The sequence below is a fragment of the Magallana gigas genome, chromosome 10 (genome assembly GCF_963853765.1).
Source record: "Magallana gigas chromosome 10, xbMagGiga1.1, whole genome shotgun sequence".
In the NCBI taxonomy this organism is placed as follows: Eukaryota; Metazoa; Mollusca; class Bivalvia; order Ostreida; family Ostreidae; genus Magallana; species Magallana gigas.
The window spans coordinates 27590682-27644088 of record NC_088862.1 but is presented as its reverse complement, the minus strand read 5'-3'; the positions used below and the strand labels follow the sequence as shown (position 1 = coordinate 27644088).

Here is a 53407-nt window from a genome sequence, read left to right as displayed (position 1 = left end):
TATATATGGGAAGGAACGTTTAAGGGGCCGATCCCTAGTCTCCTTATAGGGACCGTTTAACAAAATTGTGAAGATTGCATATTATTTAGTTCCTCATTTTGAGCATATATTCTTCAATACTGCATTTCAAAAAAAGTTTCCTTTTTGAGAAATGGGTGATCAAAATTTTTTGACTGTTGGCCCCTAAAAACCCATAATTACGTAACACATGATCAAATCATTACACTGCTTGGATACATAACGGTTAGAAAAACATATTTGTCTCTAAAACCATTCACAAAATATCTCTAAGTAAAGTATTTTTTTTTTTTATTTACACTAAAAAAATTTTGCTTATCATATTTAAAAAAATGGTGTTGTACCCCCCTTTGGAATTTTGAGCATATAATAGATAAATGGAAGTGAAAATAAAGAAAATATTAAACTGCTTAAAAGCTGAAGGATTAGAATGTTCATTTTTTTTTTCTCTTTGCTTGCAAAGATTTTTTGGATGAGGCAGCCATCCACCCATCCAACCCTTTAAAAAAAAGGCGATGCTGCGTGTACGTTCCAGGAAATTACCGTAATTATGGTGATAAAATGAATGTGAGCATTCATTCAAATGAGTGCAAGTTATAACTGTTTCTTGTATTTGAAGAAATGTCCTCATTCTTAAGCTTTGCAAAATTTTTGAGAGGATTTTGGTATTTTAGCAGATGTACAATAAATTCTTAGTAATTTCCCCTTATTGTGACGTCATAGTTCATGTTGGTTTAGTGTCATCTGACTCTTTATAACTCCCCTGAGAAATAAAAGTACGCGAAGTATACTGTTTTATTTACTTAAAAAGCATGATGTTCTCAAAATTACATGTACATATCTTATATGCTTCTTTAAAGCTTTAATTACTTTGTTTCGCGAGAACGTGAGGTTGGAAACCATTGTTACAATGAATTGTGGGTAAAAATTTACTGACGCCGAAAAAATCTATCGGATCAAATTGTAAACTTTTCTGACGTCACTCGATTATTTTTGATTGAGAGTGTACTGAGGAGAAATTTCTTTAAAGTATCAAATAATTTTCCATGCAAACCAAATGAATTATCTTACAAAGTTATAGAAGTATTTACACGGAATTGCTCTCTTTTCAACGTTAGAAATATTCAAAGTAAAGAAAATTAAAAAAAAAATAATGAGCATACAAAAAAAAAACAACCAAAAATACATCATGGTAATGTTTAGAAAAGAAAACCGTTTGGTTTCATCCTCCGAATGATTGGGTTTATTATCCTGCATGTTAAGCATCGATTATAAACAACGTAAACTTAAAAACTATCAATCAACAAATGTACACTACTTTATTTTTGTTCTTTTAAATAGTTATGCTGTATATTTTTATGTTATAATAGATCATATAAAAAGGACAGATGTCAAGGTCATAATACAATCATACTTTCTTCGACAGTTTAAACACGAGGCGAAATAATGCGAATCCCTTTTATGTCGTTTATTTTGTAACTGAATTTGTGCATTGTACAGCAAAACTTCTCTAATCCGGCGGAGGGTGGTTTTAAAAACATTGGACGGATAAGTCAACGTCCGGTTTAAAGAACATTGTTGCAGATTAATTATACTATTAAATGCAGTAGGTCTTGGTCATGCATATTTTTGCAAAATCTTCAATTCTTCTAAAATATATTAGATTTCATCGATTTTATTTACGGTAACATTTTAATTTTTTTTTGGAAAACTCAGGCAATAAATCCATAACGGAATACATACGATAGAAATACTTTTTTCAATCAAATCATCGTTATTGATAATTTTTAAAACATCCGATTAACCTGAAAAGTGTATGCTTTACCGGAAATTGTAAAACAAACATTAACAAGTCAACAGGTGGCTGAAATGCCTACTGGGGGGAATTGTTTTGATGCTCGAAACAATGGATGAATATAAATATAAATGAGAATTATAAAAAAAACCACAAATTGAGCATTTTCACAGAATAATATGCAACTCTGTTTATGTAGCCATACAAAGAGGTTAACAAACAATATCGGCAGTCTTACTCCCGCAATATCCTGAATCAAGGCCTGAAAAAAATGGGGTGAACTATAAACTTATTATCTAATTTTGGCAAAAAATGCGTAATTTATATAACAAGAATTAACGGTATCAATTGAAATGAGTTGCTAGTTTGGATCTATATTCACAGTTGTTTAAATCAATAGCAACGACAGAAAAATTGGTCGATAAATTAATTAAGCATTAACTATCTCAAAAAAGGCCGATCGATCGATAAGTTTCCGGACTACGGGAGATAACTCTTGCTAATCATAAGCAGTTACTTTTTTTTCATCGCGCCAGTTTACAGAATAGGCAGGATCCGGATTATACAACATTTTTTAAAAACAAAAACGAAAGGAAAATGACAAGGGGCTGAATAGTGTCGCCGGATTGACAGCATTCAGGAATACACAGTATCCGGATTCAACGATTTTCAAATCTACGTTATTTTTCTCATCGACTATGGAATAATTGACCGGGAAAACTACTGCAACGTATATTATTGCACATATACCTAGCATAACCATAGTTAAAAAGCGTAAAATTATTTTATTGAAAATCGGACAAAGCAGCTTTAACATTAAGATTCACATGTGTGAGACACTTTATTTGTCATGTGCATGATACTGAGCATGAATTATTTTCAATACCTGTTTATTCTCCGAAATGATATCCAATTTCATTCACAACTGTTGTCATTCAAAATCAAGCGAGTTAAAAAAAATTCCAATTAAGAGTCGATGTAAACTGTCATGTATCAAAGGAATCTATTGATTTTATCATGTGTTACGTAATTAGGTAATTAGATTTTAAGGGGTCAAATGTCAAAGCTTTTGATCGCCCATGTATCATTTGATATTTGACCTTTCATTTGATATAAAAAAAAAAGGGGGGGGGGCATGCCTCTCAAATTAGGTGACCAGAGGGCTCAAAAGTCTTATCTATACATGTAGCTTTTTCACTGAGAGATATTTTGTGAAAGGTCATAAAAGCAGATGTGTTATCATACAGTTATGTATCCAATCAATGTAATGATTTTATCATGCATTACGTAATTAGATGTTTTCAGCGGTTAAATGTCTGAAAAAATAATCACCCATATATCAGAGAGGAAAAATATTTGGAAATGCAGTATAGAAGAAAAGATGCTCACAATGATATACTAAACAATATTCAACCTTCAAAGTGTCGTTAAACGGCCATTTTAAGGATTAAAGCGATCGGCCCCAAGAAGTTCTTTCACATATATTTCAGGAACGGTAATGCATTTCTAAACACACGTTGATCAAAATGTGTTTAAAATTAAACGACCTTTCGTTTGATATTAAGAAAAAGGGACTGACCCCTCAAATTAGGGATCAAGATAAGCAAAAAGTTTAAAATTCTTAGTGTTAAATCTAAAGCAAACTAGCGTGGCGCGGCGCAATGCCCCATTTTATCAGCGCCATGCCCTTTTTCTAAACACCATGCCCTTTTAATAATAAATAAAAGTGATGCCCTTTTTATTGAAAGTAAATTTAATTCAAAACCACCGTTGCCCTAACCTCTGTTTTGATTGCAACGTTAAACCAACACTCGCTGGACTTCACGCACGGGTGACCTGAGACAATAGACGGTACAGGTAAACTAGAGAGACCCAAGCTGAGGGGTATACACAGCTGTCGAATAAATGGGCGATTTGAAACCTAATTACTGGTACAATAATTTGATAAATAACAACTGAATTATCTCCTTGAAATTAGTAGGCTAATTGTACAAGCTAGCTTATCATTAAGACATCGTAAGGTTATCTATAAATAGAATTAACACAAAAGAATATATTTTATGAAGATAATTTGAAATTTTAACACTGAGGCACCTAAAACCATGTGTTGACTAATGAAACATTTGAATAAAAACGTAGATGTGACGTTTTCTTATTCTTTTTTAAGCTTTTAAACAATCGTCAGATTAACCAGAATTTTCTCTGTTTCCCAAAAAACGTAACTCATCTTCTTGAAGGATGCAGAGGCTTAATTCACAATAAAGATTGTTATGCAGATTTTAATGCAGATTGATTTTTAAAAAGCTTAAAACAACAATTTAAATATCCAAGTTTGTGTGGTAAAAAAGGTTTAATAATTTTGCCATCATTTGTCTACATATTCTCTTGACTGAGAAGTGGACAGGCATAGCCTGCATCAATGCTATGCCTGTCCAGTTTTCAAAAGATAATATTGTCTACAGTATACATGTCCTATGATTCATTACTGGATACAGATATGTTTAAGTTCACATATATTTTACATAAAGCCTAAATGAAATAAAGAATTTTTAATGCATTATACTTTAAAACTAGTCAGACCAATGCCATGACTTTTCTAAGGGATATAAATGAATGCAAATCAATTTAAGAAAGAAAAAAAAAGATTGATTCAGAAAATAAAATATTGAATACGACTTATATGAATACAAAAGCAAATCATTTATTGTTCAATTAACTTGTTTCATTACAGATCTCGAGGTCACACTTGATTACGATGCAAAATTTTCCTTATAATACGCTTGTTTCAAGGATTAATGATTTATGATATTACTGTAGAAAAAGGTGCCCCTTTCAAAGTTTTATAATATTTACCGCGGAGAAAAGTGCCCTTTTTCCCATTATTTAACATGCCCTTTTCAAATCCTAGATTTAACACTAATTCTATATAGTTATTTACTGAGTGATGTTTTGCAATATGTTATAAAAGCAAAATTAGGTATAATACGTTTATATATACTAACAATATAATGATTTAATCATGCGTTACCTAACTAGGGATTTGAGGGGCCAGAATTAAAAAAGTGTAATCTTTCGTATCTCAATTGGAAGACATGCAAGTAATTAAAAAAGCAACGTAAGAGAACTTTTAAATAGCATTAATACTCAACACCTATTTCCAGATCATGTTTTAATTTGTTGTCAAAAAAAAGTCGATGACGTCATATCACTTTCTAAAAATCGGACGGAAAACCTCCTTGTTGCTCGCAACGAGATCGTGTCTAGTTTTACACTTATTTTTGCATACACTCAATCGTTTACATTGTACCTTTCTGAAATATCATTTTTACAGAAAATAAGAAGATTCTATGCAAGATATAAAACTAAAATTTTGATAGTGATACACTGTTAACTTCCAATTTCCCTTATTTTAGTTCTGCCCCCCCCCCCCGTTATAAAGCGATCAAAATATATGAGCATATAGCAATATTTTCTTCTTCAACTACTTACTAGTTATTGTATTTCATGTTAAAAATTTCCCATATGTGAGCGAAGAAAATTGTTCCTCAATGCACTCAAATTGCCTGTAACCATGAAATTTTTGAATGTTTTTCATTCAAAAATGTCATGGTTACAGGCAACCTACACCAATACTATTCACAATCACAAAAAACCAAACTGAATTCTTGATAGAGTGACGTGAGACAATTTAGCTTTAGGTCTCAACACCAAAAAATTCTCTCTGTCAATGGCTTCAGTATTGCATAGAATGAGTCCGCTTAACATCCTAAGACAGTCCTTTCTAATGTCAAAAATCAAATTAAAGATTTTATACAGATTATTACCCAATTCTTTCCTTCAAACAGTATAGTTTAATAATTTCAGTTTTACCTCCTATACACTGTAATTAAGCATTACCCTGATTAATCTAGCAGGGGTGTTGTTTACATCAATTTCTCATAGACTTTAGACCACACCACCATACTGAGAGCTTAATTTCAGACACACTGCCTTCTTATTTAAAAGAGGGGTTTAGCTAATCAACATGCATGCATACGTGTACATGTAGAAAGAAAAATATGTGCATTATGTCATCTGCTTTTTGTAATGACGAACTTCTACACGCATGAACACAAATTGATATATATGTAAATTGCAAAGAACATGTAATGCGAACCTTAAAACTTACATTTATCTATTGGCTATTTTTCTAAATCCTTAATAGCTGATGCAAGTACTGATCTTATCAGATCAGCTGGATTTTTTTTAATAGAGTAACGATAAAATTCAGTCAGCTACCGGTAAAAGGGATTGCATTTGATCTTAATTAACGAAACATATCAGGAAATGCGGAGGGGGGATCTAAAGTGCGATGGATGAAGGATTATATACCCCTTTGGATCTTCAATTTGAAGGGGCAGACCTTTTTTCTTGATGTCAAAAGAAAGCTCATGTCATGTCAAACAAATTTTGTTCAACAAGTGTAATATTATATATAAACCGTTCTCGAGATATCCGGAAAAGATCATTTTAGGGGCCGACCCTATTACTCCTTTTAGGGACCGGTTAACAAAAAAAAATTATTGTAAAGTACATTTTTTTTAAGAATGTTTTGTTTTAAGGATCGACATTTCTGAATTCAGTTCACATAAAATCCCCAAGTACGTTACAAAGGAGTAAACAATTGTCATTTATAGGTTTATGATGTTTCGATGAACATAATTGTTTCTATGTATAACAAAGTACTTCACAATTAAAAGTTATTATCAAAAGATTTCTAGCCCCTTAAAATCCCTAATTACGTAACATATGAGAAAACTTTCATCATACATGTAAATAGATGCATAACTGGAAGATAACATTTTTGCTTCTTATCATATTACAAAATATTTCTCAGTAAAGTGCTATGGATGAAAGGTTTCAGAGACCTTTTAGCCCCTTATTTGAGGGGCCAGCCCCTTTTTCTTTACGTCAAATGAAAGGTCTCTTAAAATTAAAAATATTCCACAACTGTTTAGAAATTCGTTACCGTTCTTGAGCTATCTGGAAAAGAACGTTTTAGGGGCCGACCCCTTATCTCCTTATTGGGGCCACTGAACGGTTTTTTAATGTTTGAATATTGTTTCGATAAGCATTCTAAGCATCTTTTATTGTATATTCCTTTTCAAAATATTTGTCCTTTTTGTGATGTGACCGATATTTTGGACTTCTGGCCCCTTAAAATCCCTAATTACGTGACGCATGGAATTTTTTTTTACAATGTATTGTTGATAAAAACACAAATGTTTCTCTAACAGTTATTCATGAATAACTGTTAGAGAAACATTTTTGATTCTTAAACATATTACAAAATATTTCTCAGTGAAGTGCTATATAAGAAAGACTTTAGAGCCCTTTGACCCCTAATTTGAGGGGCCAGTCCCTTTTTCTTGATGTCAAATGAAAGTTCTTTTAAAAATAAGTTTTAATTGCTCTACATGTCTAACAAAATATTTTCGAGAAAAGATATACATAAGGAAAACCAAGAAAAATCACTACATTTTTTATATCTCAATTTTCGGGTCCGGGCGAGCTTCGGCGCCTTCTGTGTCAGACTTTATGATTCACTTTATGCAAAACTACAATCATTCCTCTACAATTCCTGAAAATTTGAATTTGATATCTTCTATTGTTTTGGAGGAGTTCGATAGACAAGATGACCCTCTAAAAATCGCTGAAAATCAGCTTAGTGCCATTTTCCCACATTTTTGACTTAATCTCAGTAATGTGTCAAAATGTTGAAATCATTATTTTTTGAAACAAGATAAAATTGTATAACATAGCACTTCATATACACACATGTTCAACATAGAACGGGTATTTTCATGAGATTAAAACAAATTTAGAATTTTAGGGCAAATATAAAAAGCAACTGTAGCTTCTTTTTTTATAAGAATGACTTAGAAAACTACTTTGAAAAAAGATAAGAACATGGAGAAAATCAGCCATTTTAAATGAATTTTTATTATAACTAGGTCATTTGGGTCACTGTCTTGTGTCCTGCAACGTAGGTCGTCTATTTACATGTCCATCTACTTTGATTTAACCTTCTTTAATTTTCTTTAGATTACCCTTGGGTCAGGGGCTCATTCTTAACAGTTGACCTTAGATAATACATATACATTGAATCATGTTATTTGTATTAAATCTTCGAAAATATTATTCACAAATTAAACGTTCATAAAACTAAATGCATCATTATGAGATCTTTTAATTCCCTTATCTTAATCGTGAGTTTCTGGTCCCTAGACCAGAGATTCGGGTCCTAAGTTAGGGTCAAAATGTTTATACAGTTACATGTAATATAAGATTAATATGTATAAAGTAAAAGAATACTAACTTTTATCATATATTTTTTATGTACTTTCACAGTCGCAGAAAATAAACTTCATAAATTGTTATTTTCTCTTCATAAATAAGAATCCTGTAAAAAAAACTGTTTATAATTTACAGTGGTAAATGCAATAATTTCCTTTTCCTTTACAATACTTTAAAAGCTAAAAAGAGATAAAAAGTGCGACTTAATCACAACGGTTTTTTTAACTTCAAAACATTCTTGCGTTAAAACTTTTATTTTCTCATTAAAAAGTGTCCGTTAAAGACACCTACAGGTCTCGTTCAACAAAACTTTAACAATATGTGGTCCATTTTGATTTAAGTTTATTTCTTCTTTTTAATCAATGATTTTTTGCAAACATCAAATAATAAAAACGGGAGCCACAGTCGAACGAATGTCATATTTGGGTTAAGCTTAAAATGCAAATGTGCGACGTCCTTACAGGTGAATGTTTGAAACTCAGGTGATCATAAAGGTTTGCAGGTTTCTTGTTTTATATACACAAGGATGAAATGTATTTTGTTAGTAACATGAACAAGGTATTTGTTTTAATAGTGATATCTAAAAAGAAATCAAGATTTTAGGAAAGCTGCAACATTATATGCAACAACTTTTAATTTACTGGTATGATTTGTTATTGTAGATAATGCAATTTTCAAATGAACATTATTTTAAGATACTTCTTCCACAAATATTAATAGGAAAATTTAACATTTTGAAGCATAAAGGGCGAGGGTTTATTTTTTAGAGGGACGTGCTTAACTGACGACCAAACATTTCAGACTTTGATTGATCAAATAACAGATCTGAAAACAGAAAAAAATGTGGAGTTGAGATTCATTTGGATGGATATGATTCATGACATCATAGAAACAAAAGTCAAGGTATTTCCATATTGCTGTTCCTGCGGGTTTTTTTTGGTCAAATTGTCATGATGTTGTATTAACGATTTGATAATTAGGTATCGAAGATAAAACATGTTTTTAATTGTCTTATTAATTAATTTTTGTGTATGGATATTAAGTAGTTCACAGTTAAAGTTTATTGATAGAGAAGTTTGTTCTTTTTTCTAGAAACTGGAAATGGATATCAAAAAGAGATTCATTTAAAAGCAGGATCAACTATAAACAAAAGCTGTCGATTGCATGTCGGTTATTTGTTTTAAAAATGAAATGGAGTATTAAATGTAATAAGTGTGCAATTACTACTATGTCAACCTATATGCAACACATTATGTAACAGCGAAAAGATGGCATCTTAAAAAGTTAAACCGCTGATATTTACAAGTATCATTCTGATAAATACATATGTACATGTAAGTACGTTTCATGTAGGTAAGTTGGATTGAATATGAGTGTGTCAAATAAATTGTCGTTTTTAATAACAACTATGAAATGGGAATTACCCTGTGCTAACTTGTCAGTTACAGACATCATCATAAAGATAGGAGATCAGACTCTAATCTATTCTCACAATAAAAAAGTGGCCTATCTATATGCTGATCCTCTACACTCAAAGGTGTCATCGGCTGATCGGTGTTTTATACACAAAAAAGTGTAACAAAAAATGTACGGGTTTACGAGATAAAACAAATTGGTCTTTCATGTTCGTCATAGCTTATAATGTTTTCAGCATCATGAATGCAGCTGAGCATTTAACTATTGATACGGTTTGTTCTGATGTTCTAATCAATTTTAACAGTCACGATATATCAGTTTTTCTTGTAAATTAACTCTATTACTATAATATTTTCATTGACGGGTCAAGTGTTGCCATTTCCTCGAAAATACCTAATTATGATAAGTTGTGAATATGTTGTGAATGCCTTAAATGTCTTTAATGATTATAATACAATATAAGTAAACGTTATATACATCTATAAAACTCAGTTTCTTTATATTTGACGGAGAAACCATATCGCAGATTGCTTTAACAAGTTCTTGACAAGGACTGATCCAATTTGAACTAATCACGTCGCTAAAATACTCAATGCTCTGCTTTCTGAACTTGCATTTGGCTCTGTTGAGTTTCAACCCAACTTTCTAAATTCGGTCCAACATACGGTCTGGACGCTTGTCATGTTAGGTTCCTCTGTGGATTGCCATCACACAATAACGTCGTCAATTATAGCGTCATCTCAATCTATGTCTGCAAGAATTTCTGACATCAGTCGATGAAATATCTCAGAAGTCGAGGTAATTCGAAAAGGTACTCGCTGAAATCAGTTTCTTCCAATTAGTGTGACGAATGTAGACAAATGACAACTCTCTCGATCCGGTGGTATCTGATGAAAACCACTACTTGCATCGAGTTTGGAGAAAGCTGTCGCCTTTCGTAACTTTGGAGCAATGTCATCTAAGTTAGGAAGCATATAATGTTTCCGTTTGACAGTTTGTGAGTTTCTTCAGGTCCACGCACAAGCGTACATCTCCATTTTTCCTGAATGCTGTTGCAATTTGTGGGCACAAGTCTGTAGGGTCAGTCACTTTGGTTAAGATTCCTTCGTCTTCCATGTGCTTGAGCTCTGATTCGACCTTTGGCATCAACGCAAAAGGAATTATCCGTGCTGTTGTGACGCAGTGGGGGACTGCTTCGGGTTTCAGTGTTATCTTGCCCGGTGGGCCTTTCACGCATCCATGTGTTACCGAATACGTCCCGAATTCTCTCTACCTTCACCACGAGTCCTATGCTGTGTGCTACGCATCGACGTAACAAGTTAGAACAGCTATTAGAATTCTTGAGGACAAACACTCGAAAATGATAATTTTATAGTTTTTATACGGAGTTCTAGCCACAAACATTCCTTTTCACTGCATAATTTCTCCTGAGCCATAGAGTTTATTTTTCGGTTTTTGAAGTTTTGTTTTCACTGGTGGGGAGTTGTATGTTGCTTCAGTAATCACTGATGTATCAGCAGGCTTGGGGTAATGCTAAATGTAATGGTAATGCATTGCAATGCATTACAAGTTTTCAAAGTAATGCTAGTAATGTGTAATGCCTCAAAATTAGCATTACAAGTAATGCTAATGTAATGCATTACTTTCCAAAATCTAGTGTAATGCTGGCATTACATGGCATTACTTTGCATTACTATGCATATTTATGCATGTTCACTTTAAAAATTGTGATGAATAAATGAATAGTTGAAATTGAATTTGATTAAATTTATTTTTAAAGAAGAAAGAAATAATTCTAATTAAGAACAAAATGTTTTAATTGTACATGTTTTATTAAAAAAGGTTTTTTAAAATTCATTTTTGAATAGTTTATATTACTAAAGATAACAGCACAATTTCATAACATTTTTAAGAGTGTTGTTATAAAGAGTTTTTAATCATTTAAACAATTTACTCCAATTAGTTTGCACTTCAATAAGAAATGTGTCAACAACACACTATGCCCCCAGGATAATCTAAGTATCAAAACAATCTATTGTTATAAGAAGTGCTAAACACCCCAATCCCCTTCCCTTCGCTATGTCACAATAGAATAGGAGACATACATGCACCTTTAAAAGCAAAATGAATGCACTGTCCATCCATGATGAAAATCAATATCACTTCCAATATTATAACCCATTTGAAAATAATCTTACTTATTTTCTCTCTCTTTCTCTCTGTCTCTCTCTCTCTCTCTCTCTCTCTCTCTCTCTCTCTTGTATGTTAATTACACTGTACATTAGTTTGGACTGATAGAAAATACAAGATTTATGTATTCAATCTATTATTGCACTTAATATATCCTAAGATAAAGATCGTCAAACAGTATTTTCCAGCCCAAGCTTTGACTGCTCCTGCAAAACAATTATTTAGTATAGCCCGGAAGATGGATGCATTTAAAAGATGAACCATTTGAAACTTCGATCATAAAGTGCAACAGCAATCTTTTGTCTTAAAGTGTCCTCCGTAAAAAGAAATACGATTAAAATATATTAAGAAATATAACTGGGAAAAGTCATCTGTTTATAAATTAATAAAATTAAGTGTCCAAAATTATAAAGATTTGTGTAATCTGGGGATATATCTATGTTTAGCTTTTAAAACCCGCAACATTATTTCATAAATTGTTTTTTGTTACGCATGTTATCCTGTGTCTCTATCTAATATCTGATATTGTATCATGCCAAATGTCTATAAATATCATTTTACTTATGTAATATGTTGTTCATATTGCCGCAATATGATTATATATTGAGCAAATAAAGAATGAATCTTGTTTATTCATTGAATTTGAACCTGATACTGAGCATGAAGCTGTAGATATGTTAAAGAGTGTTGTATATTTGAAACATTTGCAAAAACTCTTTATTAGCTTTACTTTAAAAAAAAAAAAGTAATGGTAATGGTAATGCATTACTTTACTCATGTAATGGTAATGTAATGCATTACTTCAAGAAAATCAAGCAATGGTAATGGTAATTTAATGCCCAAATTCATGAAGTAATGGTAATGTAATGCATTACTTTACAATGTAATTCGCCCCAAGCCTGTGTATCAGCGCCTGTGTCAATTTTAAATGTTATGAGCTTTCAGTTTCACAGTCCAGGCATTAATTTTTATCCGAGTTGTCTAAGTCAATCGAGCCCATGTTGAATGCATCATCTGTTGCATCTTCATCTTCGTCATCTTAACCCTTTAACGGCCGCCGTTTTGACAGTTTTTGCATGAATTTAGCAAACAATTTTAAAATGAAATTTATGATATTTTCTGAAAGACTTTACATTAGGTAACCCATATATATTATGAAAGGTTAGATACCAAGGGTTCATACTATGTTGTGTGTCACAACCTTATGGTAACCATGGCAACACAATATGGTCACAAACACAACATTTGATGTATTTTGAGTGTTTTTGACATGATTTAACATGCGTTAATGTTAAATACTTTATAAAAGAAACTTTATCAATTATTTATGCAATTATCCATGTTGTGTGCTAAAAAAATTTAGTTATAGTATTTTTTAACCTTTGAATCTACCCATTTAGCATCTAAATGCTTTCCCTTTTTACCGTTGGCGCCGTTAAAAATGATAACAGAAATATGTATTCTAAATGGTTATTAATAGTAAAATATATCTAACTGACCATCTGATATCTTGCACGTCTATTGATAATTATAAAACTTCGATTATAAGTTGATTCCTCTGCTCTCTCCAAATATCATTAATTTTAAAAGGTCAAAGGTTAATTTCTATGTATTATTACATTATTACATATAGTTATGTCCATATCAAATAACGAACAATATTTCAAGAACACACTGTTTGCCAGCCATCAAACTTTACACAAAGGGTGGTAATAGCAAGAAGATGGCAACATTTTATTGAAAACCAGTTTACATGTCACAAAACATCAAAGGTAACCTCTGAAGTATCTTAGCTTGGACAAGAATAGACAATGGTTTCATGTGGAGAGTAAGCTCATACAGTCAAAGTAAGCGTATCTAACAAAGCAGGAATTAACATTGGGAAACCTATAAAAACTGTTAGTTCATTGTATACACTAGTCTAATCAATTCTATATTAGGTGTGATCACTTTATATGCAAAAAAATTACTTCTTAACTACATGTAAATGGAATCAATTACACACACATTAAATACCAGCACTAATTCAAATTTATGTCAATGTATGAGCCTAAACGCATATAGTGATATACCAGTGTAATTCTTTAGAAGACAGACAAATAATCATCAAGTAATAAAGGAAACCTCTGAAATACATTCATGATTATAATGCTGTATTTCATGGACAATTTGCAGACATTGATACATTCAACTAAAACAAATTTGATGAAAAAAAAATGTGATATGGTATAATGATAGTAAACAAAAAATAAATAAATACATTGATGTGTTTGAAATTCACAGCGACTCCAAATCTAAAGTATTCAAATGTTTATATACATGTGTACATGTAATATTTAGTAAAATGTAACCCTAACATGAATGTACTAAATCTTGAAGTGTTTATGATAATTCGATTTTATAAAATCCATTGAAAGACAGCAATTACCCTCAAAATACATTCTTGTTTATATGCCAATCAACCACCGTGTATCCCATATAATACATATGCTTTATATGGTATCACTAAATTATGTTCTAACATTTTCAGATTAGAAGTTATAATAAAAAATCTCTCGCTCTCTTTTTCTCTTTCTTTCTCTCTCTTAATTTCTAATAAGTAAATTGCTTCTAAAGGAGAAATATAACAAATAAAAAATACAGTTACTTATGTGACATACAATAAAGATACAAATGACAGTAACAATGAATACTGTAATATGCAAACTTTGATCATCATATGCATTCATTACAAAACTGGAAGCTGATTTTGCACATGATATGCTTGGAAACAAGCACCCTGACAAAGATGTACCATACACTTGTCACATCCATAAACAACATCCTTCCTCTTGCCCTCTATTGCACACCATTTACACCGTCCACGGGGTCTTTCTAATGCTGTGATGCTCACTCAAACCTGCTGCTATGATCAGATGTTTTCCTAAATGCCTAGGCTGCTTCCTGTTAGAAAAATCTTCAATAAGACTCATGGCAACATCAACATGAAGATCACCTAACGAATAATGTTTCCTTGGTTTCACCACACCAGGGGTCATCTTCCAAAGGAGAAATGTATTGACCAGGGCCACTTCCAGGATGAAATTCATAAAGTATTTCCAGTACTTTCTTGACTGTCGACCAATGGGACACTTGGAGCAATACTGCATGGCACGATCAACACCATAGTAGTTCTCCTGGTAGGCAGCAACAGCTGGTGGCCGCTGTATTAATATGACCTCAGCCCCAGGTACTCGACGATGTGTTGGACCATCTCCAAGTGGATCTGATGTGGTTGAAACATTATGAACCTGTAAAGTAAATGATGATTTACCAAATGGATGACATGCTTTTTTCAACAATATACACTCCCATCAACAATCTTAAATTAGTCACTTACTGGTTTGACATCTTTCCATGCTGTTGCAACCAAATTGTCATGTTGCAGTTGCTCGGTATCACCACGACCACTACAAGTTGGGTTCTTCAGCTCATGAGGGAATCCTTTGCGATTGGTATTGATGGTACCACAAGCATAAATACCATTAACTTCAAGATTTTGAAGCAATGGGATTGATGTAAAGTACCTATAAATAGAAAATGTCACATAACAATATTGTCAGAAGTTGTATCAGTATGCATTTCATTATTCTGAGGTTTACTTTTTTTTCATATACCGGTATACATGTAACTGATGGACATAGCATCACTTTTGAAAGTGGGGAGTAGGGCAGACAAAGGAAAGACTTTCCTTTGTCTGCCCTACTCCCCACTTTCAAAAGTAAATGAAATTTTGGAAAATTACAACTTCTCAAAAAGGAGGGGGGTGCGTATTGTATTGTACCCACTGCTAATTTCCTTTCAATTTCCATATGCTCCCTGAAAATTAGAAAAGTGGGGGGACCAACTTCATATACATTTGTTATATGTAAATTTAAGAGAAAATGTTTGCTGCAAGGAACAACCCCCCCCACCCCCCCCCCACCCCCCGAGCAAGTACGTTAAGTAAGTATATACATAGAGATAAAAGCATTAAAGACTAGTTTGTTACCTGTCAAAGAAAAGGTGGTGACCTTTCCATTTAAGTGGTTTGGATAAATGTTTAACCACCCGTTCTCCAAGAGACTGTCCTTGCATCTCGTCATGCTTGCCCAAATAGATTTTATAATCGTTGGTATATCCGTTTGGTTCACACCTCATCCAGACCTACAAGACATTTCATTGTTGTTTATGACCATGACAATGTGCACCTAACCTTTCCCATTACATCATCAGCCAGTCAGTACATGTATTTTTCTACAATGATAATTAAAAAAAAACCCAGAGCAGAGCAAATTAACCCAGAGATATTTCATAAAAAGCATTTTCTTAGCAGGACTGATTTAGGACAGATGGAGGCAGTAGTCCTTGGGCTACATTAAACCCCCCCCCCCACCCCTTCCCTATGGACAAACTTTATATTCTAGAGAATAAGAAAGTAAATTAAATAAAGTCTCCCTAGGCTATTAGGTAGAACAATTTTTGTATTTTTAATGTGATGGCCGGGGGTTAAAATATTTTGTCTATTTGACTGTTTACTTTTCCAGTCATAAATATAACCAAGGTCATTTATGATAAGCAAGGTACACTGTACATGTATTTCAAATGGAATTTAGTCCTTTTTGTTTGATATTGAACTGCATGTTCTTGTCTTTTTTTTTATATGCTTTTCTTTAATGCTTTGTTTTCTTGCATTTAGATAAATTATTTCAACTATAATAAAATAGATCTTTGGAAATAGCAAAAAAAAGAAATCATTGAGAAAAAATACCTTCATCCCTCTTTTGATAGGTTTGCATGGTGTATACTGCTTTGCGAAGTAATTACCTTTGTAGCGTATCATCCCCTCATCTATGCTCTGACACTGTCCAGGCATCATATACCTCTGGAAATTTCTCCGAGTCATCTCTATCAATGGGCGTATCTTGTGAAGCCTGTAAGACATTTAATGCCAAATATGTTTTGTTGAACAAAATCATATTTTTGTAAAACAAATTTTGAATTATAGATAGCAACTCTCATGGATTTTAAAATCTCGCTTCTATTTTTCAGACAGTTTTGAACTATAGGAAATTATAACAAAAAATTGCTGATCGCAATTTTATATTCTCGCGATTTGATACAAAACACCCGAATCGCGGAATTAAGTACTCGCGTAATATAAGGAATTTACAGTAACTGGCGTTACTCAATTTGTATTTACACAAAACTGCATTTACGAAACTTTATTTTTCAAAAACTAATGTTTCAACACTAAAATGATGACATTTTTACATTTTTGACACTGGTGATAATGCACTTTTATGATATATAAACTGCATTCTACAATATGTTACTTTTATTTACCAGTCATACTCAGGAGATCCCACAGGGCCTTGAGTTGTATTGTCATGCAAGTGTAGATACTCTGTCAATCTCCGGAAACGGCTCCTACTCATAGTGTCTTTGAATCCTTGGTTTCCTATAACATAGATATATACAGATTTAGATCATAATAAATGATCTCAAACAAAAGAGTATTATAATAACTATAACCATGCAATAATGAATAGCATAGAAAATAAAATGATTCAATTAGAATAACCAACTTAGTTGATACATTTTAGATATAACCTACATGTAGCTGGTTTTTCTTTTTATTTGGAGGAGGGAGTTTCTTACATAATATAAATAGGCCTTATAAAATTAATTATAACACCAAATCATGTATTCATACTGTTAATATTGATAAAATCCATATTCTTTTCTTATAATAGTATCTTGTCTTATTGTGTTACAAAAAAAATCACATGAGAAGTAATTTGTTCAACACGCACCTGCTACTCTGCAGTTTAGAACATATGCATACTATGCATGCGTGTTTACTGACACTAGTAATTAGCCTACTCGAATTCATCATGAATTTTGCTACATTAGTTCTAATGATTTATACTGTACCTAAGAACTTGTTTTGTGACCAGTACATATCTACACTTGGAAGCTGGTTGGTGCCCATAAGGATGTGCAGGCCAAAATACGCCTTGATTTCCTGAGGAGAAGTGTCAATCCAATCCGCGTCACGGTGACCTCTTTTCTCGAATTCCTGAGCAGCGTACCTGTTGGTTTCATTGGACACTCTCTCAAAGAAAACCTCTGATACCATAAAAAAGAAGTTGCTCAAAATGTTGTCATTCGGCGTCAAATCGTGACTTGGACCGGTTTCCTCTGAGAACGGTGCGACCGACACGGGATGCAATTCGCTGGACCAAAAACCAGGACCCTCTGAATCGCTGATCTGACTAGAGAAAGTCTCTAAGGACGACTGGGAGTTCGGATCATCATCCTCATCCGTATCAGATAAAAAGAATCTAAAGAATCATCAATGTTAATGTCTGAACCCGCAGAACTGCTGTACAACTCGTCGTCGGATGAATCACTGTCACTTTCGCCGTCACGGGAAGCCATGTTAATTTTCCGCGCTGTTTACATTGTTGCTATACAACCAACATGTGACGTGAATTTTTATTTTTAGAAACTGGAACCTTGTTGAAGCTGTCGGGAATCTGTATTATTTTTTTTTAATTATTTGTAGCCTAGTCTTTCTTTTTTATAACGCCTTGTCCAAGCTAATAGAACGTCAAAATGGCTTGCTTCTTTCTATATCCAATTCCTTTAATTTTCTTTTGAACACGCTTTTTAGATCATCTATTTTCCACGATCAGAACAACCGATTTTCATTCGCGGATATCTTTTTTATTTTTAATCATACAATATCATGTCCGATACGAAAATTGCAGTAAAAATCTTAATCGTTTTATATATGGTAATATCAACTAGAAAATTTGCTCAGAAAATTAAGATCGGTTAATTATAAATCAGCCCAAATTCTTATATTTCATGACGTTTGACTGCTTTTCTGCACGTACGTGCATATTTCAATCATATTTTTTGATATTTAGATGACCTTACACAAAAAAAATTTCTGTTAGAAAAAAATTCCCTTTTTTCTCTTGTTTTCAAATATATCAATTTTTTCATTGTACTCCATGTCTTTACATCATATCAGCAGTTTTCTCTCAGCGCGCATAAAAATGCGTCAAAAGGCGCACTGGGCCGTTAAGGGGTTAAACTTCAAGTCGTTCGGTCTTCCGCGATGTGCAGCATCTAGATGTTCTCATCCTCAACCGTGAACTTCGTTGCTATCTTGAATCGAATAAATCTGTGTTTCCATTCTTGTCATTCGGTCGATCGCCCTAGTCAACGAAACATTTTCTGGTGGGTTAAGCTTTGGCGTTGTTAATTTATTTGCACTTCTGACACTATACGAATGTCAATGAAATACACAAGGTTCACACAAAACAAATTTATTAAAAATGGCGGCAATATCACAACACAAAATAGACAAGTCGTACTACAAAGGGTTAAACCCAAACTATCTGTACTAGGACATATTCATTTAATTATCAAATAGTGACAATTTAATCCTTATTTTAATCATATTTTATCTGGTCTTACTTTAACAGAAAGAAGATCACATATAAAATTATTATTTTTAATCATTATAAGCAAGTAATATTAATTGTTAATATTGACGAGTATTGGAATTGAACAAAAATTCTATGATATGGTAGAATTTTAGAAATTCAAAAAGTTAGTTTACGTACATATGCATTTTGACTTCTTTTTATTCCACATGCATCCATTCCATTTTTTCTTCAGTAACAATATAAATCGTCATTATTGAAAGCAAATGCTTACATGTGATTAATCAAAAATTAATTCTTATGTAATTTCTAACTAAATACCAATTACATATTATGTTCTCAATAGTTTTCCCTGATGAATTTCTACAACCATTCATATGATCACAGTCTTCCTTTGTGCAGTTACAAATTGACTGGCAGTCGTGGCCGAATAGAGGGTAGTTACACTTGGTGTTACACTTTATTCCAGTGTAACCCAATTAGCAGGCTGTACAGTTGGAAATGTATATGTTTGGTGAAAATTAACTGATTTAAAACGTTATCAATATCATTACTGTAGCTGCAACACTTACGTATACAATCGTTTTGTACTTCGTTCCAACGGTACCCGGAACAGCAATAACTACCATTTATACTGCAACAGTGATATAGATAAATTGTATTAAATATCTAAAATTTACAAAAAACTCTTAAACACACAACTTTTGTAAGTTTGTTCACTTACCCCCGACAAAGAGTTGCACGTATGACTTCAAAATTCCAAAGAAAAGTCACAAATAAATAGCATATAACCTCTCTTTTTTTCATTTTAGCACATGAAACTAAGCATTTAATTCCAAATTTCCGGATTATTTCGTAGAGAAGTTTGTAATTTGAAATTACACTTCTCTTGTTCTGTGATGATTGAAGAACGTTAATCAGGAATTAGTGAAATAAGCATCGAATGTAAATCTTTACTTATGATTTAAAATTTGGTTAAATTTATTTCCTGACAAAATGAGCAAAACTGTCAGATACCTGTAATTGAATTGTTAAAGTCGTGGAAAGGAAACTTAAAGACAGCGCCATGCAATTCAGCAACCATTCTGATGAATATAACTGTATAACTCCAAAGAAGTTTCATGAAATTGGTTTAAGATATATAAAAAAAAGACGAATCTGATTTTTTTATTTTTTTTAATCATTAACAATATGTGTGAGTGGAAATTCAGTTTATTAACAACAAATCAAATCAGCATTCTGAAACTCATATGTTGTCACTCTTCATTTTTTATCTCTTTTCATGCGTTTGAGATTATTCTTTGCGTTCCGTGTCTATTTTGACAGTTCTTGCATTTTTGTAATTAGACACATTCATCGTATGAGTAACTGCTATATGGTTAACGTTTTATCTTGGTGTGTATAAAATAAATTCAAGAAACCCCTGACTGGTGTTCCTACTCCATGGGTTATACTATTATGACCTTGTTTTTGTTTGATATTATCGCCTTTAATAAGCTACATATAATAAGCTATATCGTGTATCGGACAGTGTTCAATTTTTGTTAGTTCCATTCAGAAGGCAATTTAGTGTCTGCTGTCAATGGCCAAATCTGCAATGTGATTTTGACTAATACTAGGTCCCCTAGCGTATGGTAATCAATGCTTATTTGAATTTCTAAAGACTTTTTAGTGATGTAACTCCTGTCGTTAAATATACGAATATTGGTATTTACAATAGGCTACTGAACTGTTTCGAACTTCAATGCCCCATCCTCCTCCACACATACCCCCCCCCCCCCCCTCCACACACACAATTCAGGAACATTTATCTATATTGGGTACAGTTGACACTAATACAGACCCTGAAACGTACTACTACACCAAAAAAGCGTGCGACTTTCGTGCGAGAAACGTTTCGTGTAAAGCGTTTAGCGTTTCGTGTAAACCGTTTAGCGTTTCGTGTGAATCGTGAAGCGTTTCGTGTAAACCGTTTAGCGTTTCGGGCAAAGCGTGCAGCGTTTCGGGCAAAGCGTGTAAATCGTTTCGGGCAAAGCGTGCGAGAACCGTGTGAAACGTTCATCAGATTTCATTCGGAACTCTCTGACAATTTAATTGTTTCAAAATAGCGCTCGTGTTGAACATTACTTTAAACTGTTTGTGATTGGCAAAACTCCTTGAGATATTCTCGAAAAAAAAATCTATAAGAAATGATATACTTATTTTTTTACAAAATTAAATTAATTTTTAACAAACAAAAGAGAAGTATGCGTATTAAAAGAAGACTAGTTACTGAGACTATTCGGCTGTGTACAACCAGTACACATAACCTCGGACATCGGGTAAGACCCGCACCTGGCTGAACCTGTCAATCAAACTCTGTGTATTCGTTTTCATTGGATGGTCACGCGTCTCTTTTTTTGTCAATAGCCAATAGAAATTTAATGACTTCAAGGTAGTCGGAATCAGTATTTGATGATGCACACAATTTCAATGATAATTTATTTAACATTAATCTGTACAAAATTAAATGTAAACATAGAAAGAAAGAAAATATACTGTTCATTTCTATGAAATGCGGGATGTAAATTCTTCTGAATGCCGATTAAAAATATTTCTACAAGTTATTATTTTAATTATTTAAACACTGATAACGGAAAACAAGTAATTAACACACTGAAATTTTCCTAAAATGTACACATGCAATTAATTATTATGGGAATCTATATGCATGGTACTTAATTCAAATAAATTATGATAGATATATTGTATATTGTTATGCGGGGCGCCGGTTATGTATACGAATATTGAGACAAAAATCGAAATCATTTTTTTTTGTTCATTCCGAAATCCGAAATAGTAATGACAACTTTCTTTATTGTTTAATCCATTGATTTTTTTCTGTGATATTATGTACGGTACATTTATTAACGCGAATGATTCGACATAAAAAAAAAATCGGTTGTTTTATAGCATTTTTCTAACTTATGTGACTAATTTCATTTTACATTACTTTCAAAATTATCAATGTAGATAATTACAGGTTTATTTACAGTTAGTATTTTTACGTCGTATTCTCTGAAACCAATAAAAATATTAATGTGAGAAGAAAAAACAAATCCCGCCGAATACTGAAAAACCGATTTCAGTTTGCAATCATACGGATTTTATTTTTGGTATTGAATATTGTGTTACGGTAACTTTTTTTCTCTGGAATTTTTATTATTTACGGCACTAATAAGAATCATGGATATTTCTTTTGAGTAATAAATATATTTATAGAAGTAATATTTTTGGCTAGTTCTGTGAATAAATATTTTTTTGCTTTAAATATAAGTACCAAATTAATTTAATTAATCAATTCAATACTTATGTACATATATGTTTCTAATATCAGTATTTCTATTATTTTTATTAATTCTTACTAACAGGGTCAGGGTAAAAATCCGAGAGGACCCGAATCGATCAGGGTAAAAGCGTGTCCAAAGCGTGTGAAAAGCGAGCAAATCGTTTCGTGCGAGAATCGTTTCGTGTAAACCGTTCAGCGTTTCGTGTAAATCGTTTAGCGTTTCGGGCAAAGCGTGCAGCGTTTCGTGTTAACCGTTCAGCGTTTCGTGTGAACCGTTTAGCGAGCGTGTAGCGAGCGTGCAGCGAGCGTGTGGTGTAGTAGTACGTTTCAGGGTCTGTATGTTCAATTTATTTATTGAAGCTTCATTGCATTATCGACATCTCCATACAAAAAACAAATGAAGTTTTTAAGTAAAATATGATCTATTCTATTCTTATACTTTTAAAGTTGTAAAACAAATTGATCATTGAATAACAATATGTTCAGGAAAAAAAAACCACGATTTACTTCTATGTTTTGATCTAATTTTGGAATTTTAAATCCTGCTAAAAAATATTAAAGTACAACATGCAAATAAGTTTTGTTTCCTTCTTCCTGAACAAAGTCAATATCGATAATACAAATCATGGCAAATGATGGAAACACAAATTTATCATTTATATTAGTATGTAAATTGACGTGACTGTAATCGATTCATTACTTAAATAAATGGAATGGTACCATTTTTATCATACATTAAAATAACATTGACATTCATAATACATGTTATATATTTTTTTTCACTGTAAATAAATACGATGGTTAAAGGTCATAAACATTAGGTTCTGTTTTACAAAGCATAAACACTTTTTAATCTTTCTTAAATAGCCCTTGATTTTTTTAGAACAGGTACATGTACATATACATGCACGTATTCAACTTCAATAATTTAAGGAAATTTAACGTACATAAATATTTCCGTACTCTTGCATGTATATAAAAATAACATATTTATCTAAAAATTGAACTTTGAAGTTTGTATTCGTTAAGCTATCGAAATGTGTATATTCCAACATTTAAGTTTATCTTTTTTCAAAACAAGGAAGTCGAGGCATTCGTTTTCAAGAGTTTCTTTTTTTATCAATGGCTAAGCTTCAAATGTAGAATTGTTATGATTTGAATGATTTTTATCACTTCAATACTCGTATACTCTACAAAACGATATCAATTGATTTGATGAAATTATTATTATATTTTTAAGGTTATCTAAAAAATGATCATCATATACTGTAAAGTTTTATCGTATTACATTTGGCTGTGTATTCGATTTAGTGTTTTTGGGCGAAAAACGACTTTTTCTAAATTAAGTACACTGCCAAATGTAAAATATATAGAAGTAGATAAATAGGTACAATCAGATATGCACTAAACCAAATCCACGCTTATTTGATAAAATATCATATTCCGCCAAATATCGTACACGCTTAATATACTACGTTTACATTATTCTTTATATACTTTCAGCAAAGTACTTTATACTGATGAATCCGACACGTTCGATTCTTTCAAAGTTCAGTAAAATAAAGACTGACAGTTCAGTCGAGGGTTATTGCATTTTTTTTTATAATTGTTATGCCACCTTTAAGGTTTGTTTGAAAAATATTTTCATATTTAAAAATTATTAAAATTAGAAAAGTTGTTTTCATGTTTACACATGCATGCAAGTATTGAGTCGCCAAATTCGAATATATATAAAGAACAAGGTCATGAGTAAAGATTTTACAAAATAAATCATCAATGACATACAAATAATGTATGTTATCTTTATACGTTTATAAATTTAGACCTAAACAAAAAACAAAACAAAAACAAAAACACACACACAGAAAACCTTGTAACGAAACAGAGGTAATTCGGCAATTCTTTAGAATTTTTTTAACGTTCAAAATATTATAAACGAAAGTTGTGATATGAGCCCATTGTCTCAAGGAATATCGTTCTCTTGCAAGATATTGTGGATTTAAACGATTTATTAGTATCAGTGTCACTGTTGTAAGGCAATCTTGGAGAGCAGCATTGTTGAGGTGTTTTTAATCTGTTTTAAAAGCAATCCACATATAAAAAGATTATCAAAGAAATGTATTAAACACTTCATGATGAATACGTATTTAATGCCGAATAAGGACCAACCTTTATAACCTAAGGTCCTAATTCAAGTGTATCCAGGTCATTTTGAGTATACTTTAAGTCAATGAAATCGCTGACTTCAACTACAGTTCACAGATATTTAACGTGTCAGTGTGGTTAAAAAAGATATCTAAACGAAATTTTACCAAAGTAGATTGAATAATATTGTTTCTGGAATTTTCTCAAACGGTTGTTAACTAAAAATGAAATTAACTTTGATGAATTATTCAACAATGTATGAATAATTAGAGTAGTGATAATATTATGCGTTTCACTAGCATAAGTAATTTTGGTCGCTTTTTTATATTATATCCCGATATATTTTAACCTAGAGTGTTTTCGTCTCGATTGTATAAAAATCGGTTGGCAAAGGAAAAATATTTTTTAAAATTCTTTATTAATCTAGATCTATATAATGAAATTATCAATAAAACGTTATCTATGACATTTAAAGACGTTATCAACATATCAAAATTGTTAAGAAAGTTCAGACACAATAATCAATACATGTATTACGTATTCTTAAAACATAAAAATTACAACTTATACGACAAGAGGACTATATATTGTGGTTTGTAGTACTAGTATATCAACGACATTCTAGTGTTTTCCATTTTGTGTCAATATTGTTTCAGTAAGATATTTACACGATTTTCATGCGCAGTACGAGTTTACCACACAAACAGCCCCCTCTCATTTGCTGCGTATATGTACTTATATAGCTATGCCTAAAAAAGTGGAGTCAAAAGAAAAAAGATAGAGAGAGAATGATAGAGAGAGAGACAGACGTACAGAAAGACAGAGAGACAGAGAGAGAGAGGGAGAGGGATTGATGATATATACACAAACAGAACGTACATTGGTTATAGAAAAAGCTAAAATGTTATTGTTTGGGAAGGTTTTGGGTGGGAGTACATATCAGCAATGTGGCCCGAATCCATGATAATTATACCAGAAAATTAGTAGTATACATGTACATAAACAAAAGGTAACATAAGACTGAAACAATAATTTGATATGTAATGTTAAAATGTGATTGACACCCTTTCATCCATACCTTTGAAAGTAAAAAATAACTGTTTTTCTATATTGAAGGCAATGCAGAAAAATGGAAATTGCAAGAATTACATGATCGACGTGACAAAATATATCATTTCCATAATTTTCGTAGATTCACATATCAACCGTTGAGAAAAGCAAGTTCCCTTTAAGCAGTGACATTGATTTTATTATTGAGATCATTCCCTTGCTCAGTTTTTGATTGCTGATGAAGTTCCAGTCGATGTGTATATAGCATAATCAGCATTATCACAAATGCCACTGATGCGAGAACGATGATTCCAACCAAAAATGGTTTCGTGCTTGATGGATCATTTTTGTAAATGTGCTTACAAGATGGACTTGTACTAGTGTTCCTCTCTGTGTTTTTGAACTTATCAATTTCTAGGAAACACAATGAAAATAAACAAGCATATTAAAAGTGCCGATATACAAATACACTTAATTTGAAAGTACAGTAATTTAGGTATCGTTTGTAGAATATAAACATTTCTATCGATAAAAGAAGCAAAAACAAAGAAAAAAACAAACAGACAAAAACCAAACCCCCCCCCCAAAAAAAAAACATAAAAAAAACAAAACAAAACCAAAAAAAAAAACAAAAGAAAAAAAATACAGAAATGACACCTTGTGTATTTTTTATCATGCTATTGCAAACCAAACAAGGGATTTCAAAAAGACAATTTTTGGTCTTTAATACCGATATATCGGAAGAGTACTTTTGTTTTATAAATTTTAAACATCATTGGTACTTGAAGATTACTAGTTTGTTTGTTTAATATTTTCTCAATTTAGGTTTGCTAATTAATAATCAAGGGATACTAGTATTCTAGTATTTCTGGACTTTTTGGATCTTACAATCTTAACAGTGCGCATTACATTCACGCTAAATCACGGAAGGCTCTTTAGTTTATGTTTCAACAATATCACATTTGCATTGATACACTAGAAAACGATAATACAAAATTAATGCATGTACATTTTCATTGGAAATTTGCTATATATTCTGTTCATATATATTTAATTTCATGATTTCTTATCAAAGAAATTATAAGATGACAAAATTAAATATATATCAACTTGCATGAAGTACTTACTTTTGTCTTCATGATGGCAAAGAAATATTTGATTAATTTGACTGAATTTGTTTTTCAATGCAACTTTTTATTTTTTCTCCAAAATTGTTTCGGAGCGATGCTGCAATTTTCTGCTACATTACGTGTTTATGGAAGGCATTCAAACTGTAGTGAGGACCTGTCTAGAGACACGGTTAGATTATTTTAACTAAGGAGAGTGTAGTGAAAATAATAGCATTATTGTAGGCTTATAGCTTTGTCATGTAAATATCAACAATAAAGGGATTATTTACATAATTAAGCTTTGGTCTTGCTGGCTCAACATTTATCGTCGCAGCTATGTTTTCGATGAATATGTGTCAAAATTTAAATATTACTGTTTTGGTATTTCTTTCACAGAGTTATTGGAAAACTAATCTAGAAAGGAAATTGATATTGTCAGAAAGTGCTGTCCTTGGAGAAGGGTATCAAATGTTCTCTATAAAAAAAAACAAAAAAAAAAACAAAAAAAAAAAACACTCTTTAAAAATATTTTACTTTTTTAAAATTTTAAATCGCTTTGCCTGTTCTGTGTAAAATACAAAATGAGTGCTTACATGTATGTACAATTTTATATTGTTTTCAATTTATACATATTTCTTTATTAGATGTATTTTGATCATGTAAATAATCTCAAAACATTACAATGAATCTGACTTACTTCAAAAAGGAGTGCGTATGAGAAAAATAAATAATGCGAAATAGAATTTTAAAATCTCTTAAAATTAAATTATGAGGCGTGTAACCTTATGTTAATTTCTATTATGATAATTGACCAATTGGACAGTGAAAGCTTCAAGGAGGTAATCATTTTTCCCCAGTATGTATCTTTTCTCTGACGAAGATAAGCCACGTTGCTGCTGGTCACTAGGTCAATGTTGATACAATTTTTATAATTTTACAATTTTTATAGAATCTATTACATAAAATAATAAGCCTGGATGTGAGGCAAAATGGTGTACGGCCAGGAGAGGACAAGGATTCAATTTATTTTTTAAATTAACCTTAGCTAAATATACATGATTTGAGCAACTAATGGATAGATCATAATTATGTGAATTTTGAAACCATATCTGAACGGAGATGTGGCAGTCAGTAATTAATGTTTTGCACAAATGACATGTTGTTTGTTGACTTCCTATACATATAAAAAAAAGTTATTTCATTTTTGTTGTTTTTTTTTTATTATTTATAATATTTTATGCACTGACAAAAAAAAAAAAAAAAAAAAATATATATATATATATATATATATATATATATATATATATATATATATATATATATATATATATATATATATATATATCTATATATCTATATATCTCTATATATATATATATATATATATATATATGTATATCATTTTTATCTTAGATAAGAACTTAATACGTTTTCCCTTTCGGTTTATACATGTACTCTCAGAAGGATATCACAAATAAATTCAAGGTGCTGAGCAATGCACTTTGTGTGCCCGTTTATGTAGCACACATAATGTTCAATCTCACAACAACAAATTAATATTAGAAAGTCATTGAATGCAAGAAAATTAAACAATAATAACACAGATGCAGGCGCACCTTCTTCTAGTTAAAATTATACATGGTTGTGCTGTTTTTGCCCCATGTATGAGCCTCATTCTGAGATCAAACATCTTCCTCCATTACCTATATCTTAACTTTTTACTTCAATTTTAAGTTTCAATTCACATCTGTACGTGACTAAGCGTGTATAAGATGTGATATGTCTCACTGATGTCAGCATCAGTGCTGCCCTTTCTTGGATGCTTAGAGATAACCCAGCAGGGAGGTAATGATTTTAACAATATGGCAGCGCCAATTGAATGCAAGAATTAAGTACACATGTATTCTTAATGGTTGTTTTTCAAAATGAGGAAGATTGAATCTAAATGGTTTTCTAATTATATACATCAAAGTGACAAATCTAAACCCTTTATAATTTTTTTTCCTGTTCACTTCCTTTAATAAATGATAAGAGTATGTGTTTCTCGCCGCGTAGGATCAACCGATAATTTCACCGTGCATAGACAAAACTTCAACTTGTAAAAATGTGAAAATATATCAAGATTTGAATCAAATTATTCATTATTTCAGAAAACGCATTATCTCAGTATACGATACATGTGAAACCAGTTAACGTGGTGGGACCTTTTGCACAATATACATCCACCTATAGCCTTTTAAACTTTTCATATCTTCAACTATTATGTAAACTTTTAATCTCTTAAACGTTTTCATCATAAGTAGAATTAATTATCCATTTGAATCAAATCATTAATATGTTACATTAGTTACATGTAGCAATTAATGTAATTTAAACAAGAAATTGATTTTTCTGAAATTTTAGTTCGATCAACTGCAAGTGTTAAATGAGGAAAATTATTTGAATCAAAAACATGGGCTTTTTTTCAGATTTCATACAAGTATTGATACCGAACTATTTACGGTGTACCTAAAAGTGGCCTCAATATGTTTTTAATGATGCCTCTATTTCATATTATCAAGAGTGTAATTTATTTGTTGAATCTTCATGCACAGAACAAATAAGTCAGTTCTGGAGAAATAATACCTGTCGACAATTGTCTACACCCGTTGACATGATCACAGTCTTTGTCACTACAGTTGCATTTTGAATGACACATAAATCCATAATATGGGACCAAACATCTGTCTCCACAGTTTTGTCCAATATACCCAGGTTCACAGGCTAAAACATGTGAAATACGTATCTAAAATGGGTATATTTAATAAAACTTGGTGTTTATAACATAATGTCATGTAGAATATTTCAATCACTTACGTAAACATTTTTCCTGTTCACTGTCCCATCGGTACATGTAACAGCATGTTCCGTTGTGACTGAAGCATGCAACAGTTGAATATTAATATATCACGGATTTTATGTTCGATCAAACGAAAATTTTAAATAATACATCTACTTACCCCCCACAGTCCCAGGTGTATGCCCACTTAAATATCAAAATAAGTATTGCATAAAAACAGCAACATGTAAGTCCATGCTCCATTGTATATTTAACATAATGTCCTGGTCAGACTTAAACGATCAATAGTGACTATAGTATATATCAAATAAATGCACATCTCATTAAATTTGCTTCCCTGTTCCTTACATGAAATAAAATCAGTCAAATTCGAATGACACAATTTTACTTTTCACTTACGAGTATTTGTACAGTTTTTTTGAGTCCATTCAACAAACAATAAGAAATAGCCTATGTATCTTTTGAAAACCTTGAGATACAACGAAATAAGCCAAACAGATTAAGAATACGGCTATTTAGACAAACGAGAATGAGAAATTTGACTTTTTAACTTGGATTTTAGAACCTTATTTAAGTCTTAAAATGTCTGCGATTGAAGCTTTTTTGAATACCAGGCCACAGATGTTCAAACCATAAAGTAACCCCAGTAGAATCATCTTTACGCAAGTTCTATGGTCGATACAATGACCTTGTCAACAAGTTCTATGTTTCATTAAGACACATGCTGACTGATGTTTTTCATACTTATTAGACCATTTTTAATTATGTATACACCTGACTGACTACGGTTTAATGATCATTTCGGTGGTGTTGAGGAAGCGTATTGAATCTGAGTTACACATTATTCCGTGAAATCACAAATCTTTAAGCTTAAGCATATTTAAGCAACGAAACGTAGATCAGAAATTAGTTTGTAGTACGTAGGTTTACACATTGATGACGTTATGACTGAAAGTTGAATGTCATGTGGATTTGATCGGAAAGCATTGTAAACATATTCAAAATATAATCTAAGAACTCTAATAAAGTATTGCAGTGTGATTTATTGAGAATTGAACATAAGAATACTGGGAGAGATGTTAGTTTTATCAGTCATTCGCTAAAAGGTATGTAAATTTACTTTTATTTCTCGGCCAGGCGTTCCTCTTTTTTTGTTTACGATATAAAAATCCTACTAGAACAACACTACCCCGTATCTATTGAACTTAAAAATGTTCACCTATCGTTAGTTTGATCAATGCTTAAATTCAAAAGTGCTGCTAGAATCCCATATGTTGTATTGTTTTGATGCAACAGATCGATTCCCTTGCAAACTTTATAAAAGTAGGAAAGGTTTTATGAGAGCCGGATAAATAACTATTTAATTAAGAAGAACATAAAATTCTAGCAACGGTTTTTATTAAATTTAGATGTTTTTCCTTCACTTAGTATGTTTATCTTATTTCAGAAACCGCGAGGTTGTGTTGTTCTATCACATTTTATGTAAAGGAATAAACGTGAGCTATTTATAGTTGTCACGTGATAATGCACCAATGTGGCATTAATGTTCCACCTGATGTTATTGCACTGACATCTATTTTAAAGAATAACACTTTTTTTTTTATCCAATTCAAACACTTTTTTTTAATTTCACGACTTTTAATATAACAGTCAAAATAAGACGCTAAATTGCCCATATGCTTCCTTAACAGTCCCGCGATGGCAATGAGCACACGGCGGGTGCGACCTGTTGGCAGGGAATGCTTACTCCTCCAAGGCACCTGATCCAACGTCTATCCTTATAGAGTTCCGTGTTTGCTTTGATTTTAATTTGCAATTCGCTATGTTTGAGATGGTTGACAATTTGTTATTGTCATTAAAAAAATAATTTTTACTGAAGTACCTGACATCCAATAATTGAAAACTAACGATTCTTTAAATTAAATTTAAACTTTTTTTTTAATCTTTGACGTGTCATTCGGTAAATGTTCTTCTGCATGAGCAGCTTAATACATGTATGTACATCATAATGAAAATTAAAATTCATTGATCATTTTCAAAATGCATGTATACAAACTCAAATACTTTAACATATTGGCCCTACGTAATGATGAGACTAAAGAACATTGATCAAAAAGATTTTTTGAATATGGTATAATTTTAAAAGGGGCATGGTCACTATTTTGGTCAAATTCTACATTTTGTTTTTGTTAATTGCAATGCTTTTGATATGCATTGTTAAAGATCAAATAAAATCTGAGAGTCAGCAATAGTGGTACATGTATAAGCAAGATACAGGGCTCACAATCATTTGTCTTGTAAACAAGGCGCGTGGTCTTTTCTGATTACATAATTTCAATATACCAGTAAAAATCTTATTTCAAGCTGATTTCAAGCATTAATTTACAGCTAAAAACAATCTACACATTCATTTTAGGCCTAAAACTGGAATTTGCACTCCAATATTTAACATGAAACAAAGGCTTTGTTTATATAGCAAAGAATTGTAACTGTAACTCGCTTATAACTCAACGAATTATGGCGCTAAAATGATCATTGCCAATTAAAATGAATAAGGGTAAACACTACATTCCGAAAAATATTTTTTTATTTTACAGAAATCGTGACCTTGGAGGTTTTTCATAGTATAATTACTAACATATGAAATGAGAATGATAAAATTGAATTATATGTAACCACAGGAAATCATTCGAGATGACTATTTTACTTTTTTATCTCAAACATTTACTCACAGACAACACGTGTGCTATTATATAATACTGATGTGTACAATCAAATTAAAAATGTATGATATTATCGGTAGTTTATTTTACAAAAATTATTTTTTTCTGCTACCTTGAGTTGCTATTTACAAAAGTGAATACATGTGAATCAAAGAAGAAATTAACATCAGATCTTGTAAACCACGATCAACGATAAAAAAAAACTAAATACATCTGGATATTAAGGAAAATTTCTAGAGATTAAGACGGACATGTATCAGCAATAAAATTCAAAGGCCAGAAGTGAGCTAATTATGACCCACGGAAAAAGTATAAGTCGATCGGTATTCGTTTTACATTTATCAAAATTCTACAAACTTATTACACCGCGAGGTCGGGAGTCGGTGGTACGAGCGCCTTGACTGTCGCTCTCCAACTGCCGAATAATTAAACATGGCCAACAATTTCATATAGATAACAAAATATTTCTAACAATAGATAATAATGGAAAAGTTAATGTACAGAGTTACTTTAATTACCGGATTACTTAAGTAAATTGAGTGTCAATTTAGAGTGTCCAGATCAAAGTCACTCAACGTCAGTCATAGGGAAAAAGGTGTCATATCCAAGGGGTACATTGCACACGGTTATAGCATTAAATACTTAGCAAAAACATTCTAATAATGAGTCCACTATTTAATGCTATAGTAAATATTGGAATCGATTTCTTTATTGGAGTTTTCCAGTCGGTAGGTATAGAATATAGCAAGAGCTACGAATAAAGCCACTGCTGCAAGAACACCGATTCCAATCATTAGCAGTGGCTGCTTTCTGTTCGCTGATAGTTTTTGGAAACCGTCTTCGTTAACAGTTTTCATGGAGTTATGTGGCATAGGTGTTTCTAGAGGAAAACAAAAAAGAAACTATCATATTTCAAAATTTAAAAACAACTTGCTTTTGACGACTGTATGATATTTTAATTGCATGATGCATTGGGAACTCATATAAGGAAACATAAGCCTAACTGCTATAATCTTTTTTTATTAAACATATCAAATGCGTTGTTGCAATTAAAAATTTTAATGTGTAGATATTTTTTCACGATTCAAAAAATAAGCTTTTCCGACAAACAATGGGCATTGAAAATAAAAGGATTAACCCTAAATTTCAAAAAGCAAATGTGACAGTTTTTTGCTTACAATGTATGTTTGGTACAGTATACAGAAAAAGAAACATATACATGTAATAAAACAACTTTTTTCAGACAAATGTGACGTCATCAGATAAAGCAAACTCTAAGTCCATATAACATATCATAGAACCAAAGAAAAGGAACCACATGTACATATACATATATACAGTACTGTCAACGCGGATCTCGTATTTAACCGCGCTCCACCCGCGGTAATTGAATTCTTTCCGCGTTACACCATCGCGGTTAATTCATCGATGTCCTGTAGTATCAGCTGCAAAAAAACGTTTTTCGTAACCGTCAACGCGGATCTCGTATTTAACCGCGCTCCACCCGCGGTTATTGAATTCTTTCCGCGTTACACCATCGCGGTTAATTCATCGATGTTCTATAGTATCAGCTGCAAATAACGTTTTTCGTAACCGCCCCCTCCACCTCTTTAACGTTTTACTATCAAAGTAAATTGAATTTGACTTACGTCCCAATTGTTTTACAAAAAGGTGTAAAACCATCTCATTGACGGGAAATCAGTTTACGCTTGAACGCACAGAATACACTGGTATATAATGAGACAGGTGGATAATCCGTGTAACGAGTGACCATCAGAAATTCCACCTGTTTTTCGAACAACTTTACTAACAGTAATAACAATAACATTTACCTGCAATCTGGTAAACTGTTAAACGTGTTTAAGATAGACACTCCCCCTCTGCAAAAAACCTAAAACCTTCAATATAAATTAAACAAGAGAGAGAGAGAGAGAGAGAGAGAGAGAGAGAGATTCGACAATTAACCTACTCCGTGACAAGCACACGTTACACGGTGTACGTATAGCATACGATCAACGGCAAAATATGACAAGTTTACTACTATACCCTTAAAATATAAAAAGATATTGATATCATTTTCTCTGTTTTGAATATGAAGAGCTACTACACATACGTCGTATCAGTTTCGAATTATAACATTTGTCTTAATATACACAATAAAGGAAATGTGTACAAAAATAGTTTGCTTTTGAATTTTTCAGAAGTAAATCATGATGTATGCATTTAATAACATTTATAATTTACCATGTTGTTTCGTGATGGAAATTAACTACCTCATTCCATATCTTGTAAAAAATAATACCTTACCTGTAAATGATCGAGTTAAAGCAGTATATATTTTGTTATACAAAAAAACCCCCAAAAAACCAAAAAAAAAAACAAACAAACTAAATATCTTCCTTCAGGGGCCACCAACCCACCGAACAAACAATGGTGTGAAACGATCTGTTGAAATCTAGATATCACATCCTGTTGATTTTTTTTTTGGTTCTCTTCAGGTTAGAATAAGAGAAGAAGACTAATTATTTATTTTAATATCATCAATCTAACTCTGATGTCAACCTGAAAAATATTCTCGCAACCTTAAATTGCCATAAACTGCTTTGCAAATATTCTTATATGATACGTAACAGTCTTTTAGATCGTGTATTATATCACTCGTACAGAAAACCTTGTCCATGAACAAGTTGATTAAGAACATAAAATACACAAAAATACAAAATTAACCAATACATGTAAATGTGTACCTATTGTTTTCTATAATACGATTGCAAACTGGTTGAAAGTTTGTTGAAACTCGATCGCACGGACATACATCGGCAAAAGCATTCCCTCAATTTAATTTACCCGGTATGCAGTTTACGTACATTCAATACACACTTTCAATACTTCTTCACAATTTAATAAGACTGAATAAAAGAAAAAAAAAGAAATTCTAATCCGACTGCCAAGCATTCTTATCAATTTTTGGATAGGCTATGTCAATTTGAATTGATTGTAAAAATACATCGTTGGGTATCTGAATGATTGATTTTAAACACACTTTTTATAAAATTAACATTTTAAAAATATATATCGTATGTTGTTCTAGATAATTCCATTTAATAAAATGATGTACATGAAGTGGCGTGTATCTAATACATATTTTTTAAGTCTACGGAGATAACTCGCGTTTCAGTCCGATACTTTTGTTCACCTGTAATTTATCGTTAAGACCGCGGCGGTGTTGATTTGCTGGACAACTCTACCGCGGGGGTACGCTGTTTTACCTGAGACATCTGTTTTAAACCGCGTTGCAATTTGGACCGCGGGGTGCGCGGGAAATACGGGATCCGCCTTGACCATACTGTAACTGTATCAAAAGCTTAATCATTAAATTCGCTATTTCTTTTGAAATATTGTAATGAAATAGTAAATAGAAAACAATTGTCTATATTCGTCTAGTTTATTGCTGTGATTTTTTTTTACTCTTTCTATAGACATGATGATACGACGAATTTTGAACAACAGTTGTTTGTCATCTCAATGTATAATCTAATTTAATAAAGTATGTAATTTTTGATGGACAAAATGGTTTTGTGGAAACAAATGCGCTCGAATTTAAAGGTTATCGAAAGTCAGAACATGCAGAAATCTTGAAGGTTCAAAAACAGAACGGATATAGGGTAACTTGTGAATGGTAACGTATTTATTTATTTCCAATGGAGTATAGTAAATATTTCTCAAATACAAATTTGACGGTGATTATAACTAGCCTATGGTAGTTAATACATGTGTAATTAATATAAAATACAGTGTATCTCTCTTTCAATAAAATTCTGACCAATTTTTCAAATGCAAATACCTGTTGAAAGTTCCATACAGCCATTCACATGATCACAGTTTGTCTCTGTACAGTTACATATTGACTGACAGTCCATACCGTGAAAAGGGTATGGGCAAATGACGTCACAGCTTTGTCCTTTGTATCCCTTATCACAAGCTAGATAAATAAAGATTAGAAAGTGTTAAGTGGCATTTCTTTATGGTTTGAGAATTAAATTGACCAAATGATATACATGTATGACATTGAATAGTGTAGAACAACCAAACTCTACGTACGTAAACATTGATATGGTTTCGTACAAATGTATTCCCAAACGTTGTTAAGCTATATATATATATAGCAAAGTAAGCACACGTAAGTATGCACTTATTAGGTATGGAAATTCTGAACAAGAATCTTCTAAAACTAAAGTTTTGTCTCATGGATCCCAAAACAATAGGCTGTCATGGAAAATCTCCACCAATGAATGTCTAAGCAGGCATTTGATAAAGTGCCGTTACTCACAAAATGACACGATGGGTTTTACGCATAAGACTATTCATTTAAAGTTTAGAGAACCCCAGATACGAACAACAAATAATGCTTTCATGTCTTGTAAAAAGATTGTCTAAAGACAATTATATTAGAGTTGTAGGTAGCTATCTATAACGAATGATGATATGGAGAAATATGAATAAAAACAAGAGGCCCATGGGCCACTAATCGCTCACCTGCACAAAAGTCCTTTTATCATTTTATTTCGAAAGGGTTTATTATGAAGTGAACTCTGAATAAATATTGTAAAACTCATATATTTCAAGATTTTGCCATATATTAAACAATACATAAAAAGAAGAAACAATTTTATCTTTGGCATGTCTTTATTCATAGTTATTTTACACATCAAATGAGACTGAATTTTAAGCTCTAAAATACCTATTTGCAGTAAAAAAAAAAAAAAAAAAAAATCCCATTTCACTGAAAAAATTGAAAAATATTCGTTAAATAATTAAAAGATGATATTGGCATCTGTTTCGTATTTCAATCATTAAAAGCTTCTTTATCAATTCATCAAATAAAAATATTGCAGGTGTGATGAGGACATTAGGCATGTTAGATTTTGCATTCTCATCGATCATCTGTCTTATAGACTAAACTCAAAAAACATGGAAAGTCTATATATATAAAGTTAATAAAGTCTATTAATGATTCCTACTTTTTTTCCATAACCATTTTTTTATCTTTCGTTCTATTATCTTTCCTAACTGTGTGTTTGTGAATCAAAACTTTGTAAAAACTAAGATCCACACCTTTTTGAAGTTGTTTGAATTTATGATCTTTGATCCCGATCACTTGGATCCCGATATGCGAGTAATTGATGTCGGGATCAAAATTCCAAAAAAAAACACCAAAAAACTAGTCGATAAACATACACATGTATTTCCAGATAATTTAACTATGATAAACTTATCATGGAATTTTTTTTTATTTTTTTTTAATACTTCTTTTAATAAAAAATGATTTAAACAATTTAGAATCTGCACTATCTTAGAATGATTGCATAGTGATTTCACAAACTGTAGCATTGTAATTCTTAAAAAGAAGAGTTTAAAAACATTTTCCCCATTATATAAGTCTATGTTAAACTTTGAACATATTTTGGAGTCGTACGTAGTATTAGTCCGGGGATCACGGTTTTCCCAATTTAAAATCTACACTATCTTAGGGTACTTGTATAGTAATCTCACTAATTTTAGCACTGTAGTCCTTGAGAATACACATTTTTAAAAACATTTTCCCCCATATATATCTATGTTAAATTTGTCTTTTTTAATCAACTTTGAACACCTCTTGGGACCCCAGTATTGACCCGGGGACCGCGATTTTTACAATTTAGAATCTTCACTATATATACAAGCTTCGGTGTAAATATTAGCATATCTGGTGCAGTGGTTCTTAAGAAGAAGATTTTTTAAGACACCCACCCAATTTTCGCAGTTTCGCAATTATCTCCCTTTTAAAAAGGGCTGTACCCTTTATTTTAAAAATTTAGCATCCCCTTCCCATAAGGATGCTTTGTACCAAGTTTGGTTAAATTTGGCTCGGTGGTTCTAGAGAAAAAGTCAAACATGTGAACAGTTTACAGACGGACGGACGGACAGACGGACGGAAGGACGGAAGGACGGACGGACGGACGACGGACAACAGGTGATCAGAAAAGCTCACTTGAACCTTCGGTTCAGGTGAGCTAAAAACGAACCAGAATATTGGAATATGTTTGAAATTGGCATGTATACTTACAGTGGCTTTGAAAAGCGTTTAACCAGCATTTGCCAGTACTTGACTTTATTTGTTCCAATAAAAAACACTAGGAGGAATGCAAATAGCATTACCAGCAAATATACGTAATCCGAACTTTCTACCGGGCGCATAAAGGACATTCTAACATAGTGGCACTGAGATTGCGATATTGATATAGAAATCAAGTTACATTTTATTTTACGTAAGTAAGTACGTAAGTTATATTTCTTATGCATCCGACGCTAATTATTAGTGTTCGATAACAGTTCAATAACCTTTGCATACCATTGATAGAACTAGAAATACTGCATATTGAGACATAGAATTATAACAATATATACCTGACGAATATCCTCTGCACCCATTCACATGATCACAGGTTGTTTCTGCACAGTTACATATTGACTGACAGTCTAGACCATACGAAGGGAAAGGACAAACAATCTCACAGTTTTGTCCCGTGTACCCCTCTTCACATGCTACATAATATTTGAATATGCGACAAATGTTAGATACTATCAAAATGATATATGATTTTTTCGAATAAATGTCAACAAACGGTTCGTGATATGGTAAACAATAAGTAAAGCATAGTGTAAATTTAAAAGATCATAACAATACGTACGCACACATTCCGTCCTCTCACTATTTAGCTTGTATCCGTAACAACACACAGTTCCATTTTTTCTTCAGATATAAAATATCAAATTTTAAATGTGCATATATACTAATTCTCTGAAGAATATTCAATGATAAAAATAATACGTACCCATTACAGATGTTCTGAACACTTTTGTCTGTTGAATTTCCACAGCCGTTTACATGATCACAGAAGAGTTCTGTACAGTTACATATTGACTGACAGTCCAGACCATATGTAGGGAAAAGACAAGCGTTCTCACAGTTTCCTCCTGTGTACCCTTTTTTACAGGCTACATATAGATGTTTAATAGTATTCAAATTATACATGTATTTTGTAATAAATTTAAAAAAAATGATAGGGTAAAACACTTCAACTATACGTACGTTCACACCCTGTCTTCTCTTTATTCAGCTTGTATCCATGACAACAAATAGTTCTTCCGTTTTTTCTTCAGAGGTAAAATATATACTAGTGAATGTGTATTTGTGCATACATATGCTATTTTTCTGAAGAATATTCAGTGTAAAAGAAAACAAATCAATTACGTACCCTTTACAGATATTCTGAAAATCTCCGTTTGTTAAATTTCTACAGCCGTTCTCGTGATCACAGAAAAATTCTGTACAGTTACAAATTGACTGACAGTCTTTTCCATATGAAGGATAGAAGCATTTGGTGTCACAGTTTGCTCCAGTGTAACCCAACTTACACGCTAAAGAAATCAAACTGTTAGGACAACAATTCAGATGTTCGAGACATTGTGAAAATGTTCGTATTTACATATTCTCTAGAACTTACGTAAACAACGTTCTTGTATTTGATCCCACTGGTACCCAGCACAACAAGATGTTCCATTTCCACTACAACATCGATATAATTATGAAGATCATTTATTTAGAAATTTTGAAATCGACAATAATTGAGTCGTGAAGAATATCATCTTGAGTAGTTTCACCACCTACTTTGCACAAAGTGTTGCATATATCACTTTAAAGTTCCAAAGCAATGCCAGAAATAAATAGCACAAAGCCACGTTGTTGTTCATTTTGTTTCCTTTTTACTTAACATAAATCAATGATAATAAATGATTAAATCTGAGTATTTTGTTTATTCACAATTTTACTTCCTTCTTCCGTGAACATGGAAGGAAATTCATTGTGAATGTACATCGTGTTCCTGATACATAAGTGCATTCATGATAATTTTATTTTTGTAGAGGTTATTCCATTAAATTAGAAATAAACACAAGATTGGTGTTTTCTGTCCATTTATGATTGGTAACTGTTTCATGTCATATCATTGTTTATCATGATAAAGTGCCAGTCCCCGAACGCTTTTCGTTTCAAAACAGTAAATATATGAGATATTTACAGGTAAACATCGGAATCTCGAGCTTGGGGGCCGGGACTTTAACACAAGTTAAAGTTACATGTATCAAGTCATTGAGATATCCAAAGCTGCTTTCCAATTTTAAATTTGATGGAGCTCTTATTTACATGTATTTTAGTGCCGATGTTTGCCGAATTCTTCTACTACGCGTAAAGGAGTTTTAACTTTGATGAGATATGTTTAGTTTAGTTTTTTTAGTTAGTTTTTATTATCTATAGAGCTAGCATTACAAATCACACAAAATATGTCTATAGTATAAGTGTACGTAAAGATAACGTGCCAAATATCACTTGATAAGCTCACAGTAGTATTCATGTTGAAAACAACACATGTAGGATTAGCCGGAAGTCATTTCACACGTTGGTTCTTTTTAGTTTTCGTATCTTATTCATATTTTTGGTGCGTACTTCAATCATCTTATATCGTTTTTGGAACGTCACTCATTCATGTTACATCGCTTTTGTACATAAAAATAACTCAATTCCGAAACTATATGTAGTTGTTTTATGAAATTAGCAGTTATCATTCTTAGATCAAATGTGCATACACATTGTTTTAATAAACATATCGGATATATGTCTTTCGGTTCATTGAAAAAACATTTGTAAACGCACATGTAACTATGAAATTATACTGTTTTAATTTGCAAATAACTTGACTTGAGATAAAAATTAAATGATACCAACTGTCATTAACTTAATGATAATGCATATTGTTATGCATACTGTAAATTCCTTCTAATACGCGAGTACTTTATTCTGCGATCCCGCTGGTTTATCAAATCGCAAAAATATGAAATCGCGAACGTTGAACTTTTCTCCTTATTTCATGTAGTTTTCAACTCTTAGAAAATAATGGCGAGATTTTAAAATCCGCCAAGGATGCTTCTCGCGGTTTTACGCGGGTATTAATTCCTTGCGTTTAATTAGGAATTTACAGTACATGTATTTATTCTTTAGATTCACATGCTATCCTAAATATAATTGTTTTCGGTCGATTACTTTAGTAACAAAGGCATAACTCGGCGGGTTATTTTTCAGAGCACTTTGTGCATCGTATATGCAAACAAAACCGAAATAGATGATGTGACGTCAAAATAATTATTTCTTTGGTTTTTAATACAAAAGAGCTCTACACCAATTTCTCAAACGCCAACGCATAAAGTTTAACTATGTAGTTTATTACCAAAACATCATGACCACTTGTGATAAATAAAACCACTTTTATTTTTCAAATAAAACATGTTTTTGACTTTCCCTCCCCTTTAGATTAAGCACTGTAATCATTCAAAACGAAAAAAAAATTGAACGAAATTGTGACTATGCCCTTTTAACTGAAAGGTGACTGAAAGACGAAATAAGTGACATAATGCAAAAGAGCTGCCTCTCAGTCTCTTTTCAAGACCTTTAAGTTAACAGTAAATAGGCTGTATGACGCAAATTCATATAAATTTTTTTTTGCATGTATAAAGTAACTATCTTTCTTTTTCATTAGAGAACTGACACCAGATCAGCAATCCATATAACAGTACATTTATTTTGAAAAACATTATAGAAGTAAGTTGATACACCTTAATATCAGTACAATAAGTGTTAACACATTTGCGAAACATATAAATGTTGTTAATATTTTAAGCCACTTTAACGAATCATATGGAAACATTGACTGTTAAAGGGCGTGTTTGGTGTTTTTCTAATAGATATGTGTACATATATATAAATGTTATCAAAGAAACCACTATTGCAAGTCCAATAAGTGCATTCCAAAAACCACCAGAATCGTAACGTTTTGTGAGCGCTGAATCACATATCTTATTAGTTGCATTATTATCGTCCACATCGAGAGCTGTGCGAAAGGAATCTATAAAGTAAATTCCAAACGATAACTCTTGTTTTTACTTTAAAAATTCAAAGACCCCTTCTATGATAAACATTGACATCCAATAAAAATATTTATTATATTATTGATTAAAAATACAGATAATATCATTAACATTCAATAATGAAACAAATAGTGGTATTATATCTTGTTTAAATTAATTTTCATTGCAAATGCACAAACAAAAACATTTAGATTTGCATTTCAAGTCTTTTATAACATAAAATGTACATACATTACCATGACAAACTTGTTTCGTTCATAATTATTCATTGGTAGCGAGTATTTCTTGTTTTGCGTTTAGTCACAATTAAAAAAATGAGATAATCCTTAACTTCTTGAAAAGAAGCAGGAGGTTTAAGTTGTTGCAACTGTAAAATTTTATGTAAAGTTACTTCTTATAACTTTACCATTTCTTCTATAGATAACGTTAGCCAACTTCAACAACTTCGATATTTTTATGGTGAGTACTCAATGAGATAATTTACCAGCAGCTTTTGTGATCGGCTTCGGTAGATCACAGTTGTGTCCATATGACAGATCCGGCAAATATTAAGATCTGCGCACGCATTGTGCCTTGCATTACGTTATTTAATATACAACGACAGCTTCATGTAACCCTTTAATTACATGCTTAACCTTGATATATATACTGTTTTGGAGTACAATAATCTTGGTATCAGCAAGAAAATAGGTTTATAATATCTTAAGTTTTACCATTGTACATCATTTTCCGGAAATACTAAGACAAATAGTGAACTTCCAAATTTATACAGACGTCACTGAAAATCTAATTTTAATGGTGATATTAAACGTGAAAAAGTGTTCTTATATGTTCAGTTATGTTAAATTATCAAGATGATGACTAAAATTCGATAATACAATCCTTATAGTCATATTCAATTTTGCATGCCATTCGAAATAGCTACACATATGTTCAATAATATTTCTCAGTATAATGTGTTTGTACGATAAAAGCATAACTGTTTAAACATCAATTTCCCAAATGATATATAAGCGCTCGAAAGTTAAAAAAGAAATAAAACTAGACACGATCTCGTTGCGAGCAACGAGGAGGTCTTCCGTCCGCTGAAGACGGAAGACCCTAATAATAAAACACTGTTTTTGTCTAAATCTTAATTAAAGAGTGTTTTTCAACTTGTTTTACAGTCAAACACCCTTTTATGTTGAATATTTTAGTTAAAAAATTAGACAAAAAGGAGAGAAAGAAATAGAGAGAAAGAACAAATCCTGGCTCTGGCGAGATTAGAACACACAGCCTTTGCAGGCGTCTCAAAACATTGCTGACGCGAAATAATTCCCGAATTTGTCTTTGAATTTTGGGAGTTTCCGCCCGGGAGAGGAGTTGAGTTTTTGTATGAGATGAAAAACAACGTGTAAGATGTCTGACTATTCAGGTTTGGTAACAGTGCGAGGTCATTTGAAATATTGATGCGTGTTTGTGTCTGGAGGTGGGGGGGGGGTGAAAAGACCCGAGCTTGATTTTTCGTCTTAAATAAATCGAAAATAGAATTTTTAGGTGTGGATCTCGGATTCGGTTAACAACAATTAGGGGAAGTCCTAAAACAATGACTGATGCATTTTACCCATGTATTTCAGTGTTGAGAACGTTTTTTCGTGTCGTTTACTATTATGCTTGACTGTTTTATTTCAGCAGGATTGATAACATCTTTATAAATGTAGAAATAACGAAATCAGTAACACGTAAATTTATTCGGTAAAAATTTGATGACAGTAATTTCCACAGTTCTAACATTCATAAGTAGTTCACACGCTATCGTAGATACAGATTAAACGGAAAACAAGAAATATACACGCAACAGAAATATTACGCGGCAGCTTACATGTACTGTGTAAATGTTAAGTCCCCGTACAGGCTATACTCGCCGTTTGATCTCAGGAATTTCTTCTTAATTGTTCAACTGCTGCATATTTGGCAGACAATAAGAATGGGGTCCGAGGTACATTTACACAAAATTTCATTCGGATTGAGTGAGGGGCTCGGAAATTTTTTCTACAGTACATGTCAAGCACACCAAACGAAACTCAAATTATTTGAATCCATAGACATTATCCCGTAACTTGATATAAAATATGTATAGTTTTTGGACGCCAATGTACATTTAGCTTCTTTCCAATTTACTCCACGTTACCTGTACTAGTTCTTATTCAAATGCTAAAACATTTGTACTTGAGAGAGAGAGAAAGAGAGAGAGAGAGAGAGAGAGAGAGAGAGAGAGAGAGAGAGAGAGAGAGAGAGAGAGAGATTACATAGCGTTTTATAATGTTCAGGAAATCAATATATAAGCAACTTTTGTCAATAAACGCATGTATACATGCATGTGTGTATCTATATATGGGATTAAATACTAAGCAGTCCTCCTTTTTAAGCCGAGTAGAATAACTTGGGTGCATTGCTAAATGTTGTCTGCATACAGTCATTGAGTTGGCGGCATTTCTTTGATGCCGGCAAAGCGACCAAGCGAACTCTAATGCGGGCGAACTGCACTTCGGCGGCATGTCTTTGATGTCGGCGATGCGACGAGCGTCGTAATATAGAGAGCTGCTGACAGAAAAGAGCTCTATATTTGTACTAAAAAAAGCCGCTATCTTTTTTTATTCATGACAAAAATAAAACTGAAAATATTCAAATCCATCATTTTAAAGATAAACCCATTCATCAAAACACAAATGAGAGAGAATAAAGATTCGGCACTCAGGGACTGAACCCGGGTCGCCTGGGCACAAGTCCACCACTCTAACGACTGAGCTACGCGGACCCTCGCTTCAGAACTTTGGAGTCCAAAATCTCAAGAATGCGTGGATTGATTTTAATACGAATTTCATATTCTGAAGTTTTGAGAGCGTCTCTATCGAATGAAAAACTAAAAAAAATTCAAATCCAAAAAATAAAAAATTTAAGGTTTTTCATTTCCTTCCGGTGACGACCGGAAGTGACGGCGGACGTTCGGATATGCGAAGGGCACTGCGGCCGTTCACTCTCTACCTTCTCTGAAAATTTGAAAGTCCTCTCTTGAATACTTTTTGAGAAAAATTGTGAACAAGCAAAAACATAAAATCTTTAATATCTCGGTACCGGAAGTGACGACCAAATAAATCTCGTGTAATTTTCTTACAAATTTTGTCATGAGTAAGATCTGAAAGTTTCACGAAAATCGGCTGAAGCGTTTTTGAGAAAACGTGACAGAAAAAAAAAAAAATAATAATAATAATAGAGGAAAAGAAACAAAGCAAAAACAATAAGGTCTTCCGTTTCCAACGGAAGACCTTAATTTGAAATTACAGTAACGCTAAACACATAGGAAAACTAAATTATACAGTTACCTTTAATGTTTGTGATATTTCCGTTGAAACGTGTGGTTGTGACGTCGACACTCGTGCTGCTATAGACTACTGAGGAGACTACATATTTAGAAATTTAAAATTAATATTGATATACATGTTTAGTGTCTACCCCTATAACTGGTATGTTACAAAGCATAGTTAATAAAAACGTTTGTAATTATGCTTATTTTATTTCCTTTATAAAACCAGAATTTGGTTATGAAACTTTCAATATACAGGTTCCGGTAACTTTAATAAATTATTAGAAATTCGTTCTATGTATCATCTTTTTGACATTATAAACGGTTCTTTAAAAAAATATTTCGCTTATAAAATTACAAAATTAATGTAAGTATTGCTAACGATTGAAATAAAGAAAAAAACTGATTAAATTATAATTTATAATTTTTTCGCAGAAAATTACCGTTTAGTGATCTTCTGCAGCCGTTAACAAAATCACAATCAGTTTCTTCACAGGTACATCTCAACTGACATTCATGTCCATATGAAGGAAAGGGACACGTGACGTCACAGTCCATTCCAAAATATCCAATTTCACAGGCTAAGTTATGAAATAGTATATACTCATTATTAATGGAAATCGGTAATATGAGAAAATATTTCAACAGTTCACTTGACCTACATAAATATTTCTTTATATACAGTTTCCACGATAATATCCTTAACACAGAATAGAGTGATAAAGATAAAGGACAAACATTAGACAAAAATATATTAGAAATGAACATTATAAAAACTAAACAACGGATTTATGATAAGCTTACCTACCTATGCATTTCGTCTTCTCTCTATTCCACATGTGTCCTTGACAACAATTAATTCCATTTTTCCTGCCATAGCAATGTTAAAAATCGTTATTGTAAGCGGAAGGTTAAATATGATTGATTAATAAGGTTTCTAATGTAAAATTTCACTACATACCCTTTACAAATTTTCTCAATAGTTTTCCAAGATGAATTTCTACAACCATCCATATGATCACAGTCTTCCTTTGTGCAGTTACAAATTGACTGGCAGTCTTGGCCGAATAGAGGGTAGATACACTTGGTGTCACAGTTTATTCCAGTGTAACCTAAAGTACAGGCTATAAAAATGGAATAGTGTATGTTTAGTCAAAATGAGCTTTTTTTAAACTTACAATTTAAAACTATATCAATATCATTATTATAGCTGTCGCACTTACGTATACAATTGTTTTGTATTTTGCTCCAACAGTACCCGGAACAGCAAAAAGTTCCATTTATACTGCAACAATGATATAGATAAATCGTGTAAAACATCAAAAATTTACCAAGCACCCTTTCACGCATAGTTTTCTTTTGTGTGTTTACTTACCCTCTACAAAGAGTTGCATATACGACTTCAATATTCCATAGAAAAGTCAAAAATAGATAGCATATAACCCCTGTATATCCCATTTTAGCTCGCTTAAACTAAACATTGAATTCCAAGTTTCCGAATTATTTGGTATAGAATTTGTAATTTGAAATCACACTTTCCTTGTTCCGTGGTGAATAACGGACGTTAATCAGGAATTAATGAAATAAGCATCGAAAGTAAATTTCTATCTATGATTTGATTTCCTGTAAAAATGAGCATAACTGTCAGATACATGTTATTGAATTGTTAAAGTCGTGGAAAGGAAACTGAAGGACAGCGCCACGCAATTCAGCAACCATTCTAATGAATAGAACTGTTTAAGGTATCTCACTCCTTATGTTTTGATTTCATTGCGCAGATGATCATTATATTTGAAATGAATATGATTTTATTTTTTTAATCAGCACAGATAGATTATTATTTCATAATTACACAACATTCATAAAGAAAATCCATTTGAATTCAAGAAACAAACAAGTTTTTTGGGGAACTATTTTTTCGTGCGGAAGGTTTTTTAGACGAAAAAGACAGAAACAAGCAATTTTATGAATTTTCAAGATACTTTTCTTTTTAATTATACTTTATTCATTATTCACATTTTTAACATTTAATAGGTTGGAACATATTTTATAGGTTCTGTGTGACATGTACAAAATCAAATCTTGAGAATTTGATAGCCGTTTAGCATAAAATCATGCATATATATAGAACATGTCTGAATTTTTTTAAGCCAAATTTTGCGAGAATTTTACCTTTGAAGCCCTATATCTAAAATTTGACATCACTGACCCCCATGTTATATTATGTTAAAATGATACTGAATACATATTTAGGCAAACTGGATTAATCTCATAAAATTCTTGATATTCAAAAAGTTTTTATTTCAAATCAAATTGAAACTATTAAAGAAATTGTCTATTTTAAGTGCAAAAAGGTCACACAAAAATGTATGCAGCTTTGTACAATTTTTTTTCGCAATCCCTCTATTCAGTGTGACCATTGTGCATAATTAAAAACAATATTTGAAGAAATAAGTTTGCTTAATCAAAAATACTGACTACAAATCATAATCAAGATGAAATTGCATTTTAGGTGCAAAAAGGTCAAATGAAATGGACCATAACTCAGAGGGATGGATACTGATCCCCCATTATCTTTGTATTTTATAAGTTTGTTTTGTCTACAGATTTCAATGATATACTTCTCTAGAAAATCTTGATACAACAACATTGAGGAGTGGGATACCTTAATGAATTTTCGGTTAACGCAGTCATTACTTTATGAAATATGACTACTTTTCAGCAACTGTTTAATCTAATTGATGATTTATTCAATTATTCAAAAGAAGTTTCATGAAATTGGTTTAAGATATATCAAGAAAAGACGAATCTTATTATTATTATTATTTTTAATAATTAACAATATGTGTGAGTGGTAATTCAGTTTATTTACAACTAATCAAATCAGCATTCTGAAACTCATTGGTCGTCACTCTTCATTTTTTATCTCTGTTCATGCGTTTGAGATTATTCTTTGCGTTCCGTGTCTATTTTGACAGTTCTTGAATTTTTGTAATTAGACACATTCATCGTATGAGTAACTGCTATATGGTTAATGTTTTATCTTGGTGTGTATAAGTTAAATTTAAGAAACCCATGACTGGTGTTCCTGCTTTATGGGTTATACTATTATGACCTTTTTTGTTTGATATTATCGCCTTTAATAAGCTACATCCTTTAATATCGTCTGTATAGGACAGTAGTTCCATTCAGAAGGCAATCTAGTGTCTGCTGTCAATGGCCGAATCTGCAACATGATTTTGACTAATACTAGGTCTAAAGACTTTTCAGTGATGTATCTACTGTCGTTAAATATACGAATATCGGTATTTACAATAGGCTACTGAGCTGTTTCGAATTACAATGTCCCATACTCCACACATACCCCCCCCCCTCCACACACACACAATTCAGGAGCATTTATTTATATTGAGTGCATTTGACAGTTATTTGTTTAATTTATTCATTGAAGCTTCATTGCATAATCGACATCTCCAAACCAAAAAAATATATAAAATAAAATGAAGTTTTTAAGTAAAATATGATCTATTTTTATACTTTTAAAGTTGTAAAACAAATTAATCATTGAATAACAATATGTTCAGGAAGAAGCAAACACAATTTATTTGCATATTTTGATCTATTTTTTGAATTTTAAAACTTGTATAAAAGAAAAATGTTTAAGTCCCACATGTAAATAAATTGTGTTTCCTTCTTCCTGAACAAAGTCAAAATCGAATATCATGGTCAATGACGGATATAACAATTTATCGTTTGCGTTTGTATGTGTATGGAAGTGACTTTAATCGATTGATTAATTAGATGGAATGCTGCCATTTTTATCATACATTTAAATATCATTGACATTCATTATACATGTTATATGTGTTTTTCACTATTAATAAATGCGATGGATAAAGGTCATAAACATTAGGTTCTGTTTTACGAAGCATAAACACGTATCATTGGCAACCACGGGATCAATGAAGCATTTTAATATACATGTACATGCACTTTGAATTCTACTTTTCTAAATGATTTATTGATCACCTTTTTCTTCATAATTATCAAGTTTTATTTAATCTTTCTAAAATACCCCTTGTTTTTTTTTTTAAACGGGTACATGTACATATACATGCACGTATTTTACTTTAATAATTCAAGGAAATTTAGCGTGCATAAATATTTTCCGTACTCTTACATGAACATAAAAATAACATAAATATCTAAAAATTGAACTTTGAAGTTTATATTCATTAAGCTATCGAAGTGTGTATATTCCAACATTTCAGTTTATTTTAATCAGAACAAGGAAATCGAAGCATGCGTTTTTAAGAGTTTTTTTTATTATTATTATTTATGGATAAGCCCTAAATGTAGGATTGTTGTGGCATGAATGATATTTATTGATTTACAATTTTGTATCGTTTATTCTACAACAAGAAATCGATCGATTTAATGGAATTAATATTCTTTTTATTTTGAAGGTTATTTAAAAATGATCGTCACATATTCTTTATATAGTTTCAGTGAAGTACTTTATACTGATGAGTCCGACACGTTTGATTCTTTCCAAGTACAGTAACATGATGACTGACAGTTCAGTCGAGGATTATTGCATTTTGCTTTATAATTGTTTCTTTGAAAGATAATTTCATATTTAAACATTATTAAAATTAGGGAAGTTGATTTCATGTTTTCACATGCATGCAAGTTTGAGTTGCCAAATTCGAATATACATAAAGAACAATGTCAAGAGTAAAGATTGTACAAAATAAATCAATAAATACATGACTTAAAAATTTGTATGTTATCTTTATACGTTTATTAATTTAGACCGGAAAAAAAACCTTTAACGAAACAAAGGTAATTCAGACAATTCTTTAGAATATTTTTAACGTTCAAAATATTATAAAAGAACGCTTAAAGATAAGGTTGTGATATGAGCCCACTGTCTCAAGGAATATCGTTTTTATGTAAGATTTTGTGGATGTTTAACGATTTATTAGGATCAGTGGTAACTGTTGTAAGGCAACATTGAAGAGCAGCATTGTTGAGGTGTTTTTAATCTGTTTTAAAAGCAATCCACATAAAACAAAGACTACCAAAGGAATGTATTAAACACCACAAGATGAATATGTATTTAATGCCGAGTAAGGACCTATCTTTATAACCTAAGGTCCTAATTCAAGTGTATCTAGGTCATACTAAGTCACTGAAATCGCTGACTTCAACATGGTTCACAGATATTTAACGTGTCAGTGTGGTTTCAAAAAGATATCTAAACGATTTATAGCTTAAGTAGATTGAATGATATTGTTTCTGGAATTCTCCTCATACGATTGTTAAATAAAAATGAAATTAACTTTAATGAATTTTTCATCAATGTATAAATAATTAGAGTAGTGATAATATTATGCGTTTCACTAGCATAAGTGATTTTGGTCGCTTTTTTATACTATCTCCCGATATATTTTAACCTAGAGTGTTTTCGTCTCGATTGTGTAAAAATCGGTTGGCGAAGGAAATTTAAAATCTTTATTAATCTAGATCTATATAATGAAATTATCAATAAAACGTTAGCTATGAAATTCAATGATGTTATCAAAATATCAAAATTGGTGTTGTAAGAAAGTTCAGACACAATAATCTATACATGTATCACGTATTCTTAAAACAAAAAAAATTACAACTTATACGACAAGATCTAGAGGACCATGCATTGTGGTTTGTAGTCATCAACAACATCAAGTGTTTTCCCGGTCATTTTGAGCATAATTTAAGTCGATGAAATCGTTGATGTGATTTTGTTTTAATCTTCTACGGTTCACTGATATTAAATGTGTCAATATTGTTTCAGTAAGATATTTACACGATTTTGACGCGCAGTAAATTGAATGATATTTTTGGAATTCTCCTCGTACGAGTTTACCATACAAACAGCCCCCTCTCATTTTCTGCGTATATGTACTTACATTGTATATAGCTATGCCTAAAAAAAAGTAGAGTTAAGAGGGAAAAGAGAGAGAGAAAGAGAACAATAGAAAGACAGAGAGAGACAGACAGTCAGAAAGAGACAAAGAGAGAGAGAGAAACAAAAAAGGGAAAGAGAGAGATGATGATGATGATGATGATGATGATGATGATGATGATGATGATAATGATGACATATACACAAACAGAATGCGCATTGGTTATAGATAAAGTTAAAATGTAATTGTTTGAGAATTGTTTTGTTGGGGTTGGAGTAGAGATCAACAATGTTGCCTGAGTCCATGATAAGTATTCGAGAAAATTAGTAGTATACATGAACATAAACAAAAGGTAACATACGAATGAAACAATGATTTGATAAGGAATGTTAAAATTTGATCGACACCCTTTCATCCAAACCTTTGATAGTTCTTCTATATTTGAATGCAATGTAGAAAATTGGAATCATGATTAAGTGTTTGCTTAGTAAAAGAAGTCTTAAAACGTTGATTTTTCGTATAATTATTACAAGTTATGAAGTAATAATTATACATCAATGACCAGTTTAAAATTACACTGTATATTAAACAAACGAAAAATGGTGTTTATACACATGTATTCATTCTTCAAACTTTATGATTTTTATCTATATCAATACATTTTCTAAAAAATTATATTTATGCACGGATCCCCCGTCTCAAAAAAAAATCATTATGATACTTGTTAAATAAACAAAGTTATTTAGTTACTAATCGACTCTTGACCCCTCCCCCCCCCCCAAAGAAAATTAAAATAGTTCCCCTTGCACCCCACCCCCCTCCCTGACGCATTGTATCTCTCCAATAAACTCATTTGTACACAACAAGGGTGAACGAACTCTGGGTTAAAACGGATAAAGAGTGAAATATACCAGGTAATAAAGCATAAGGATGGAACGATGTGAACTAAAAACGCAAAGTGCAGTGCATTGATTTCTTACTAATCTCATTATTATAAAATAAATCATACAAATAATAATTTAACTGGAGGTAAAGTAGATTAAAGCATATTTAGATTCGTTTGATGTCGCTAGGACATAGGTTCTCAGATCCGAAATCTTTTTGATAAATTTTGAATTTGAATTCCGATTTCGTACCTCGAATCTGATATTTCGAATCTCGTTGTTCAAATTGTGAATCTCGAATGAACCTTCTCGGCTTTCATGAGAGCTTGATAAATCGAAAATAGCTTTTAATACATTATTTTTTTTTTTTGTCAAAGGTAATTTGTTTTTATATTAGTAGCTCTTTGTTTCATCACTCTTGAACATTGCACCTAGATTGAGATATTTCAAATTTATTTTAAGTCATTTCGTGTGGTTATTTTCATTTCGTTGCATTATAAATATACAATGTCTAAGATTGTATCAATCATTTACCACCTGCTCAAGATCAATAAAATAAAGATATACAACATGTCTACCCCTTTACGATAACCATTGCATTAATGGCAATTACATAAATTACATGATCAACGTGACAAAATATATCATTTCTATAATTTTTTGTAGATTCTAATATCTACCGTTGAAAAAAGTAAATGCCCTTTATACAGTGAAACTGATTTTATTATTCAGAAAATGAGATAATCCCAATCTGACTTGAAACATCATTCCCTTGTCCA

General features: G+C 31.8%; 1 protein-coding gene and 3 long non-coding RNA genes across 4 annotated transcripts; all 4 read right to left on the bottom strand.

Moving 5' to 3' along the window:
* Nucleotides 1-13416: 13416 nt before the first annotated feature.
* LOC105324975 (piggyBac transposable element-derived protein 4-like) lies at nucleotides 13417-18899 on the bottom strand. Its single transcript, XM_066072669.1, has 6 exons — nucleotides 17711-18899; nucleotides 17120-17234; nucleotides 16545-16707; nucleotides 15786-15940; nucleotides 15135-15321; nucleotides 13417-15045 (listed from the first exon to the last, which is right to left on the bottom strand). The coding sequence occupies exons 1-6, from the start codon at nucleotides 17913-17915 to the stop codon at nucleotides 14608-14610; spliced, it is 1263 nt and encodes a 420-aa protein (XP_065928741.1). The 5' UTR covers nucleotides 17916-18899; the 3' UTR covers nucleotides 13417-14607.
* A 6317-nt stretch (nucleotides 18900-25216) lies between these two features.
* LOC109618797 (uncharacterized) lies at nucleotides 25217-29980 on the bottom strand. The gene is made up of 4 exons (XR_010710497.1): nucleotides 29868-29980; nucleotides 29725-29783; nucleotides 29494-29631; nucleotides 25217-26173 (listed from the first exon to the last, which is right to left on the bottom strand). It is a non-coding gene; the product is annotated as an uncharacterized lncRNA (long non-coding RNA).
* A 2802-nt stretch (nucleotides 29981-32782) lies between these two features.
* Nucleotides 32783-40274, bottom strand: LOC136272488 (uncharacterized). The gene is made up of 7 exons (XR_010710498.1): nucleotides 40142-40274; nucleotides 39978-40039; nucleotides 39729-39891; nucleotides 39162-39627; nucleotides 38878-39015; nucleotides 36275-36412; nucleotides 32783-33310 (listed from the first exon to the last, which is right to left on the bottom strand). It is a non-coding gene; the product is annotated as an uncharacterized lncRNA (long non-coding RNA).
* A 5483-nt stretch (nucleotides 40275-45757) lies between these two features.
* Nucleotides 45758-47348, bottom strand: LOC136272036 (uncharacterized). Its single transcript, XR_010709908.1, has 6 exons — nucleotides 47169-47348; nucleotides 47017-47078; nucleotides 46755-46917; nucleotides 46602-46663; nucleotides 46237-46374; nucleotides 45758-45890 (listed from the first exon to the last, which is right to left on the bottom strand). It is a non-coding gene; the product is annotated as an uncharacterized lncRNA (long non-coding RNA).
* Between the last annotated feature and the right edge of the window lie 6059 nt (nucleotides 47349-53407).

Bases quoted from the DNA above. Each gene is read 5' to 3' on its own strand.
- LOC105324975 (XM_066072669.1), bottom strand. From the start codon at position 17,915: ATGGTATCAGAGGTTTTCTTTGAGAGAGTGTCCAATGAAACCAACAGG. The intron at 15,941-16,544 runs GTATTTTTTCTC...AATGTCTTGTAG, and splicing joins CTATCAAAAGAGGGATGAAG to GTCTGGATGAGGTGTGAACC. The intron at 15,046-15,134 runs GTAAGTGACTAA...TTTACTTTACAG, and splicing joins CATGGAAAGATGTCAAACCA to GTTCATAATGTTTCAACCAC.